At 47.1% G+C, this 71,570-nt stretch overlaps 3 protein-coding genes across 10 annotated transcripts in view; all 3 read left to right on the plus strand.

The window, feature by feature from the left end:
* LOC135826041 (uncharacterized) overlaps positions 1-2,877 on the plus strand; it is a 14,622-nt gene extending 11,745 nt beyond the window's left edge. Inside the window, exons 5-6 of the mRNA XM_065338674.1 lie at positions 275-366; positions 1,445-2,877. Coding sequence (XP_065194746.1) covers positions 275-366; positions 1,445-1,900 — 548 coding nt within the window. The 3' untranslated portion in view covers positions 1,901-2,877. The remainder of the gene's footprint in view (positions 1-274; positions 367-1,444) is intronic.
* Positions 2,878-20,040: 17,163 nt separating this feature from the next.
* LOC135826043 (uncharacterized) lies at positions 20,041-47,987 on the plus strand. Of its 5 annotated transcripts, none has more exons than XM_065338683.1 (5): positions 20,041-20,293; positions 44,155-44,346; positions 45,073-45,201; positions 46,062-46,153; positions 46,916-47,987. In XM_065338683.1, the coding sequence occupies exons 1-5, from the start codon at positions 20,221-20,223 to the stop codon at positions 47,369-47,371; spliced, it is 942 nt and encodes a 313-aa protein (XP_065194755.1). In that variant the 5' UTR covers positions 20,041-20,220; the 3' UTR covers positions 47,372-47,987. The 5 variants fall into 5 exon arrangements, with proteins under 5 accessions (XP_065194755.1, XP_065194753.1, XP_065194756.1 ...); XM_065338681.1 differs by lacking the exons at positions 44,155-44,346; positions 45,073-45,201; positions 46,062-46,153; positions 46,916-47,987 and adding exons at positions 36,509-36,700; positions 38,221-38,349; positions 39,635-39,726; positions 40,543-41,582 and having other exon boundaries at positions 20,043-20,293; XM_065338684.1 differs by lacking the exons at positions 44,155-44,346; positions 45,073-45,201; positions 46,062-46,153; positions 46,916-47,987 and adding exons at positions 20,752-20,943; positions 22,043-22,171; positions 22,994-23,085; positions 24,013-24,961 and having other exon boundaries at positions 20,056-20,293.
* Positions 47,988-51,981: 3,994 nt separating this feature from the next.
* Positions 51,982-68,009, plus strand: LOC135826042 (uncharacterized). 4 transcript variants are annotated; one of them, XM_065338676.1, is made up of 5 exons: positions 51,982-52,148; positions 52,590-52,781; positions 53,509-53,637; positions 54,496-54,587; positions 58,855-59,797. In XM_065338676.1, the coding sequence occupies exons 1-5, from the start codon at positions 52,073-52,075 to the stop codon at positions 59,311-59,313; spliced, it is 948 nt and encodes a 315-aa protein (XP_065194748.1). In that variant the 5' UTR covers positions 51,982-52,072; the 3' UTR covers positions 59,314-59,797. The 4 variants fall into 4 exon arrangements, with proteins under 4 accessions (XP_065194748.1, XP_065194749.1, XP_065194747.1 ...); XM_065338677.1 differs by lacking the exon at positions 58,855-59,797 and adding an exon at positions 67,092-67,999 and having other exon boundaries at positions 51,990-52,148; XM_065338675.1 differs by lacking the exons at positions 51,982-52,148; positions 52,590-52,781; positions 53,509-53,637; positions 54,496-54,587; positions 58,855-59,797 and adding exons at positions 62,878-63,170; positions 63,542-63,766; positions 64,471-64,599; positions 65,895-65,986; positions 67,092-68,009.
* The last annotated feature ends 3,561 nt before the right edge of the window (positions 68,010-71,570 follow it).

Consider the following 71,570-nt stretch of genomic DNA (forward strand, 5'->3'; position numbering starts at 1 on the left):
AGGGGACATTGTGCACTTAGTAGCACTATGACGAAGAGGTTGGTGCGACTCCGGTGATACTTGGGAATTGTGTGTCGTCCCCTACGAAGTACCTCGATTTTCTGCTGTAGATTTGAATTCGCGCTTGACTGACTTACGACTGCCATCCACAGCACATCAGAAGTTGAGGTTGCGCTTGTGTGTATTTTGCCCATCGAACTTTCCAATATGCAACACACGCCATACACAATTCATAACTCTGGTCGTTTGTAATCATTGTTTCTTTTCGGTGCAGCGCATCCTGCTCCGTTAGATGAGTTCAGGAATCTACAGAATGAAGTTGAAGAGCTACGAACGCAACTGGCAGACACTCGAAGCAGAACTCAGGTAAGTGAGTAGGCGATGGAGTAATGCACTCAATACTCTTGTTTACTGTCATTGCTGGCTGACCAGAGTGGGGAGCTGAGAGAGAGAGAGAGAGAGAGAGAGACAGAGAGAGACAGAGAAAGAGAGAGAGAGAGAGAGAGAGAGAGAGAGAGAGAGAGAGAGAGAGAGAGAGAGAGAGAGACAGAGACCACTTCCCTCCCGTCTGTGCACGCACGCACGCATACTGACACACACGCACACACACACACAAACAAACACACACACACACATTTGTATTTGTACTTGTACTTGTTGCTCACTGCCAAAACTGGTCACGTGGGTCTCCCCGGGAGAGGAGAGAGAGACTCAAAAGGAATCTTTGAAAGATGACTCAATTGGCCATTGAACCGCCCAACGGCCGACACCCCCTGAAATCCCCAAAACTCTGGGTGGACTTGAACATGATCCCACTTATGGGCTCACCACACCTCAGTAAGTGGGTGAGGACAAGGTGCAGAAAAAGGATTGACGGCATCAGGGTATCCGTCCTGGGATCCAACTGCAGTTACCCCTGCCCCCAGCGAAGGTAATACTTGCTACTAGTGTGGGTGGCCAAATCAGAATTGATCTGATATAAGCTTCACTAGCACACACATACACACATACACACACACACACGCACACACACACGCACACGCACACGCACACACACACACACACACACACACACACGATTCCACTATGTCAATGTGCTTAGTTATTCCGTCAGCGACCACCCGCTGTGTTCGTTGATTTCTGGCTACCGGTCACTGGTCTCCATTGCTTCCAGCACCTTTCTGCTTGGTAGAGAGGTTTCGCCCCTCTTACGAAAAAGCACGTACATTCATACAAAGGTCGCTCCGCAATACTTCTCTAGTATCATACAAATAGTTTGCTTCCTTCAATCCAGTCTTGAGTGAGTAAAGTGTCGAGTCAGGTAATTTTCATGGCAATAACAAAAGAAGAATGTTGTTCAAACGCTCGCATACACTTCAGGTGAACTTTTAAAAGCGTTAAAATAATTTTGTCTTTTCATTTTTTCGCTTTTCGCTCTTTTCAGTACCTGGGCACAGGCTGTAATCTTCGAACTCTCGGATACAAGTACCAGAGTGGTCACAATGTCAACAGTGAACTGGATGAAGGACTGATAACATCAGTGACGTTCAGAAAGAAGCATGCCAACACTGTACTCAAGTTATCATATACTGGTAATATACGGACATTGGGAGCAGCCACAGCTGCGCGGTGGTACTTGAAGGTCGATAACAGGGAGTGCGCCAGACCTACCAAGATTGATATAGCCATGTACCAGAGCAGCAACGACAACACCCATGTCCCGGCCGTATTGACTGGTATCTGTGAGTCGACGTACAGCAGTGGAGCTAACATTGCAGCTGGAGATCACACCATCACTGTACATATCGGAAGAGTTTCGGGTTATCACATTGGTAATGCCCACTCAGGATGGGCGTCTACATCTATTCTGGAAATTCAAGAAATGTGTCCTCAATACTAAGAGGGGGGGGGGGCACCGTACAAGTCATTCCATACAGGACCAGTGGATTGTGAATGTATGAAGGCACTTCCCCCCAGCTTCTCCCCAGGCACTTCTCCCCACTTCTTCCGTTGTCTGCACCTGTTCTTTTATAATTCAATAAATTCTGAGTGTAAAAAAGGTATAGTGGATACTCCAATGTATTCTCGCTTGCACCTTTTGGCACTATTGCCATCACAATCATTTAGATTTAGATTTTGCACCTCTTTCGCAACACAGTTTTTTCTTCTCAACCCCACCAATGGCTTGTTTGTTTTTTCAATTAGAAAATTGACCGTCTATGATGATTGATGACTAATCAACACAATGCTATGGGAAAAAGGTCTTGCGCAGTTATCACTGGTACACGCACGCATACATACGTAGTTATTACGTACACACATACACGCACAAATGGGTGCATAGATGTATCTTGGTTCGTGCCTGTTTCAGCGATTGGTATTATCAGTATTTTTGTATTACGTGCATCATGTCAGTTCGACATCTCCAGCATTAGCATCTTAGCACTGGTGGACGCATTATAACAGACCTGCGATTGGCAGATGACATTGATCTAGTGGCTGGCAGCGAGGAATCAGCACTGAGAAGAGTAAGCTGCTGGTAACGGGAGCAAGCAAGGGTATGTTCGCAAGCATAGCCATCGACGGGAAGCAGTTCGAACAGGTTGACGAGTTTAAATATCTGGGTAGCACGATTACTGATGATCAACGTTCAATCAAAGAAGTGAGGAGTCGGATCGGAGCAGCCTTGGCTGCTGTTGCACGACTAGTAACAATCTGGAGGGATAGAAACATCAGTATCGGCTCGAAATTACGTCTACTCAATGCTATTTTTTTATCCATATTCTTAAAATGCTTGCCAGTCTTGGACATTAACTGCTGAAATTGTGAAAAAGATCGAGGCTTTCGAAATGAGAAGCTATCGACGCCTTCTCAGGATTCCGTTCACTGATCACCGGACGAATGTGTCTGTTAGAGAAAAAATAAATAGTATTCACAAACAAGTCCCACTTATTGTTTCTGTTCGTAAAAGGAAATTGCAATGTTTTGTTCATACAATCATGTATTGTTCGTTCCGGCTGTTTGTCATTGACTGTTCTTCAGGGTTGCGTTGTTGGAAGTCGTGGCCGAGGCAGGCCCAGAATGTCATGGCTTGATAATATTATTTCATGGACTGCACTAGACGTGCAGTCCCTGCTCGCTGCTGCACGCGATCGATTTTTATGGCGCTTGCTTGTTCATACTTGCTCTGTGACGCCCCGACGGCCTTAGGGTTATGGGCTTGTGATGATGATGTTCTCCAGCAGGACAACAGTAGAGCTGAGATGTCGTTTGACCCTGGCACGACAGACAGTTAGCAGGCTAGAACCCATTTGGAAATTCAAAAATATATATACAAAACCATTACTCAATCTGCGGACAGGAACCATTATTAAGTTATGACTGCTGCTTGCAACCGCGTTTTCCGCTGCCAGTTAGGCCTCGGTCACACATGCACTTTTTTTGCCGGTTCCGCCAAAGCGTAACTTACGCTTCCGCCGTTGCGGAGGCGTAAGTTACGCTTTGGCGGAAAGTTTGGATTTCGCTACGCCAAAAAATTCGCGGATCCGCTTTGGCAGAACCTGCATGGTGGTGGCTTTGGTCCAAAGTTTGGAGTTTGGTGTGCTACTTCTGCACTGAGTTCTGGTGTTGTTTGGTTGCCGTTTGGTATACAGTTTTCATATTGTTCTTCTTTGCCAATGAACTGTACGTTCTGGAGATCTCGCAAACAATACTGCATCGTCATGAGTGGATAATTGGTGAGGGAATCCGTCTCCCAACTCATTGGCCCCGTTCGCGGACGATCTCCAACTCTCTCCTTCTCTCTCCAAGCAATACGTCCACCAGAGTGTGCAACACTAGGACTGCAACCAGGGAGTAGTAGAGTACTTTGCCACACCATCACTGCAACTGCAGGCATCCACGCAGTCGCTGGGTCGATGATGGATCATGGAGGAGGCAACGACACCCTGCTATAAAACTATTTGAATTTGATATTGATGTTAACTAAACTGGATGCAGTGAATGGGATTTCGGTCTTTGACCACTTTGTGGTGGGTCTGATCTACTCACCTCCCACCGTTTAGGAGCTGCATCTGCGCCTTGATCCAAGAGGGTGGTGGCGTTCCTGCGGATGCGGAAAACTGGGCCTTTGGCCGAGTCTCACGCGAACCGTGAAATTTAAATTTTTTAAACTAAACTAATATTCAAATACACCCGTGCTGGGCCGCAGTGAATGTGCCCCAAATCCACGAGAGTACTTGACAGAAGACATTCAGCAGCCTGGCAGCGATCCACGATAGCTCTACTTGTACAAGCGAAGGTCGTTTCAACTCGGACAAGAAGGAGGCAACCGTCGGACACCCTGCTATACAACTATTTGAATTTGATCTTGATGTAAACCAAACTAGTAATATTCAAATACACCTGTACTGGGCCGCAGTGAATGCGCCCCAAATCCACGAGTGTACTTGACAGGAGACATTCAGCAGCCTGTCAGCGATCAACGATAGCTCTACTTGTACAAGCGAAGGTCGCTTCAACTCGGACAAGAACATCTAAAATTTCATAGGACGTGCTGCATTTGCATTCCCTCCGCCAAAGCGGAGCGTTGAGGAGCACAGTAGTCTACATGTATGTGTGACCGCTGCATCGTGTGGTCCGCCAAAGGGGCTGCGGTAGTTCCGCTTTCCGCCTCCGCAAAAGCGGTGCAAGCTTTTCATGTGTGACCGCGGCCTTAGGCCGCGCGCTCACACATGCACTTTTTTTTGGCGGTTCCGCCAAAGCTTTAAAGCGTGACTTACGCTTCCGCCGTTGCCTCGGCAACGGCGGAGGCGTAAGTAACAGACTACAGTTACGCTTTGGCGGAAAGTTTGGATTTCGCTACGCCAACAAATGCGAGCGGAACCTCCGCTTTCGCGGATCCACTTTGGCGGAACCTGCGTGGCGATGGCTTTGGAGTGCTACTTCTGCACTGAGTTTGATGTTGTTTGGTTGCCGTTTGGTATTCAGTTTTCATATTGTGCTTCTTTGCAAATGAACTGTACGTTCTGGATATCTCGCAAACGATACTGCATCGTTATGAGTGGATAGTTGGTGAGGGAATCCCTCTCCCAACTCATTGGCCCCGGTCGCGGACGATCTCCAACTCTCTCCTTCTCTCTCCAAGCAATGCGTCTACGAGTATGCAGCACTAGGACTGCAGCCAGGGAGTAGTAGTAGTAGAGTACTCTGCCACACCACCACTGCAACTGCAGGCATCCACGCAGTCGCTGCGGTCGATGATGGATCATGGAGGAGGCAACGACACCCTGCTATACAACTCTTTTGAATTTGATATTGATGTAAACTAAACTAATAATAAATAACCTACGTGGAGATAATAATTTGAATATAGCTATGAATAGGATGAAGGCCGCAGACATCACGCAACTACGTTACTTGTTTGACATGTATTACTGTGTATTTTATAACAAAAATATTATTGAATACCCAGAATCGATTTTCTCGTTCCTATCATCAGTGGGAAAAAACGGAACTAAGGATACAACCAAACGACGACGACTCGTTTACGTATTTTGATTCCACGGAGCAGTGCGACCACTTCCTTCATCATCTGAATAGCTTACATCCGTCTCTAAAATACACATGCGAGCATGAGCACGACAATAAACTCTCGTTTCTTGACGTATTGGTTGAGAAATCGAATGATGATATCATTACCTCCGTATACAGAAAGCCCACGTTCACCGGGCAGTATATTGTGTATGATTCGTACTGCTCCTACCAGTACAAAGTGAATTTGGTGAGGAACCTAGTTGACAGGGCACGGCGCATTTGCTCGCCAAATAAACTCAGCGAGGAGTTACAATACTTAAAGTCTGTGTTTCTAAAGAACGGATACCCTGAAGATGTACTCAATAAACTAATGAAAACAGCAGACAAATCGAAAGAAGTGAGCGTTGGTCCTGCTCGATGCCCAATTTATCTTTGTTTGCCTTGGAAAGGAAACACATCGCTGACCATGTGCCGCGCAGTCAAGACGCTAGTAATGAAAACATACTTCGCAGCACATTTCATTCCTGTATTCACGACGATACGTGCGTTCATGGTGAGGAAGGACGTCCTACCATCCCATCTTTTGAGCCATTTGGTTTACCAATTTGAGTGCCGGAATTGTGGTAGCCGGTACGTTGGTAGGACCCTTCAACACCTGACCGCACGTATCAAACAGCATGTACCGCTGCATATTCTACCGGATGCAGCTAAATCCAAGCGGCCGAAGCGTGGCCGACCGCGCAAGAACCCACCCCCAGGGCCAGTAGTACAGACTGAGCCATCACAGAATGCGGTGCCGTGTGGGAGAGCTAGGCTGCCCAAGTCGCCAACTCCAGCAGCACCACCGTCGCCCTTGCCACCGGCTCTTCTTGTGGCGGGGGCTGGGGTGGACCCACCTACACTCGCGCTGGCATCACCAACTCTCACACGAATTGCCACGCCGCCCACATTAATCCAGAGACCTCGGAGGGCAACAGCAAACTACTCCACAGAGATCTATGCCAGAAACGGCCAAGGACCGCGCGTTGTGGACAGTACCAACAGGAGGAGGGTCGAGCAGTATCATGAGTCAGTGAGTGAAGCGGATCTGGAGGAACAACTCCGCTCACGGGACGAGCAGCTAGCAAATGGGAGACAAGTGGTCTGGAATGAAACGGAGGATGAGACGGATGATCAGAGGATGGAAGAGGAATTGGGTGACGAAACGGTTGGTGAGGAGACAGAGGACGAGGCAGATGATGGTGGTGATGATGATCGTGAGGATGATGAGCGGAACGAGGAAGAGGACGATGAGATGGACGAGGAGGAGTCGGGTGGGAAGGGGCGAGATGAGGCGGATGAATGTGTTGATCGTAAGAAGTCAGCTGTGTATCTACACTTGTTATCTCGTCCTGACTGTCTTGGTGTGTATGATGACTCTCATTTTTCTGTACTGTGTCGTGCGCGTTATGTCCAACAGTTGAAAGTCCTAGAGGCAGTTTGTATACGTATTCATAAGCCTCTTTTGTGTAAGCAAAAAGAGCACATTGTTGCACTGAAGTTGTATTCGTATGTTGACACTTCGTTCAGTGCCTTCTCGCCTTTGGTTATGTAATCTTGTTAACCTTTTTTGCGTTTCCTCTAGTGGTTTTATTGCACTTGTATCTTGATGTTATTTCTAACACCTTTCTATTTACAGTACGTAACTTCAGTTTCTTTGGTTGTATCCTTAGTTCCGTTTTTCCCACTGATGATAGGAACGAGAAAATCGATTCTGGGTTTTCAATAATATTTTTGTTATAAAATACACAGTAATACATGTCAAACAAGTAACGTAGTTGCGTGATGTCTGCGGCCTTCATCCTATTCATAGCTATATTAAACTAATAAATATTCAAAATACACCCGTCCTGGGCCGCCAGTGAATGTGCCCCAAATCCACGAGTGTACTTGACAGGAGACATTCAGCAGCCTGTCAGCGATCCACGATAGCTCTACTTTTTTATTTTTTATTTATTTTTTATTGAAAAACCACAAACCTTCAGACATGTGAATGTTCACATGATATACAGTGTACATACGTATGTATCGAGAAGGCAGCACGGAAACGGCAGTGGTGGTGAGGCCTGGGCAGCTCGTCCGACCGTGGGTCTCGGAGTCAACACTGGGCAGACGCACCGGGGGGGGGGGTAGCTTAGGAGATAAGGGATGAAGCCAGCATGATCATAGTATGTAATGCATATGCAGAAGTAATAATGATGTTAATCTTAAAAACAATAGTGCGGTGGACCTGCGCAGAGGAAAGGCATCATGGACATGATCTACGTGTATAACATAATAATAATATAATAATTAAAAGTGAGCTAGGGCACATCATACACACACATATGCGCATGTTCAAATAGGAGATCAACCTGATAGGGCGTTCACCGGCCTTGGGTAATCTTGAAATAAAGATATTAATTTTATTGAAGAGATTATTATCATACGCTCACATAAACACCACATACCAACCATGTGCACCCACCCCCACACACACACGCGCGCGCGCGCGCACACACACACACGTGCTCGCACGCACGCACACACGCACACACACATACACACACCACACACACACACACACACATACACACACCACACCACACACACACACCACACACACACACACACACACACGTACACACAGACACACACGTGCACATTCACGCAGACGCGTAATCATACATAATATTTGTGCACAGACTCACTCTCTCACAGTAACGTCCAGAAAACCACCACGCCGAGTCCCTACAGCCGGTCGGTCGCCCAGTCCCAGTGGCTCGAGCGCAGGAATCGGTGGACGCTGCACTTGAAGGACTGCAACCTCTTCTGGTCGGGCTGATCCAGGAGGTGTTGGCGAGGCAACTGGTTCCAGGTGTCCAGCACTCCTTCAGGGAACGACCGGCGGACGTTGTTGCGAGAATTGGCTGGGATATCAGACTGCAGCTGGTAGCGGTGGCCGGCCGCCACCCGCGCCTGCTGCCTGGTGTTGGCAGGATGTTGGTCGTGGTCTGGTACTGCTTGGGAGGGGGGCAGCATTCGGGTTAGCATCTGTGGGCCTGTCAGGTAGTGGATTTTGTAGAGATAGCAGAGAGCAGCCATTTTGCGCCGGAGTTCGAGGCTTGGCAGATATGCGCCTTCGCCGATCAGATGCAGGGCTCTCCGCTGTACAGCATCGAGTTGGGCCAGCACCGTCTGAGAAGCACCCATCCAGACTAGCATGCCATGCTCTAAGACTGGGCGAACAAAGCCGTTGTAGACCGTGAGACGGCAGCCAGGGTCAAGCACTGCTGAGGCCTTCTTCAGGAAGCCCAGTCGCTGTGTGGCGCGCAGGGCTGACTGTCGAATCTGCTGGCAGAATGTCAGTTGACTGTCGAAGGCTATCCCAAGTAGCTTCAGGCACTGGGTTTCAGGAACCATTTCACCTTGGAATGTGACCGGAGGGCAGTCCCAGGGCCGACGGTGGTGGCTGACGTGGAGTAGGTATGACTTGGCGGGCTCGAATGTCACTCGCCAGGTCGCACCCCAGGCAGCAAGGGCATTGACGGCGGTCTGGAGATCATCACAGTCAGCTGCGAGGTTGCCGAGATACCGGATACACTTGTAAAGCGTTGTGTCGTCTGCGTACGTGGCAAGGCTGGTCGATTGGGGAAGGTGGTCCTCAGCGTCATTAATGTAGATCAAGAAGAGAGTGGGCCCCAGGATGCTTCCTTGAGGCACACCTGCTCGGATGGCGTGTGTGGCTGATGTTTGTCCACCAACTACGGCCCGGATCTGGCGGCTCTCTAGGTAGTTTTTCAACCATGAGAGCAGGTGGCCAGTCAGCCCAAGGCATCTGGCCTTGTGAACTACACCGCGGTGCGACACTTTGTCAAATGCGCCGGCCACGTCGACAGCAAGGACTCGGGTCACACCCCCAGCATTGGACGTCCGACTCCACTCATGCTGAAGTGAGAGGAGAAGATCAGTCGTGCCCAGGCCGCGTCGGAACCCGAATTGCCGTCCGGAGAGGACCTGATTGCTTTCCAGGAAGTTAGTGATGCTGCGATTGATGATGGCCTCCATCACCTTAGAGAGTATAGAGAGGAGGGAAATCGGACGGTAGTTCTTCGGGGTAGACTTGGAGCCTTTCTTGAAAATAGGGACAACGTTCGCGATCTTCCAGGATGCAGGTTGCACCCCGTCCCGGAAGCACTGGGTGAATAGCTTTGCCAGAGGGCTGGCGAGTGACTGCGCTGACTTCCTGAGCACTTGCGCCGGAATGCCGTCAGGGCCAGTTGCTTTTGAAGCGTCCAGGTTCTTGAGAGCTCGCTGGACTGTGGCAGGGCGGAAGTGTACGGTCTTCAGCCTATTGCCTGTGCGTTGGCGAATAGGGGGCAGAGGTGTGTCTGGCAGGTCATTGGCACCAAGGCTACATTTCTCCGCGAAGTAGTGACCGAGGCAGTTTGCTTTCTCGATGTTCGTGGCATGCTCTTTGCCAGCAGGGTCGACAAGAATCGGGATGGAGCTATTTCGGGAGGTTCCGATGGACTGCTTGATGGTTGACCACCACTGTTTATCTCGAAGGCTGCCAGTCTGGAGTCGTGCACGGACTATTGCTAGATGGTGATTCTGGGCATCACGTAGGCAATCAGAAGACCGGTGGACAGCGAGAGTATAGTTAGCTTGACATTGGGGCGAGTCTGGTCGTCTCTTGAGGGACTTCCAGGCACTCTGTTTCGCCTTCACGGCCTTGCTGCAAGCTGGCGTCCACCAAGCGGGATCAGAGGGCCGAGTACAGAGAAGTTGGGATGGGATAAACTGGTTCATTCCATCTATGATGGCAGAGGTAATATTGGTGCAGCTGCTGTTTGCATCCTCAGACATGAGGGCATCCCAGTCCACACTCCTAAGGTGGTGGTTTAGTCTGTCCCAGTCAGCGCGGCCATATTGCCAGACTGTTCTGGCCGTCTTGGGCTCTCGACATAGTTCTGTCTTGAATTCTGCCAAGATGGTGGCGTGGTCAGATCTACCAATTGGGGGGCCGAGCCGGACCGTCGGGTTGCCCAGGTCACTCATGATGAGGTCGAGGAGGGCATTTCCACGAGTAGGCTCCATCACATGCTGCTGGAGGTGATGTAGTGCGCAGAGGTCCTCCAGTTTCTCCCCAGCTGGAGTTGTTCTACTGCTGCCCAGCCAGGCAGTGTTGTGCGCATTGAAATCGCCAGCGATGATGAGGTGCTGTGCATCCACCCGGGCAACGTCAATGGTCTGGTCCAAGTAATCTACCATACTGATATCGTTGCCAGGAAGAGACCCTGGGCGGTAGGCAGCACACAAGACAACTTTGCGGCCAGGTCTTATGCGGATAGAAAGCCATACAACTTCTTGGTCAAGGGTTGGAACAGCTTCCAGTTCTTGAAAAGCTAGGTGGGATTTCACCCACACAGCCACGCCTCCACCCTGTGGTGTTCGGTCTCGTCTTACTGGAGGGGAGTACCCAGGAAGAGTCACTTCGGCTTGCGTCATCTTATCCAGGGTCAGCTTGGTTTCTGTGACTACAGCAATATCTGCATCAGATGCCAGAAGGGTATGTTGAAATTCGCCAAACTTTGAACGGATACCAAAGGCATTCGTAACCAGCAATTTCAACGTCTTACTGGTCATTGCTCAGGAGAGGGTCGGCAGGTGGGAGACTATCATTGTTCTGAGGAGGAGGGTCAGACTTGGTGATGTCATCAGTTTTGGCAGGTGGGCTAGAATTGTCATGGCGTGCTCCACTGCTTTCTTTGAAACGCCATTGCCTGGCATAAAGTGGCCGGGGCCAGAAGTTTGCAGCGGTTATTGTAGAAACTGTTGCAGCGTCAACTGTCAGTCTCGCTGAGATTTTGCCCGTTGCTGATTCGTGCATACTGCAATCGTGCACATCCGCAGATGTCCCAACCGCAGCTGCTCTGTGTTGCACAAACTCCCTGAGGCGTTCCTCGGTGCATTGGTCGCCTAGGTTGCCAACGTACAGCACAGCTTTCTTCGCCCTGGGAGGCTCTGACGACACCATCTTCCAGCTGTCATCTGCGATCACCTGGAGCACGCACTGCTTCTTACTCCGCTTTGAGTTCTGGACTGGTTGGAATCTGTCTTCGTCTACACAGGTTGCATCTTGGTCGCCATCCCCTTCACACTCGTCACTGCTACGGGAGATGTTGCAGGGGACGCTGCCATCCTCTTCACACTCGTCACCGCTACGGGAAATGTTGCTGGAGACGCTACGGGACATCGTGGTGTCATGCTTTCGATTACCTGCTGTACCCGCACTACTGCCTGCTTTGGTACGCCTACGCGAAGGTTGACCCGCACCCGTACCTTGCTGTGTTTGAACTGGCCTTGGGGTAGCTTTTCGCAAGGCAATGGCGGATTCTCGGAGAGACACCTTCGTTCACATCTTTGAGCTGCCTTGACAGCTCGTCAACCCGTTTGTTTAGGCGCGTCTCCCGATCAGCCGATTCCGAGACAAGTGCGGCCAATGTTTTCAGGATTTCTACTACAGATAAGTCAATGCCCGGCAACGACGCCATCAGCCTCAGCTCTTCGTCACTCAGGGCAGTCGCGCGAGTGTTTGTTCTCGTGGTGGCCCCAGGCATGGCGGAGGTCACCAATTTCTACGAGCACTACTAGAAACACTTACTGCTACCCTACGGAAACTACCTCCAGTCCGGCCTGATGCCGGCTGGGCTCTACCAAGAAAGATTTACGGGAGCTTCAAAAAGTGCAACCTACCCCTACTGGTACTACTCACCACTTGTGCAAGCGAAGGTCGCTTCAACTCTGACAATAACATCTAAAATTTCATAGGACGTGCTACATTTGCATTCCCTCCGCCAAAGCGGAGCGTTGAGGGCCACAGTAGTCTACATGTATGTGTGACCGCTGCATCGTGTGTTCCGCCAAATCGGCTGCGATAGCTAGCTACGCTTTTCGCCTCCGCAAAAGCGGTGGAAAGGTTTCATGTGTGACCGCGGCCTTACGGCTCGGAGGCATGGGCACTAACCTGTCCCCGGGGAAAATCGCAAAAAACGCGGCAAAAATCGCGGCATAATATGGCATAATTTGCGGTGAATATGCGGTAAATATGCGGTGAATCTTATTGATATCATCTCGCGGCGGCAAGTTTGCAGTTGATATGAGGCAATTTTCAGAGAGTATGTAGTGAAATCAATCAGTTACAAGTCTCTGGTGTAAGCACTCGTCATATTTGAGTACAAAGCCGCCACGATGAGACGTTGCTGACCGAACAGTGCACTGTGTGAACGTGTAGTGCAACAAAAAGTTCAAAAAACGCGGGAAAATCGCGGAAAACGCGGTCTTTTAAAAAATCGCAAAAAACGCGGAAAAAACGCGGCCGCGGAATCGCGATTTTCCCCGGGGACAGACTAACAAAGGGATAGGAAGACAGCGTGCATGCGTTTGAAATGTGGTGTTATCGCCAGTTCGTGAGAGTGAAATGTATTGAACAGAGAACAAACATGGATATCCTGGAGGAACTGGGCATGGAGAGACCAATGTTAGCGGATAGAATCTACGGCGGGAAACGGTATGATGGACATATTATCGCGAAAGGATGTAGCCTGGAAAACGATTTAGTGGAGGGCATGGTGTCGGCAACAAGGAAGAGAGGGCGACCAGTGGTCAAATGAAGGGGACAGCGTAAAGAAGGCAAATGGAGCAGACAAGATATTACCGTACAGGTCAATCGCTGGACAGAGACAAGGGAGGAATGGCGTGACAGTGTTGCCACAGCAACCGGAAGGGGTTAATGATGATGATGACGACGACGATGATAATCATCATCGGAAAAAATAGCACCTCTGACAGAGTCCAACTAAACGTCTCAGGTTTGTTACGGTCTAATGAGGTTTGAATCAAGTTAGAATTCAGATGGTGACAAGGAACGTGCTCTTCAAACCAGTTCCCTGTTCAACTGTCCAAACTTTTCAATGTGTATATATTTTGTTGTACCTAACTATCCGCCTCTCTTAAAAGAGAGGCGGATAGTTAGGTACACTTACAAATAAAATTTTGTTATAGTTAGTAGTATGAATTACAGGACGATTGAGTCAGTACTAGTATTACAACCACAGGGTTTCAATGTGAAACCTGCATCTTTCACGTGTAATCAGTCAAATTTACATACTCAGTCTCCGTAGCCCTGATGGCTTCTGCGACATGCAGAAATGGTGTCGCCGCTTCCCCGGGAATCAGATTTTCCTATGCCACGATCCCCCCATTCCACTTTGACAAGTCTGTTGAAAGGCAAATGTCGATGTGCTTGTCTAGAGACTACAAGGTGATGATCTGCATGGACAGCCTGATCTTTGTGTACTCACCGATGTCATTCTGGAAAGTGTTTCTCTTGTCAATGCTTGTAAAGATGATAACAGTGTGGTCAGCGGTCGAAAGACAAGTACCGTTCACCAATGTCAAGATTTTAACCACCCGTTCTGTCACCAGCGTTCAACTTACAGACATTCATACAGGCCGTACAATCCCCCTAGCACGCTGCTACGAGGCATTCACTAGCAGAGTGGTGCACATGCTGCACACAGGTACAGGCTATGCTAGTGAAGTCCATACAAAAGTACGCAACACGCTCGAAAATTGATCATAAAGAGACCGTCACTTACGCGGACAGGAGTGGAGACGAAGAGAAATAGACACAGGGAGAAACTGTGAGTAACAGAGAGAGAGAAACAGGGGAAGAGCTCGTTTGTACACTGCCTTCATACCACACAACATGATAGACTAACTCGTATTGCTAACCGCGCTGTTAGTATTGTTTTTGGTTTCCCTTGGCACTATGATGTTTCAGTCTTACACACCAGATATGGCCTTGCTCCTATTGCACTGCGCTATCAGCTTAAACTGTATATTCTTGTCTTTCGGGCAATACCTGGCATGTGTAGCACTCTGCTCTCTGATTGCTTCTGCCTTCGTTTTGCCACAACACGCACAGCTGCCCGTACACGTTCCCAGTCCATAGATTCACTTGCTCTGCCTAAAGCACGCACTCGTTATGGCTTATTCGCTTTGAGCTTTCTGGCTTCTGACCGCTGGAATTCTCTTCCAGCTGACATTCGCTCTTGCTCCTCGCTTTCACTATTCCGCAAATCTATATGTGACCACATAGGGTACCCTGTAAAAAGGCCTTAGGCCTGTGGAGATTGCCCTATTCAAAATTTAAATAATAATAATAAGGGTACAAACACGCCATGAGGCCCTCCCTGCCATGCAATAACCTATAATTACAGCAAAACCTGTGACTAACGACCACCCCTTGGGGGGGGGGGGGGGCAGAGAAAGCGGTCTTTAGTGGCAGGTGGTCCTTAGCTGCTGTACCACCCCTTCTTGCTTCTCTTCAAATAAAACACCTTGAATACCGATACATTTATCAATTTCTTACGTTTACGTTTATTTGTCATATTGTTCAGCCTGCATCATGCTTACGCAGTCTTTTCCCTTTGCCCGCCTCTAAGCGGTCAACTCGTGGAACTACAACAAACAATATGTCAATTTGCTTGTATAAATCCATGGTAGGGTACAATTCCTTTTCCTCCAGAGCATCCCTTATGTGGAATGCCCTCCCTGCTCACTTGAAAGGAAGTGAGGACATTAGATCATTTTCTACAGAACTTTTGCACGCTCTAAATGACGACAAATTGACTATATCCCTATATCCCCTCCTTTTTGAAAATGTATTTCACCAATAATATAAGGCTTGGAATTTTTTAAACATGAATATCGACGGACTTGCCCCTTCTGTTCATGCATTGCCCTGCTCTAGTAATGGTTCATGAATCCGCCCAGTCCACATTCCTTCTCCGTTTCTCTCTAGTAATGGTTCATGAATCCGCCCAGTCCACATTCCTTCTCCGTTTCTCTCAGTTTTCCTTTCCTTTCAGTTGCATCTTCCTCTCTGCTCTGTTTTATTTTCTCTTTTCGTTCGTCCCTCTTGATATTTGTACTTTGTACTGTTGAGGCAACGAACTGAAATAATAAAAAAACAAACAAAACAAACAAACAAGTTAGAGGTTAGCACCGCACAACCATTATGGAATGTGAGACCGTCCGTGCCGGGCGAAGTCGTCTGTAGTACCGGGCTGGTCGCTAGTCACGGTGGTCTGTAGTACCAGGCTGGTCGCTAGTCACGGTGGTCTGTAGTACCAGGCTGGTCGCTAGTCAGTGTGGTCTGTAGTACCAGGCTGGTCGCTAGTCACGGTGGTCTGTTATACCAGGCTGGTCGCTAGTCACGGTGGTCTGTAGTACCAGGCTGGTCGCTAGTCACGGTGGTCTGTAGTACCAGGCTGGTCGCTAGTCACGGTGGTCTGTAGTACCAGGCTGGTCGCTAGTCACGGTGGTCTGTAGTACCAGGCTGGTCGCTAGTCACGGTGGTCTGTAGTACCAGGCTGGTCGCTAGTCACGGTGGTCTGTAGTACCAGGCTGGTAGCTAGTCACGGTGGTTTGTAGTACCAGGCTGGTCGCTAGTCACGGTGGTCTGTAGTACCAGGCTGGTCGCTAGTCACGGTGGTCTGTAGTACCAGGCTTGGTCGCTAGTCACGGTGGTCTGTAGTACCAGGCTGGTCGCTAGTCACGGTAGTCTGTAGTACCAGGCTGGTCGCTAGTCACGGTGGTCTGTAGTACCAGGCTGGTCGCTAGTCACGGATGTCTGTAGTACCAGGCTGGTCGCTAGTCACGGTGGTCTGTAGTACCAGGCTGGTCACTAGTCACGGTGGTCTGTAGTACCAGGCTGGTCGCTAGTCACGGTGGTTTGTAGTACCAGGCTGGTCGCTAGTCACGGTGGTCTGTAGTACCAGGCTGGTCGCTAGTCACGGTGGTCTGTAGTACCAGGCTGGTCGCTAGTCACGGTGGTCTGTAGTACCAGGCTGGTCGCTAGTCACGGTGGTCTGTAGTACCAGGCTGGTCGCTAGTCACGGTGGTCTGTAGCACCAGGCTGGTCGCTAGTCACGGTGGTCTGTAGTACCAGGCTGGTCGCTAGTCACGGTGGTCTTTGGTTACAATTTTTACTCTATGTAAATTGTAGTTAATTTGGATTTCAAGAAAAGCTCCGGTTTTCCGAGTCAGAAAGGAGACAAATAAAAACACCTTGGAGATTGCATTCAGTTGGTACCAGCTTTGTGAATTTGTCTCTTTATCCAATTGCAGTATGACGGCACTGGTTGTAACCGGAGAAACGTTGGTTACAAGTATCAAAGTTTTGTACACAGCAAATTCATTGATCAAGGCCGTATCGCAACACTGTCGTTCAGGAAGAAGCATACCAACACTATACTCAAGTTATCCTATTCTGGTAATATACGCACATGGGGAGCAAACACAGCGGCGAGGTGGTACTTCAAGATCGACAGCAGGGAGTGTGTTAGACCTACCAAGATTGATATAGCCATGTACCGGAGCAGTAACGATCACACCCACATCCCAGCCGTACTAACTGGTATCTGTGAGTCGACGTACAGCACTGGAGCTAACATTGCAGGTGGAGATCACACGATCACTGTACATGTCGGGGGGAACGTTGAGGGACATCGCACTGGTGATATCGACTCAGGATGGGCGTCTACATCTATTCTGGAAATTCAAGAAATGTGTCCACAATATTAAAAAGGGGGGTTGGGGCACCGTGCTAGTCATTTGATACAGGACCAGTGGATTGAGAGAGTATGAAGGCACTTCTCCCCAGCTACAGGAAACAGTTCATTCTGATTCGATCGAAACGATTTCTTGTGGCACTTATCAGGAAACACAAAACGAGGTAGTTATAAACTGTACGTACCATAAAATGCATGAAAATGCCACTCACTCTCAGCTTGGTTGACTAGATCTAACGTGAATGTACACTGATTCCAATACTTTCAACTAACAAACACAACAAGCAACATGTACACAACGGAACCAAGAATCATGGATATGCATAATAATGTAAAGAATACTTCACGTTATGCACACTATTTCAGTTGTCTGTACCTGTTCTTTTATAATTCAATAAATTCTGAGTGTGAAAAAGGTGTAGTGGATACTCTAATGTAATATCGCTTGCATCTTTTGGCACATTTGCCATCACATTTAAATTGAGATTTTGCACCTCTTTCGCAACACAGTTTTTTCTTCTCATCCTCACCAATCGCGATGTTTTTTTTCAAAATTGCCCGTCTATGATGATTGATGACTAACCAACACATAATGATATGACAAAAAAGGGCTTGTGCAGTTATCACTGGTACACGCGTAAACACACACGCACAAGTGGGTGCATAGATGTATCTTGGTTCGTGCCTGTTTCAGCGATTGTTATTACAGAATATTTCTATTATCAGTTTTACATCTCCAGCAGGACAACAGTAGAGCTGAGATGTCGTTTGACCTTGGCACGACAGACAGTTAGCAGGCTAGAACCCATTTGGAAATGCAAAGAAATATATCAAAAGGCAAAAGGTTACGACTGCTGCAGGCAATCGCGTTTTCCGTTGCCAGTTACGGCTCGGAGGCACGGGCACTAAAAAAGAGACAGGAAGACAGCGTGTAGGCGTTTGAAATGTTGTGATATCGCCGGTTAGTGAGAGTGAAATGTACTGAACAGATAACAAACATGGATATCCTGGAGGAATTGGGCGATGGAGAGACCAATGTTAGCGGATAGAATCTACGGCAGGAGTCTCCGGTATTATGGACATGTCGCGAAAGGATGTAGCCTGGAAAACGATCAAGTGGAGGGCATGGTGTCGGAAACAAGGAAGAGAGGGCGATCAGCTGTCAAAGGAACGGGTCAGCGTAAAGAAGGCAAATGGAGCAGACAAGATATTACCGTACAGGTGAACCGCTGGACAGAGACAAGGACGGGATGGCGTGACATTGTTGCCAAAGCAACCCGAGTGGGCTAATGATGATGATGACGATAATTATCAGTAAAAATAGCACCCCTGACAGATTCTAACTAAACGCCTCAGGTTTGTCACGGTCTACTTTCGTTTGAATCAAGTTCGAATTCTGATGGTGACAAGGAACGTGGTCTTCAAACGAGTTCCCTGTTCAACTGTCCAAACTTTTCAATGTACATAAACATATTGTTGTTAGGAGAGGCGGACAGCTAGATTAACTTAATCAGTAGCATGAATTACAGGACGATTGAGTCAGTACTAGTAGTACAACCAGAGGATTTTAATGTGGAACCTGCATCTTTCACGTGTAAAGTAAAGTTTGCACGTCCGCGTTATCACCGGCTATACAATTGCGTTGAGAAACACAACCAGCTTAGGAAGATTTTCCTTTCACGTGTAATTGGGCAAATTTACATACTCAGTCTCCGTAACCATGATGGCTTCTGCGACATGCATAAAATTAATGGTGTCGCTGATTCCCTGGGAATCGGATCTCCCTATGCCACGATCCCCCATTCCACTTTGACAAGTCTGTGTAAAGGCAAATGTCGATGTGCTTGCTCAAGAGACAACAAGGCGATGGATGATCTGCATGGACAGCCAGGTCTTTGTGTATTCACCGATGTCATTCTGGAAATTGTTTCTCTTGTCAATGCTTGTAAAGATGACAACAGTGTGGTCAGCGGTGGAAAGACAAGTACCGTTCACAGATGTCAAGATTTTAACCACCCGTTCTGTCACCAGCGTTCATCTTACAGACATTCATACAGGCCGTTCAATCCCCTAGCACCCTGCAACGAGGCATCCCTAACCGAGTGATTCACATGCTGCGTACAGGCACAGGCTATGCTAGTGAAGTCGATACAAAAGTACACAACACGCTCCAAAATTGATCATAAAATGACAATTGTTGACTTTGCTGAACCTATGGTTGCGACTTGAAGACAAATAGAGAGACGCAGAGAAACAGATAGAGAGAGAGAGCCAGGAAGAGGCCAAAAAAAAGAGGGAGAGAGAGAGAGAGAGAAACAGAGGGAGAGAAACAGAGGAAGAGTTCGCCAGACGATTGAGTCAGTTCTAGTATTACAACCCCAGGGTTTCAATGTGGAACCTGCATCTTTCACGTGTAATCCGGCAAATTTACATACTCAGTCCCCGTAGCCCTGATGGCTTCTGCGACATGCAGAAATGGTTTGGCTGTTGGCCCGGGGAACGGATCTCCCTATGCCACGATCCTCCCGTTCCACTTTGACAAGTCTGTTGAAAGGCAAATGTCGATGTGCTTGTCTAGAGACTACAAGGTGATGATCTGCATGGACAGCCTGATCTTTGTGTACTCACCGATGTCATTCTGGAAAGTGTTTCTCTTGTCAATGCTTGTAAAGATGATAACAGTGTGGTCAGCGGTCGAAAGACAAGTACCATTCACCAATGTCAAGATTTTAACCACCAGTTCTGTCACCAGCGTTCAACTTACAGACATTCATACAGGCCGTACAATCCCCCTAGCACCCTGCTACGAGGCATTCACTAGCAGAGTGGTGCACATGCTGCGTACAGGTACAGGCTATGCTAGTGAAGTCCATACAAAACTACGCAACACGCTCGAAAATTGATCATAAAGAGACCGTCACTTACGCGGACAGGAGTTGAGACGAAGAGAAATAGACACAGGGAGAAACTGTGAGTAACAGAGAGAGAAAAAGAGGAAGAGCTCGCCAACACTCCTTGCTACAGCATGGGTAAATTCGCTGCGGGATTTGCTACTATTGCTGTTATTGTTCTCTTGACCCACTGCTGTCACGTGACTGGTAAGTACCTCAAAGTAATAGTAGTTTGTTTCCGAACGGAAAGCGAGCGAAATAATCTAAGCAAGCAAGCGTTTTAATTCAATGGCGTTTAGCTCATTCTCATCTACCGGTATTATGCTTCTGTAGTAGATAATACTGTATGCCATCGTAACCCCAGCCCTCCACGAATTGTTGGCTTCCTTGCTCCCTGGTTTGATTTTGTATAATTTTTGCGGCTGTAGATCAATCTGTATCATAATGACCTTCCTTTGATATTGGTCATGGGCCATAGTGGAAAGACAGAGCAAGAATCTGCAATCCTGTAAGAAAAGAATTGGAGACTTTGGCAACATTGTAAAGTAGAATCAGTTATCGATATCCAGTCAATACATTCCCTCCACAGTTCATCGTCAACACAGTACTCTATGTCCATGCGTTGCACACGTGATCACCGTGTCACGTGTGTATTGTCTGTACAGGTACTGGTGACAGCTGTATGGTGAGGAGAATGCTGAAGGCAGGTATTGCACAGAGCAAAGCACTGCAGTACGAGCAACGTGCTCTCCTCGCTACGATGTCGGAGGATGTGATAAGTAGCACTGACGTCGGTCTTGTGAAGTTTGTCTTGCAGTCTACAAGACCTGATGGTCAGGCAATTCAGAAATGCATACGTGAGTTATGGTGTGCGACTTGGAACTCAGATAGTGAGTGTATGCGATCATGGATAAGAGGAAGAACAAGGAATGTAATTTTTTTTGAAAGGATGGGGAGAACTTCAAATTCAAAGGATCAATTGGTGAAGTGAACTGCCTGAAAAGAGAAAAAATCGCCAGACCCAGCAGGACTCGAACCCGAGACCTTGATTGTCATCAGCAATGCTCTAACCACTGAGCTATGGAAACGGGCTGAACATCAGTATGTGTGGCACGTGTTGTGAGCTGCCTTTGGAGTGAAAAACTTGTCAGCGCCTTCTAGGTTCAGCCCGGTTCCATAGCTCAGTGGTTAGAGCATTGCTCATGACAAGCAAGGTCCAGGGTTCGAGTCCTGGTGGGTCTGGCGATTTTTTCTCTTTTCAGGCAGTTCACTTCCCCTATTGATCCTTTGAACAAGGAATGTCGTGGCACTTCCTGTTGTGTGTGTGTACGTGCGTTCGCATGTGTATGCGTGTGTGTGTCCTTGTCTGTTGACTGAGTGCGTGGGTGTATTTTGTGCGCTTGTGCGTGTTTTTATGGATGTGCATTTGTTTGCATGCTTATGCTTATGGGTATATACCTGTGTCTGTGTCCGTTTTGCGCGTAATAAACCTTCTGAACCGAGACCTTCCGTGTTTGACCTTTCATTGCTTCAAACCGAAACATTTGTTCAATTATGTGAAAATAAAATAAAATCATGAATTTGCAAGTCCGTCAATTCCAATGCTCCAATTCATGTACATTTACGTTTTCTGTTTCACCTTTATAATGGGCCAGGCCCAAAACTTAATTTGGAGAACATTTCAAATAATGTATGGAGCAAAGAGACCGTGTTTCAGTATTGAAGTTGAGGATCCCTGATGTGTAAATGACTGCAATGGAGTCTCCGAGTAATTAGAATTTGAAGCACATCAACTGACCTTATGACCAGTATCACATCATGCCCCGACTTCACGGATCCATATACATGTACATGTATGTACTAGTCATTGGGTCCACGGATCCATAATTATGTCAATGACTCATGCCATGATTTTCCTGTTCTCATTTGGGCTATACACGGCCTTCTTGTTCGCAGTTCAACAATCCGATGTTTGCAAGACCTACTCCCCCTGTGTCAATGGTGGTCAGTGTCAGTTGTCGCTGTCCAATACGTCATACGTATGCAAGTGTCATCCTGACTTCGCTGGCGACTACTGTCAGACGCGTAAGTGCAAACCTTTTCATGCTATGCGTGGCTCATTCAATTTTATTAAGGGTTCACATGCCTATTCGCCATTTTCATGACAGGTGAAGAGAGCTTGCAGCACGATTAATATTAACTTAGATGCGTGGTTCGAAGTGTGGGTTTTGCACCCCGAAGGTGTTGGTTTATCTCAGTACTTGTGAAAAGTGCTTTGACTAGTATTTTATCTCTTGGCTCTGACTGTTTTGCGCTGAATTTGCCCTTATGTACTTCCCTGCATTTCGAGTATTCATTTTTTGATCATCTAGCCTTGCGGGAACGTTTCTTCTGATGAGATGGAAACGAACATGTAGTCAATGGTGTGCGTGTATGTTCAATGCGCAACTCGCCTTACTTATTGCCTACCTCAAGTATATCTCTTCATCAGGAAGATTATCGGGCTGTGCACTGTTCCTTCTGGTGGAAACCTATCTCCATTTCAGTTGTCTGACCAGTTCAGGACAACTTTAGCACTGTGTTGCGGAAAGGTGACATTTTGCACTTCATAGGACTATGACGAAGAGGTTGGTGCGACTCCGGTGATACTTGGGAATTGTGTGTCGTCCCCTACGAAGTACCTGTACCTCGCCTTTTGTCCTGTATATTTGAATTGGCACTTGACTGACTCACGACTGCCATCCAGAGCACATGAGAAGTTGAGGTTACGCTTGTGTGTATTTTTCCCGCACAAGAGGCTTAGGTACGCTGGAAGGGAGAAGTCCATCGAACCTTCCAATATGCAACACACGCCATACACAATTCATAACTCTGGTCGTTTGTAATCATTGTTTCTTTTCGGTGCAGCGCATCCTGCTCCGTTAGATGAGTTCAGAAGTCTACAGAATGAAGTTAAAGAGCTACGACAACAACTGGCAGACACTCAAAGCAGAACTCAGGTAAGTGAGTAGGTGATGGAGTAATGCATGCAACACTCTTGTGTACTGTCATTGCCGGCTGACCAGAGTGAGAAGCTGAGAAAGAGAGAGAGATAAAGAGAGAGATAGAGATAGAGAGAGAGAGAGAGATAGAGAGAGTGAGAGAGAGAGAGAGAGAGGGGCAGAGAGAGGGACAGAGAGAAAGAAAGAGAGAGAGAGAAAGAGATAGAGAGAAAGAAAGTGAGGGAGAGAAAGAGAGAGCAACAGAAACTGAAGAGAGAGAATGATAGAGACAGAGAGCGGCAGAGACTGAAGGGAGAGAATGATAGAGACAGAGAGAGACGTACACAGAGAAACAGAGTGAGAGTGATAGATAGAGAGACTAAACGAGAGAGAAAGAGAGAAAGAGAGAGGTTGACGTGGAAGTTGGGGTGAATGGTAAAATGCTAACCATGTCGACTAACGCTGTCAAACGTATGACCTTTATAGGTTAGTGCATTGCAGGGAGGGTCTTATGGCTTGTTTGTGCCCTTCAGGTTAGCCTTCGGGCCTATGGACCTTAGGCTAATCTCAAGGGTACAAACACGCCATGAGGCCCTCCCTGCCATGCACTAACCTTCAATTACAGCAAAGCCTGTGACTAACGACCACCCCTTGGGGGCCAGAGAAAGCGGTCTTTAGTGGCAGGTGGTCCTTAGTTAGAGGTTTGCACCGCACAACCATTATGGAATGTGCGACCGTCCGTGCCTGGCGAAGTCGTCTGTAGTACCAGGCTGGTTGCTAGTCACGGTGGTCTTTAGTTACAATTTTTACTCTATGTAAATTGTAGTTAATTTGGTATTCAGGAAAAGCTCCGGTTTTCCGAGTCAGAAAGGAGACAAAAAACACCTTGGAGATGGCATTCAGTTGGCACCAGCTTTGTGAATTTGTCTCTTTGTCCAATTGCAGTATGACGGCACTGGTTGTAACCGGAGAAGCGTTGGTTACAAGTATCAAAGTCTTGTACGCCGCAACGGAATTAATAAAGGCCGTATCGCAACACTGTCGTTCAGGAAGAAGCAGACCAACACTGTACTCAAGTTATCATATACTGGTAATATACGCACAGTGGGAGCAGGCACAGCTGCGAGGTGGTACTTGAAGATCGATAACAGGGAGTGTGTTAGACCCACCAAGATTGATATAGCCATGTACCAGAGCAGTGGCGACAACACCCACATCCCAGCCGTACTAACTGGTATCTGTGAGTCGACGTACAGCAGTGGAGCTAACATTGCAGCTGGAAATCACACAATCACTGTACATGTCGGGAAGACATCGACTCATGACATTGGAAATGCCGACTCAGGATGGTCTTCTTCGTCTATTCTGGAAATTCAAGAAATGTGTCCTCAATATTAAGACAATGATACCGTTTCTAGTCATTAAAACGAGGTGGTTAAAACTGTTTATACCATAAAATGCATGATAATGCCGCTCACTTTAAGCTTGGTTGACTAGATCTAACGTGAATGTACACTGATTCCAACACTTTCAACTAACAAACACAACAGCAACATGTACACAACTGAACCAAAAATCATGGATATGCATAATAATGTAAAGAAGACCTCACGTTATGCACACTATTCCCGTTGTCTGCACCTGTTCTTTTATAATTCAATAAATTATGAATGTGAAAAAGGTCTAGTGGATACCCTCATGTAATCTTGCTTGCATCTGTTGGCACTATTGCCATCACATTATAATTTAGATGTTGCACAAGTTTCGCAACACAGCTTTTTTCTTCTCGTCCTCACCAATTCGGATGTTTTTTTTCAATCCGCGATATTCATGTTAAAACAAAATGGCGTCACGATTTATTGAAAGTGGTATAGTTGGTGGTACGAGTGTTCAAAACCATTTGAACTTCATACTGTTCGTCTTCTTTTTGACATGTTCTCTTTCCATCGTCCTTAGCTTTTGTTTGTTGAGAACTGTTTTGGCTTTCTCCTATACCTCTGGGGGATGCCAAGTGATGGTTTTGAGAGGGTGGTAATGGCTGTGAGCGAGAGTTTGCCGATCGGCGTCGTCCTCGGTATAGCGATGAAAATACTAGTTACTGCGCACCTGGCAGATATCACAACACGTCGGAGCGTCCAGGAGCAAAGGAATCTTGGGTTTTCACTGGAATCCAGTTCCTCCAGCATCGTGTAGCCCACCGTCGGTGAATGGCGGTCCAGAAAGGTCGAACCTGGTCTTCTGCAGCATCTCGCAGTCCTGCGAGGCACACTGAATACGCCTGTCATGTATTCTACAAATAAAAATCACGAAGTAGTGGACTTTACAGTGATGAGTCTATCCTGTATGCTGCAAAAGACGCAGGAAATGTGACTGGTGTCTGTACACTCAATGACTGGACGCCAGCACCCCAGTCTTCTCCTGCAGGATCTGTTTGACATTGACATTATGCAGTAGGTCGGCATTGACCTGGTTTGGCAGCTATCGTAATAGTATCTGCCTGGTTGGATGTAGCAGGTTGGTGTTTGCTCGTCGTCCAGTTCGGAATTTTCTTGTAACTCACGGTGGAGTACGCGCAGGGTTTGTGATCATCCCTGTTCACTTCAATATTATCAAACACAACGTTCTCTTTGTCACTCATCTTATCCTGAGTACTGAATTTGCTGACAATATTGCACCACACTTGTCACAACCTACCGCCACTGCTGGCGGTGGCGACGGGTTCGTCAATGGCGGTGACCAGGCTGACTGACTAGCTTCGAGACAGCGGCCTCGTTGTCAACCTCGCGGCAGCCTAAAGGTTGATTTTATCGATCCAGCCTCAGCGCCATGTTGACGATGCCCTAGTGACTGTGTGTCATGGATTGCCTTGCCATCAGCGGTCATTGCCGTCCACCTTGGTGCAGCCCTCAACAACTGGCTCAGCCCATGGGAGTCTCAAGTGGACAAAGTTGTTGCCAAAGTAGCTCAGAAGATTGGTGCATCGTGGTGTAGGTGAGCACATAACTAGGACTTCCCAGCGCCTATTTGTCCAGGCTGCGATACTATGTGACATGCTGTACTGCACATTCTTTTCAGCACTGCAAGTCGGCAGCTGGACTGACTGCAGGGGCCGCGCACATGCAGGCCGCCTGTTGCCAGTGCAGCATTCTGGAACGTTCCTTCCTTCTGAGATCCGTGGAATAATAACTTTCTTTGCTTCAAAGCAAGTTGCTTACCTTTCTGTTGTGCTCCCAGTGTCCTTACAACAATAACCTACAGCAATGTTTTATTTTCCTTTCCATTCCCCAACCAATGAATACTACGATGTCGATTCTATTTCTGAATACTTTAGTGTGTGCCCGCGCACACACGTGTGTGTGTGTGTGTGTATACCTCACTCGCCACTCGAAGTTCTGTTCCCCATCACTGGAACACTGCCTGTTCTTTCAGGACCTGCCATCATCTGCGGATGGGCATTCAATGATTGTATTGTGTGTGTGTTTCATTCAGAATCAGATCCGCTATCGTTGCTATAAGAGAAAATCTGTGGGTTCACATCCAGTGCATTTGTAGATTTGCGTGATTTTCTCGCCACGGGCGCATACATGGGACATTGTGTGTGTGTGTGTGTGTGTGTGTGTGTGTGTGTGTGCGTCTGTGTGTATGGGGATATTGTCTGTATCGGCTTTTGGTACTAATGTTCAGGTCTGTGCTTGCATGTGTGAACATGAAATTGTTCGGTTCTGTGCATGCTATTGCTATGTTGTATATTATTGTATGTATGTGTGCATTTCCACGAACAGTGTAGATGAGCGTGGAGAGTGCATTCATCCCTCATCAACCACTTCCCCTTGGGCTTACGAGAGTTTTTTCTGCGTATCTCTCATTTTTGTTTGTTTCTCTCTGATACTGTATTGATGCCGGTACCTGTAACTCGATGTGTTCCTCTATCTGCAGTCGCCTTTAACCTTCGGTCAAGTTAACGTTTATTGTGCTCTATTTATCGTGCGAATCAAAATAAACAATAATAACACAAGTCATGCTAGAGTGACGACATGTGCGTGTAGTAGGGTTGATGCGATGGGACGTTATAATTAGGTGGAACAGAACACACATTGGGCAGATTGATTGGGCATCATTGATTGTGCTCAGTCTAAACAGTGAACATAATAATTATCTCCAGTGACAGACTGTAGCGGCTAGCCTCCAATAGGTAGCTGGCACTAGTCGCTACTGCTTGTTTGACAGGAGCCGCCAGAACCCCTGTTGTGTCATGCTATAGATGCACATGCCCTATTCTGGGGCATACTGAGGTACTTTGATTTTGTTGACTGCATGTAGACAGCATCCAATAGTAGTACTCGTAGACCTTGGCTCTTTGTAGGTCAACCACCATCGCATGGATCGATCAGTGACTATGCACTTGGAGGTTGGAATAGCCCGCGCTGAACAGATCTTGCCATGGCCCAGGGAGTGAACTCGCTTACTCGACTATCCCGGTTTTAGTTAACCAGCATGAGTGGTGCAATTTGTCCATACCATGTTGCGAGCTCACAGTTGTTTGGGCAGGTTTTGAGCTGCACCACGAAACAAAGCGAAATAACGGCGTGACTGTAGAGCAAGGAAGCGGCGAGACGGCACTTCCAGGACGAGACAAGCAGTAGAGATGTGTTCACAGCACGAGCAACCTCTCAAACCCTGCCGGTACTCCACAGTTACAAGAAAATGTCGGACTGGACGACGCGCCAATGCAAACCTGCTACATCCACCCAGGCAGATAGCTGCCAAACCAGGCCAATGTCGACCCACTGCATACCGGTATGTCAATGTCAAACAGATCCTGCAGGAGAAGACTGGGATGATATTGGCGTCCAGTGTACGGACACCAGTCACATTTCCTGCGTCTTTTGCAGCATACAGGATAGACTCATCACTGTAAAGTCCACTACTTCGTGATTTTTATTTGTAGAATACATGACAGGCGTATTCAGTGTGCCTCGCAGGACTGCGAGATGCTGCAGAAGACCAGGTTCGACCTTTCTGGACCGCCATTCACCGACGGTGGGCTACACGATGCTGGAGGAACTGGATTCCAGTGAAAACCCAAGATTCCTTTGCTCCTGGACGCTCCGACGTGTTGTGATATCTGCCAGGTGCGCAGTAACTAGTATTTTCATCGCTATACCGAGGACGACGCCGATCGGCAAACTCTCGCTCACAGCCATTACCACCCTCTCAAAACCATCACTTGGCATCCCCCAGAGGTATAGGAGAAAGCCAAAACAGTTCTCAACAAACAAAAGCTAAGGACGATGGAAAGAGAGCATGTCAAAAAGAAGACGAACAGTATGAAGTTCAAATGGTTTTGAACACTCGTACCACCAACTATACCACTTTCAATAAATCATGACGCCATTTTGTTTTAACACGCATACGGTCCATTGGAAAATTGCCCGTCTATGATGACTGATGACTAACCAACACAATGATATGACAAAAGGTCTTGTGCAGTTATCACTGGTACACGCGTAAACACACACACGCACAAGTGGGTGCAAAGATGTATCTTGGTTCGTGCCTGTTTCAGCGATTGTTATCACAGAATTTTCTATTATCAGTTCTACATCTCCAGCAGGACAAAATCGGTTGTGGCGACAAACGCGATTAGGCCGGCTGCAGGGACGCTGTAATGTCGCACTCGCCCAGCACCATTCAAACAATTCCCTTTGGCAGTTCACGGCACGAACTTCAACAAGCCCCGTGAATGCGTACTAGGGGAAGGCTAGACAGCATGAATCTAGACATCAATAGGCATCGTACGAAAGGCCAGTCAATAGGGCTTGAAAGTGATGACGTCAAAAACGGCCTGGGAGTAGTAAATTGACATCAGATTTCTATTTTGGATCCACTAAGGTGTGACTTTGCTATTGCCTCAGTATGTGGGTGCATAGCAACCCACTCATGTCGTATGCAGGTGCAACTTTTACTTCGCCACCAGTTGTCTCCCCGCCCCCACTAGCCAAATCAGTCAGTTTCACTGGCAACATCACCTTGCTGTGAGTGAGACCGCTTGAAATGTGCTTGGATCCATACAAAAACTGGATCCAGGTGGATCCAGTTTTCGAATTTTTCAAATTGTTGCTATGCCATTGCTATGGAGTGACGTAGCACTTTCAAGCCCTATAGCACTAAAGAGCGAAAGCCTTTGTCACGGTTCGGTTTCACTCGCGTACCGGGCCCGAGCTGCCAGCGCAAACAAATGCCGGGCGCGAGCTGGCAGCACAAACAAACACCGTACTCACACGAGACCGTTGGGCCAACGGATGGCCACAGCCATCAAAAAACAGGAACAAACCCACCCACGGCTCTTTCTCTTGCTAGCTGTGCTGCTGTGTGCATCCAACTGTTTTGCAATTTCTTTCTTCCTTGTTGCAATTACCCGGCGAGATTTGAAATTTCTAAAGTTCCGCAGTCGTAGGAGATCCTGAGCCGTCACCATGAGCTCCGTGCCATCACTTTCCGATCTCCGCCAACTCAAAGTCGACGGAGTTGAAACTCGACTGCGAGAACTGGGGCTTTCTTGCTCAGGCAATTTTAGAGCCCAGGTGAGCCGTCTGCATGAGCATTTGTCGGCCCAGGCAAGAACCAAAGCTAATTCTACGAGCCAGGTCGCAAAAAAGACCACGCGTCGGCGGGCTAGTCCTGCGTCAGTCCCGGCCACTCAAAGCCCCGCGGCCGCGACCCAGCCTGACTCGTCGCCCGCGTTCACGTCGCAGCAATCTGCCGAGATCTCTCGGGTCGTGCAAGATGCAGTGGCGTCCTGCATGACGTCACTGACAACATCGATGGGTCTACCGGTGGTACCTCCACATGCACAGCCAACTGTAGCAGCAGCAACAGCAGGACAGCAGGCTGGACCAGTCTCTGGTGATGTGGTGGTGCCTGACTCTGAGCCTGAATATGTCCAGCCTTCACTGGCTTCAGCACTAAGACCAGACCAGGAGAGTCTCTTCCTGGACGGCGATTTGCTCGCCCCAGAGCGTCCACCATCCATCCCATTGCCTGCCCTCAGCGATCATCTCACGGACAAGATTATCAAACGTGAGTCCGTTGATTTTGGTAGGGTACTGGGAGAGCTGGCTTTTGATACGAGCATGGGTCCGGACAGTGGGTTCACCCTGCAGGGGACGGGGGACCACATCACCCTTGTGCCATCTGCCATGTCGTCGTCATCCCGTCTAAAGAAAGTTGTAGACTTGACATCGTGGTCGGAGGCGTTCTCAGCCTTCGCCCAAGTAGCCCTCCACCACGACCCCGGCAGAGGTCCGGAATTATTCAAGTATCAAAGCACAATCGTGAAAGCGGCCGCACGCTATACATTCGGTGCGTGGTCTGGCTTCGACATGTCGTTCCGTGCAAGAGCTGCACGCAGCAAATCTAGCCTTGCCACGTCAGATCCGGAACTCTGGTCGGAGTGGTTTACAAACTCCATCCTGCCTCCCTGCCGTCACTGCAACCGGCAAGGTCATTTAGCAGTTCGCTGCCCCCGCGCCCGTAGCCTAGCTTCACTGTCTGACGGGCCAGCAGCCAAACGCCCCTTTCCGGCACAGCGGTCAGGGGCTACCGCTCAGCCAAACGCCCCAGCTGTCTGCCGCGACTACAACCAAGGCCGCTGCCAACGCGCAGCCTGTCGCTACGGCCACCAGTGCAGCACATGCTTTGGCAGCCACCCCGCCAAGTCATGCCCAGGAAAGCCAGCCGCCGCCAGCCGCGACCAATAGCTCGCAGTTGCCCAGCTTGGAGACTCGGTCACTCCAGTCACTCACTGGTAACTCTACACTCACCCAGGCCAATAGCACTCACACACTCTGCCCAGCTGCTCACATCTCTCCTACACGCACCCTCGCTCACGAGCCAATCCATTTGCACACGCCTGTAACCCCCATTAACGTTTCTTACCTGCATGACGCTTTGTGTAAGCATCCTGATCCGGCTTTTGCCTCATTCGTAATACATTCTTTGTCTTATGGGTTCGATGTTGGGTTTGCGGGTCCCCGTACCTCCCGAGTCTCTCGTAATCTCAAATCAGCGATTGAGCACCCTGACATTGTCGATGCTGCTATCGGTCGTGAAATTGCCGCAGGTCGCATGGCCGGTCCCTACCAAGAGCCCCCCTTCCCACTTACACAGGTCTCCGGTTTGGGTGTGGTTCCCAAGAAGTCACGGTCGGTGCAAAAATGGCGCTTGATTATGCATCTGTCAGCACCACAGGGCCACTCAGTGAACGATGGTATCCCTGTCGACAAATTCTCTGTACAGTACTGTTCGGTCGACGACGGCGTAAATCTCGCACGGTCCCTAGGCCGCGGCTGCCATCTGTGGAAGGTCGACCTCCAAGACGCATTTCGCATTTGTCCAGTACGGAAAGAGGACTGGGAACTATTATGCCTGTTCTGGCGCGGGCAATATTACGTAGACAAATGCCTACCCTTCGGCCTTCGCTCATCACCATCGCTGTTTAACAAAGTCGCAGATGCCCTCCAGTGGGTCATGTCGCACAACTTCGACGTAGCCCCAGTCATCCACTACTTAGACGACTACCTTGGTGGAGCGACGGACCCTATCGGCGCCCAGCACCAGCTTGACCGTGCCCTGGTAGCCTGCCACGACTTAGGCTTCCCGGTCAATCCAAAAAAGGTGGAAGGCCCTAATACAACCCTGACATTCCTCGGTGTCATGCTGGACACAGAGCGCTTCGAAATCCGCCTCACATCCGACAAGTTAGAAGACCTTCTCATTGCCCTCAAGGCTTGGCAACATACCCGCCCTACCGCCCGCAAGTCTGAATTGTTGTCCCTGATAGGCCACCTCAGCTTTGCCTGCAAGGCGGTCCCTGCGGGCCGCATGTCTCTGCGCCGCCTCATTGATCTCAGCACGACGGTCCCGAATCCAAATGATTACATCAGAATCACAGAAGACGCCAAAGCAGACATCCAGTGGTGGCTTGACTTCCTCCCTGCCTGGAATGGCGTCGCCTTCTTCCTAGAACCCACGTGGTCAGCCGCCGCCGATATGGACCTCTACACAGACGCATCTAGAGCCATCGGCTATGGTGCTTTCTTCGCCGGCCGGTGGCTCCAACACCGGTGGCAGAGGCACCAATCCCAGAGATCCATCGCGTGGATGGAGCTCTTTGCCATCGTGGCCGCAGCATCCACATGGGCACCGCAGCTGCATCTGAAGCGCATCCGCTTCCACTGCGACAACCGTAGCGTATGCGACATCTGGCTCCGCTCACGCACAAAGTGCCCCGACTTAATGGCGCTTGTACGCACTTTGTTTGCCATTGCTGCCCGACACAACTTTCACGTCATAGTCTCCCACATCCCCGGCACTGACAATGCGATTGCTGACTCTCTGTCTCGGTTTCAGATGGCCCGATTTCGCCGACTGGCACCCACAGCAGACGACACGCCATCTCCGGTGCCCGAGAGCACCTACTCCCTCTGATGTTGGAGGGTCAGGCCTACCAGTGGCTAGGCCTGTCAGCATCCACACGTGCCACATACGCGACAGCCTGGAAACGACTGCACCAATTCTGCCAACTAGTCGGCACCAAGGTGATTACAGACACCATCATGCTGGAGTTTGTAGCCTACCTGGCGCGTCAACATGCCGCGTCAACCGTCCGCTTGTATGTGTCGGCGATCCGGGCAATTGCCAAAGAAAACGGCAAAGATCTCTCGTCGCGAAGAGTGGACCTCGCAGTTCAAGGAGTGGCACGTGCACAGGCCAACCGAACTAAAAACGCCAGCAAGCCAATCCTCCTGCCCCACATGGCAGCTATGCGCATTGCCCTGATACGGTCTAACCTCAACGCGACCGACCGAGCAATGGTATGGGCAGCTATTTGCCTGGGCTTCTTTGCGTGTCTCCGGGCAAGTGAATACACTTCCACAACCGCCACAACCATGTCAGATGGTGGCCTCCGAACAGAAGACCTCTCCATCACGCCGCAGGCCATACAGGTCACAATCAAGAAGTCCAAGACCGACCAACTCGGCAAGGGTCACTCCGTCCGGCTCACAACCACCAACTCAACGGTTTGCCCGGTCAGAGCCATGCATACCTATCTCTCCAGACGCCCCAACCTGCCCAATAGACCACTGTTTGTTGACAGCTGTGGCAAGTTCCTAACTGCACAAAGACTCACACGTCTAATCCGTCAGCTCCTGAGCAGCGCAGGGTACCCACCTATCCAGTATTCACTGCACGGCCTCAGAGCCGGAGCCGCAACCACAGGAGCTATGAGCGGCTTCACCGAATCTGAGATCATGAAACTCGGCAGATGGCGAAGTGCCTGCTACAAGAACTATGTTCGCTGTGGAAAGTAACTGTTCACTGTCCGCAGGCGCGCAAGCGCGCACAGCCACACCCACATACACGCACCCGCAGACACATACACACACACGCACACACCCCCACGCATGCACACACACACGCATGCACGCGTACACGCACCCGCAGTCTGACACCGCACAAGCATGCATGCAGGTACACGCGCTGCGCACACGCTGGTACGCCCATTCGCGGACGTATGCACTCACGTTCTAGCACTGACTGTGCACGCACGCCCCTGATACTTATGATAAGTTATCTGCACCACTCAGTTGCTGTGCTATAGCTCCCACCTATGGCATCATGCCACCCATTGCTTTTGCCGACTACATGCGATTCAAACCCTTATCGGTGTCACTAAGGGAAACAAACATACGAATGGCACGCATTTGAACTACGTACATGTAGCTGAAGCGCTTGAATACCACACTAAGGTCATTCGGCTGACCAACGCAGAATTTGGGGGCATTCGGCGGCTTGGTCTGATTCCTAGCTTGTTGGTAACCGGCTTGAGGTTTCCAAGGTTGCTATGACAACGTGCAGTCATGCGCAGGGCCACCCAACATGCATTGGGGGGGGGGGGCAGGAAATACAGAAACGCGTTGCTAGGCAACAGCAAAAGCGCTCAGCGAGTATCACGCTACTCATGCAGCACGCACGTTGGCTTAGGGTATCACGCTACCCTCGCGCTGCGGGGTACCACATTGCCCCTCGCTGGAATCAGACCCGCGCCCCGGATACCTTGCGCTGGCCTCCTGACGGCCAAACTCAACCAACTTGTGCGCTGTGACTGGGGTTGTGCATGCATTAGCAACATAATGTGGCCCAGGTCGGCAGACTTTCAATTAGCCAAGCGAGCTACTCAGGCCAGGGTGCATGATCACTATTCGCAGCACTTATCGTCCATGCAGCAGTCGGGTTAACAGTAGAGCTGAGATGTCGTTCGACCCTGGCACGACAGACAGTTAGCAGGCTAGAACCCATTCGGAAATGCAAACAAATATATCAAAAGGCATAAGGTTACGACTGCTGCAGGCAACCGCGTTTTCCGTTGCCAGTTACGGCTCGGAGACATGGGCACTAAAAAAGAGAGAGGAAGACAGCGTGTAGGCGTTTGAAATGTTGTGATATCGCCGGTTAGTGAGAATGAAATGTACTGAACAGATAACAAATATGGATATCCTGGAGGAATTGGGCGATGGAGAGACCAATGTTAGCGGATAGAATCTACGGCAGGAGTCTCCGTTATTATGGACATGTCGCGAAAGGATGTAGCCTGGAAAACGATTAAGTGGAGGGCTTGGTGTCGGCAACAAGGAAGAGAGGGCGATCAGCTGTCAAATGAACGGGTCAGCGGAAAGAATGCAAATAGAGCAGACAAGATATTACCGTGGAGGTGAACCGCTGGACAGAGACAAGGACGGGATGGCGTGACATTGTTGCCAAAGCAACCCGAGTGGGTTAATGATGATGATGACGATAATTATCAGCAAAAGTAGAACCCCTGACAGATTCTAACTAAACGTCTCGGGTTTGTTACGGTCTAGTTTCGTTTGAATCAAGTTCGAATTCTGATGGTGACAAGGAACGTGCTCTTCTAACGAGTTCCCTGTTTAACTGTCCAGACTTTTTAATGTGCATATTTTTTTTGTTTAAGACAGGCGGATAGTTCGATAAACTTACAATTAAATTTTTGTTGCAGTTAGTAGCATGAATTACAGGACGATTGAGTCAGTACTAGTATTAGAACCCGAGGATTTCAATGTGGAACCTGCATCTTTCACGTGTAATCAGTCAAATTTTCATACTCAGTCTCCGTAGCCATGATGGCTTCTGCGACATGCAGATATGGTGTCGCTGATTCCCCGGGAATCGGATCTTCCTATGCCACGATCCCCCATTCCACTTTGACAAGTCTGTTGAAAGGCACATATGGATGTGCCTGTCCAAGAGACAACAAGGTGGTGATCTGCATGGACAGTCTGATCTTTGTGTACTCACCGATGTCATTCTGGAAAGTGTTTCTCTTGTCAATGCTTGTAAAGATGATAACAGTGTGGTCAGCGGTAGAAAGACAAGTACCGTTCACCAATGTCAAGATTTTAACCACTGGCTCTGTCACCAGCGTTCATCTTACAGACATTCATACAGGCCGTACAATCCCCCTAGCACTCTGCTACGAGGCATTCACTAGCACAGTGATTCACATGCTGCGTACAGGTACAGGCTATGCTAGTAAAGTCCATACAAAACTACGCAACACGCTCTAAAATTGATCATAAAGAGACAGTCACTGACTTTGCTGAACATAAGGTGGACGACTGAAAGACAAATAGAGAGACGCAGAGAGACAGAGAGAGGGAGAAAGAGAAAAGACAGAGAGGAAGAGGGAGAAACAGAGGAAGAGTTCGCCAACACTCCTTGCTACACCATGGCTAAATTCCCTGTGGGATTTGCTACTATTGCTGCTGTTGTTCTCTTGAACCATTGCTGTCACGTGACTGGTAAGTACTTCAAAATAATAATAGTTTGTTTCCGAACGGAAAGCGAGAGAAATAATCTGCACAAGCATGCGTTTTTATGCAATGGCGTTTACCTCATTCTCATGCATATATGGTGCGTCCATGGAGCTATGAAGCCCAGACTTCTGGTCGTCCGAGCTTATTGTGCCCCACCACCACACTCCATTATTCACCGCAGTGTCTGGAGATATGTGGATTTTGTAGAGAGAGAAAATGCTGTGGTAGGTCACACTGCATGCCATCGTTACCCCAGGCCTCCACGATTTGTTAGCTTTCTTACTTGCTGGCTAGATTTTGTAAGATTTGTGTGGTTGCAGACTTATTCGAATCATAATTACTGAGTACCCTCCTTATCGGGCATTGGCCATAGTGGAAATACGAGGAAGAATCTGCAATCCTGTAAGAATTGGAGACATTGGCAACATTGTAAAGTAGAATCAGTTATTGATATCCATTCCCAGCACAGTTCAGCGTTAATACAGTGCTCTATTTCCATGCGTTGCACACGTGATCACCGTGTCACGTGTGCACTGTCTGTACAGGTACTGGTGATAGCTGTATGGTGAGGAGAATGCTGAAGGCAGGTATTGCACAGAGCAAAGCACTGCAGTACGAGCAACGTGCTCTTCTGGTTACGATGTCGGAGAATATGATAAGTAGCACTGACGTCGGTGTTCTGAAGTTTGTCTTGCAGTCTACAAGAGCTGATGCTCAAGCAATTCAGAAATGTAAACGTGAGTTATGGTGTGCGACATTGAGCTCGGATAGTGAGTCAATGAAATCATGGATAAAAGGAAGAACAAGGAATGTCGTGGCACTCTCTGTTGTGTGTGTACGTGCGTTCGCATGTGTATGCGTGTGCGTGTGTGTCCTTGTCTGTTGACTGAGTGCGTGTGTGTATTTTTGTGTGCTTGTGCGTGTTTTTATGGATGTGCATTTGTAAGGGCCGTTTCACACGAGGTACAAAATCGCGTACATGTCACGTTTCCGGTTATGTTCCCTAGGAGATTGAGCACTTTTGGCGCGAAATGTGAAACGCATCGTGTACGTTTTCAGCAAGACCAGGAGGGGTGTAGAAAGCAGGTTATACCCAGCGTTCTACTGACAAACTTCGTTTTCCTTGCATTGTGATCTGTCGTAGTGTTTGCTTTTTTTGCTTCTGTTTGCTTCATTGCTGGTTGCTGGTTGTTCCTTCCGTTTCGTGCAATGCCTCGCCAAATATTCTCTGATGACCTGGAGGCTAGACTTATTGAGTTGTGGGCCGACTATCAAAAGTCAAAAAGTGGCCAGATGGTGAAGTGTATTGTGAGGGAAAGGGAGATCGCCGAGAAACTCAATGCTGCGTTCCGCTCAGGATGGTTGAATCCAGAGAAAAACTTGAAATTACACTTTGAACAAGCGAGGGCAATGCAGTCCTTCTACGCCTCGCCATCCTTTGCAACCTCTCTCGTCCGTTCATCTTTCTCTCCTTGTGGCGATCAAAGAAAACGAGAATCAGGGAGAGAACATCTCCTTGCAAACTAATAATAATTATCATTATTTTGTGTTCAAAACTCCCGCGTTCGCGTGCGGATTCCGTATTTTACGACTTCTGTGCGAGGCAGGTCAAAGCTGCCATGGCAACTGCTGCTTGAAAAGCATGTTGCGACACTCGTGTGAAATCACGCGCTGTGTACTGTGCCTAGAACGCCCATTCGTGAAAAGCCATGTATACCTCGTGTGAAACGGTCCTTAGCACGCTTATGCGTATGGTTATGTACCTGTGTCTGTTTCCGTTTGCGGGTAATATTCTCATAGTTGCTTGGGAACCGAGGCTTTCCGCATTAGACCTTTCATTGCTTCAAACCGAAACATTTCTTCAATTGTGTGAAAATTAAATAAAATCATAAATTTGCAAGTCCCTCAATTCCAATGCTCCAATTCATTTACATTTACGTTTTCTGTTTCACCTTGATACTAGGCCAGGCCCGAAAATTAATTTGGAGAACATTTCAAATAATGTATGGAGCAAAGAGCCCGTGTTTCAGTATTGAAGTTGAGGATCCCTGGTATGCAAATGTCTGCAATGGAGTCTGCGAGTACTTAGAAAAGCAAATCAACTGTCCTCAAGACCAATATCACATGAACGACTCCACGGATCAAAATGTACTAGTCATTGACTCCACGGATCCATAATTCTGTACTTGTCAATGACTCATGCCATGATTGTCCTCTTCTGATTTGGGCTATAATTATATGGCCTTCTTGTTCCCAGTTCAACAATCCGATGTTTGCAAGACCTACTCGCCCTGTGTCAATGGTGGTCAGTGTCAGTTGTCGCTGTCCAATACGTCATACGTATGCAAGCGTCATCCTGACTTCACTGGCGACTACTGTCAGACGCGTAAGTGCAAATTACTCTTTCATGCTATGCGTGGCTCATTCAAATTTATTCGTTGTTCAAATGCCTATTCGCCTTTCTCATGACAGGTGAAGATAGCTTATAACACGATTAATAATAACTTAGATCCGTGGTTCGAAATGTGGGTTTCTCCCCCCAAGGTGTTGGCATATCTCAATGCTTGTGAAAAGTGCTTTGACTAGTGTAAAACCGGAAAGTTTCACGATCAAAATGTTTAGCGTTTTTGTAGTTTTTGGCATGATAACGTGCAGAAAGTTTAACGATGGCTCTCTGGTCACCCATCTGTATGCGCATCTTCACACAGACATCTCGCGATAACGTTTCTGCAAAGAACGAAGAAAACTTGTCGTTAAAACTTTCCGGTTTTACAGTAGTTTTGTATCTCTTAACTCTCACCGTTTCGCACTAAATTTGCACTTCTGTACTTCACTGTATTGCGAGTATTTATTTTTTGATCATCTAGCTTTGCGGGACGATTCTGTATATCATCAGCACAGCTATTAACTGGCATTGTGGATAGCGCCTACCCAGTCCAATGTACCTTTTTCTTTCAACATGATTTGTAGTTTTGTGTTCTCTTTAAAAAGAAAGGGAAAAAGATGGCAATGTGCAAGTTAAAGGATACCAAAACCTTAGCCAACGGTGTGCGTGTGTCTTCAATGCGCAACTCGCCTTGCCTATTGTTGTTGTTGTTGAATTTTATTTAAAGTCGCGAAACAAACAGGCGATGACGCCTCCTTATATACAATCATGTGAGCGACATGACAAATTTACTACTTGAGTAATAATCGTAATGGGAAGGGGAGGAGAAAAATACTGCCTATCTCAAGTATAATCTCTTCACCAGAGAGATTATGGGGCTGAGCGGAAACCTACCTCCACTTCAGTTGTCTGACCAGTACAGGACAACTTTAGCACTGTGTCGCTCCAGATAGCTGGAACCTATTTTGCGGAGAGGGGACATTATGCATTTAATAGCACTATGACGAAGAGGTTGGTGCGACTCCGCTGATACTTGGGAATTGTGTGTCGTCCCCTACGAAGTACCTCGCTTTTTGTCCTGCAGATTTGAATTGGCACTTGACTGACTCACGACTGCCATCCAGAACACATGAGAAGTTGAGGTTACGCTTGTGTGTATTTTGCCCGCACAAGAGGCATAGGTACGCTGAAAGGGAGAAGTCCATCGAACCTTCCAATATACTACACACGCCATACACAATTCCTAACTCTGGTCGTTTGTAATCATTGTTTCTTTTCGGTGCAGCGCATCCTGCTCCGTTAGATGAGTTCAGGAGTCTACAGAATGAAGTTAAAGAGCTACGAAAGCAACTGGCAGACACTCAAAGCAGAACTCAGGTAATTGAGTAGGTGATGGAGTAATGCATTCAACACTCTTGTGTACTGTCATTGCTGGCTGACCAGAGTGGAGAGCTGAGAGAGAGAGAGAGAGAGAGAGAGAGAGAGAGAGAGAGAGAGAGAGAGAGAGAGAGAGAGAGAGAGAGGGAGAGAGAGACTTAGGGAGAGAAAGAGAGCAGCACAGACGGAAGGGAGAGAATGATAGAGACAGAGAGAGACATACACAGAGAGTAAGAGTGATGGATAGAGAGACGAAACGAGAGAGAGAAAGAGAGAGGCCGACGGGCGAAGTTGGGGTCAACGGTTAAATGCTAACCATGTCGACTAACGCTGTCAAACGTATGACCTAGATAGGTTAGTGCATGACAGGGAGGGCCTTATGGCTTGTTTGTACCCTTCAGGTTAGCCTTCGGGCTTATGGCCCTTAGGCTAACCTGTCGGACACTAACATGCCATGAGGCCCTCCCTGCCATGCACTAACCTATAATTACAAAAAAACCTTCGACTAACGACCATCCCTTGGGGGCCAGAGAAAGCGGTCTTTAGTGGCAGGTGGTCCTTAGTTAGAGGTTTGCACCACACAACCATTATAGGAATGTGAGACCGTCCGTGCCTGGCGAAGTCGTCTGTAGTACCAGGCTGGTCGCTAGTCACGGTGGTCTTTGGTTACAATTTTTGCTATATGTAAATTGTAGTTAATTTGGTATTCAGGAAAAGCTCCGTTTTTCGACTCAGAAAGGAGACAAATAAAAACACCTTGGAGATGGCATTCAGTTGACACCAACTTTGTGAATTTGTCTCTTTGTCCAATTGCAGTATGACGTCACTGGTTGTAACCGGAGAAGCGTTGGTTACAAGTACCAAAGTCTTGTACGCGGCAACGAAATTAATGAAGGCCGTATCGCAACACTGTCGTTCAGAAAGAAGCATAACAACACTGCACTCAAGTTATCCTATTCTGGTACTATAAGCACATGGGGAGCAGGTACAGCTGCACGGTGGTACTTCAAGATCGACAACAGGGAGTGCGTTAGACCCACCAAGATTGATATAGCCATGTACCAGAGCAGTGCCGACGTCACCCACATCCCAGCCGTACTAACTGGTATCTGTGAGTCGACGCACAGCACTGGAGCTAACATTGCAGCTGGAGATCACACCATCACTGTACATGTCGGGGGGAACGTTGAGGGGTATGGCATTGGTAATCCCACCTCAGGATGGGCGTCTACATCTATTCTGGAAATTCAAGAAATGTGTCCTCAATATTAAAAAGGGGGTTGGGGCACCGTGCTAGTGCTTCCATACAGGACCTGTGGATTGAGAGAGTATGAAGGCACTTCTCCCCAGCTACAGGAACAGGTCATTCTGATTCGATCGAAACGATTTCTTGTGGCACTCATTAGGAAACACAAAAATGAGGTAGTTATAATCTGTACATACCATAAAATGCATGAAAATGCCGCTCACTCTCAGCTTTGTTGACTAGATTTAATGTGAATGTACACTGATTCCAATACTTTCAACTAACAAACACAACAATCAAGATGTACACAACTGAACCAAAAATCATGGATATTCATAATAATTATTATTTAAAATAATAATTGTAAAGAATACTTCACGTTATGCACACTATTTCAGTTGACTGTACCTGTTCTTTTAGAATTCAATAAATTCTGAGTGTGAAAAAGGTGTAGTGGATGCTCTACTGTAATCTCGCTTGCATTTTTTGGCACTATTGCCATCACATTTAGATTTAGATTTTGCACCTCTTCCGCAACACAGTGTTTTCTTCTCATCCTCACCAATCGCAGTATTTTTTTCAATTAGAAAATTGACCGTCTATGACGATTGATGACTAACCAACACAATGCTATGACAAAAAATGTGTTGCGCAGTTTATTGCTTGTACACGCACGCACGCCTGCACACACCACATACACACACACACGCACAAGAGGGTGCATAGATGTATCTTGGTTCGGGCCTGTTTTAGCGATTGGTATTATCTAGTATTATCAGTTCGACATCTCCAGCAGGACAACAACCGAGCTGAGATGTCGTTCGACCCTGGCACGACAGACTGTTAGCAGGCTAGAACACATTTGGAAATGCAAAAATATATCGAAAGGCATTTTAAAGTTACGACTGCTGCAGACAACCGCGTTTTCCGCTGCCAGTTATGGCTCGAAGGCATTGGCACTAACAAAGGGAGAGAAAGACAGCTTGCATGCGTTTGAAATGTGGTGTTATCGCCGGTTGGTGAGAGTGAACAGACAACAAACATGGATATCTTGGAGGAATTGGGCATGGAGAGACCAGTGTCAGCGTATAGAATCTACGGCAGGAAACTCCGGTATTACGGACATATCGCGAAAAGATGTAGCCTGGAAAATGATCTAGTGGTTAGCATGGTGTTAACAACAAGAAAGACCAACGAACAAATGAACGGGACAGCGTAAAGAAGGCAAATAGAGCAGGCAAGATATTACCGTACAGGTGAGGGGAACCGCTGGACAGAGACAAGGACGGAATGGCGCGACATTGTTGCCACAGCTACCCGAGTGGGTTAATGATGATGATGACGATGATTATCAGTAAATAGCACCCCTGACAGAGTCCAACTAAACGTCTCAGGTTTGTTATAGTCTAATTTGGTTTGAAACAAGTTAGAATTCTGATGGTGACAAGGAACGTGCTCTTCAAACGAGTTCCCTGTTCAACTGTCTAAACTTTTCAATGTGCATTTATTCGTTAAGAGAGGCGGAAAGTTAGGTACACTTACAAGTTACAATTAATTTATTTGTAGTTAGTAGCATGAATTTCAGGACGATTGAGTCAGTACTAGTATTAGAACCCCCAGGGTAAAAAAAAGGGACCTGCATCGTTCACGTGTATTTGGCCAAATTTACATACTCAGTCTCCGTAGCCCTAATGGCTTCTGCGACGTGCAGAAATGGTGTAGCCGCTTCCCCGGGAATCAGATCTTCCTATGCCACGATTCCCCATTCCACTTTGACAAGTCTGTTGAAAGGCCAATGTCGATGTGCCTGTTGAAGAGATGTCTAGGTGATGATCTGCATCGACAGCTTGATCTTTGTGTACTCACCGATGTCATTCTGGAAAGTGTTTCTCTTGTCAATGCTTGTAAAGATGATAACAGTGTGGTCAGCGGTCGAAAGACAAGTACCATTCACCGATGTCAAGATTTTAACCACCGGTTCTGTCACCAGCGTTCATCTTACAGACATTCATACAGGCCGTACAATCCCCCTAGCACCCTGCTACGAGGCATTCACTAGCACAGTGATTCACATGCTGCGTACAGGTACAGGCTATGCTAGTGAAGTCGATACAAAAGTACGCAACACGCTCCAAAATTGATCATAAAGAGACCGTCACTTACGCGGACAGGAGTTGAGACGAAGGGAAATAGACACAGGGAGAAACTGTGAGTAACAGAGAGAGAAACAGAGGAAGAGTTCGCCTACACTCCTTGCTACACCATGGTTAAATTCACTGTGGGATTTGCTACTATTGCTGCTGTTGTTCTCTTGACCCACTGCTGTCACGTGACCGGTAAGTACTCCAAAGTAATAGTAGTTCATTTCCGAACAGAACGCGAGCGGAGTAATCTGAACAAGCATGCGGTTTAATTAAAATGGTATTTAACTCATTCTCATGCATATGCTGTAGTAGGTCATACTCTATGCCATCGTTACCCCAGCACTCCACGATTTTTAAGCTTTCTTACTTGCTGGTTAGATTTTGTAAGATTTGGATGGTTCCAGTCATGGGCCATAGTGGAAATAAAGAGGAAGAATCTGCAATCCTGTAAGAATCGCTGACATAGGCAACATTGTAAACTAGAATCAGTTATCGATATCCAGTCAATACTTTCCCGACGCAGTTTTGGGCCAATACAGTACTCTATTTCCATGCGTTGCACACGTGATCACCGTGTCACGTGTGCACTGTCTGTACGGCGACATCACTCTATCGCCGAATCGCGTTATTGAGAGCGGAAAGGAGGAAGGAGCAGTACTCCCACGTAATATCTTACATCAGATGCCGTCTCTCATTTGCCCTGTTGCGATCATGCATCATGTGTTTGCGGGGTTCACGGGGTCTTTTCCGTGAGCGATCAGTTCGGCATCCGGAGTCTGCTGAGCTGGTTGTTGCTGAGGCCCAGGTTGCTCGCATGTGAGAATCTATAAATCGCAGCAGATTATTTTTATTATAAATACTGGACATGGATATTGAATTAAACTGTACTCAGTGACTTTTTACATTTTACAGGCTACGTTTCATTATTATTAGTATTGTAAAGCTTTCCTTTTGATCTTGTCTCTTATTGTTGTGACCTTTCCACAATAATTGTGTTGCATTGTCAAAAAAACAAAACAAAAAAAACTGTCTGTGCAGGTACTGGTGATAGCTGTATGGTGAGGAGAATGCTGAAGGCTGGTATTGCACAGAGCAAAGCACTGCAGTACGAGCAACGCGCTCTCCTCGCTACGATGTCGGAGGATGTGATAAGTAGCGCTGACGTCGGTCTTCTGAAGTTTGTCTTGCAGTCTACAAGAGCTGATGCTCAAGCAATTCAGAAATGTATACGTGAGTTATGGTTTGCGACTTGGAAATCGGGTAGTGAGTCAATGAAATCATGGATAAGGGGAAGAACAAGGAATGTCGCGGCACTCTCTGTTGTGTGTGTACGGGAGTTTGCATGTGTATGCGTGTGTGTGTCCTTGTCTGTTGACTGAGTGGGTGTGTGTATTTTTGTGTGCTTGTGCGTGTTTTTATGGATGTGCATTTGTTAGCACGCGTATGCTTATGGTCATATACCTGTGTCTGTGTTCGTTTCCGGGTAATATTCTCATAGTTGCTTGGGAATCGAGGCCTTCCGCATCAGACTTTTCATTGCTTCAAGCCAAAACATTAATTTTGTTCAATTGTGTGAAAATAAAATAAAATCATAAATTTGCAAGTCCGTCAATTCCAATGCTCCAATTTATGTACATTTACGTTTTCTGTTTCACCTTTATAATGGGCCAGGCCCGAAACTTAATTTTGAGAACATTTCAAATAATGTATGGAGCAAAGAGACCGTGTTTCAGTATTGAAGTTGAGGATCCCTGATATGCAAATGTCTGCAATGGAGTCTGCGAGTACTTAGAAAAGCACATCAACTGTCCTCATGACCAGTGTCACATGAACCACTCCACGGATCAAAATGTACTAGTCATTGACTTCACGGATCCATAATTATGTACTTGTCAATGACTCATGCCATGATTTTCCTGTTCCAATACGGGCTATATACGGCCTTCTTGTTCACAGTTCAACAGTCTGACGTTTGCAAGACCTACTCGCCCTGTCTCAATGGTGGTCAGTGTCAGTTGTCACTGTCCAATACGTCATACGTATGCAAGTGTCATCCTGACTTCACTGGGGATTACTGTCAGACGCGTAAGTGCAAACGTTTTCATGCTATGCGGAGCTCATTCAGTTTTATTCGTGTGGCAAATGCCTATTCGCCTTTTTCATGACAGGTGAAGAGAGCTTGTGACACGATTAATACTAACTTAGATGCGTAGTTCGAAGTGTGGGTTTTTTACCCCGAAGGTGTTGGTTTATCTCAGTACTTGTGAAACGTGCTTTGACTAGTATTTTACCTCTTAGCTCTCATCGTTTCGCACTGAATTTGCACTTCTGTACTTCGCGGCATTTCGAGTATTTATTTTTTGATCATCTAGCCTTGCGGGAACAACCCTTCTGATGAGATGGAACGAACATGTTGAAGGATACGGAACCTTAGTCAATGGTGTGCGTGTGTGTTCAATGCGCAACTCGCCTTACTTGTTGCCTACCTCAAGTCGATCTCTTCATCAGGGAGATTATCGGACGGTGCACCGTTCCTTCTGGTGGAAATCTACCTTCATTTCAGTTGTCTGACCAGTTCAGGACAACTTTAGCGCTGTGTCCCTCCAGATAGCTGGATCCTATTTTGCGAAAAGGGGACATTATGCACTTAATCGCACTATGACGAAGAGGTTGGTGCGACTCCGGTGATACACTTGGGAATTACGTGTCGTCCCCTACAAAGTATCTCGCTTTTTGTCCTGTATATTTGAATTGGCACTTGACTGACTCACCACTGCCATCCAGAGCACATGAGAAGTTGAGGTTACGCTTGTGGGTATTTTGCCCGTACAAGAGGCTAAGGTACGCTGAAAGGGATAAGTCCATCGAACCTTCCAATATGCAACACACGCCATACACAATTCCTAACTCTGGTCGTTTGTAATCATTGTTTCTTTTCGGTGCAGCGCATCCTGCTCCGTTAGATGAGTTCAGAAGTCTACAGAATGAAGTTAAAGAGCTACGAAAGCAACTGGCAGACACTCAAAGCAGAACTCAGGTAAGTCAGTAGGTGATGGAGTAATGCATTCAACACTCGTGTGTACTGTCATTGCTGGCTGACCAGAGTGGGGACCCGAGAGAGAGAGAGAGAGAGGGAGACTGAGGGAGAGAAAGAGAGCAGCAGAGACTGAAGGAAGAGAATGCTAGAGACAGAGAGAGACGTACACAGAGACTCAGAGTGAGAGTGATACATAGAGAGACAAAACGAACGAGAGAGAGAAAGAGAGAGGCCCACGGGCGAAGTTGGGGTGAACGGTAAAATGCTAACCATGTCGACTAACGCTGTCAAACGTATGACTTTCATAGGTAAGTGCATAACAGGGAGGGCCTTATGGCTTGTTTGTACCTTTCAGGTTAGCCTCTGGTCCTAAGGCTAACCTGTCGGACAATAACACGCCATGAGGCCCTCCCTGCCATGCACTGACCAATAATAACAGCAAAACCTGTGACTAACGACCACCCCTTGGGGGCCAGAGAAAGTGGTCTTTAGTGGCAGGTGGTCCTTAGTTAGAGGTTTGCACCGCACAACCAATATGGAATGTGAGACCGTCCGTGCCTGGCGAAGTCTTCTGTAGTTCCAGGCTGGTCGCTAGTCACGGTGGTCTTTGGTTACAATTTTTACTCTTTGTAAATTGTAGTTAATTTGGCATTCAAGACAAGCTCCGGTTTTGCGACTCAGAAAGGAGACAAATAAAAACACCTTGGAGATTGCATTCAGTTGGTACCAGCTTTGTGAATTTGTCTCTTTGTCCAATTGCAGTATGACGGTACTGGTTGTAACCGGAGAAGTGTTGGTTACAAGTATCAAAGTTTTGTACACCGCAACGGAATTAATGAAGGCCGTATCGCAACACTGTCGTTCAGAAAGAAGCATACCAACACTGTACTCAAGTTATCCTATTCTGGTAATATACGCACATATGGAGGAAACACAGCTGCGAGGTGGTACTTCAAGATCGACAACAGGGAGTGTGTTAGACCTACCAAGATTGATATAGCCATGTACCAGAGCAGTAACGACCACACCCACATCCCAGCCGTACTGACTGGTATCTGTGAGTCGACGTACAGCACTGGAGCTAACATTGCAGCTGGAGATCACACGATCACTGTACATGTCGGGGGGAACGTTGAGGGACTTGGCATTGGTGATCCCGACTCAGGATGGGGGTCTACATCTATTCTGGAAATTCAAGAAATGTGTCCTCAATATTAAAAAGGGGGGTTGGGGCACCGTGCTAGTCATTCCATACAGGACCAGTGGATTGGGAGAGTATGAATGCACTTCTCTCCCGCTACAGGAAACAGTTCATTCTGATTCGATCGAAACGATTTCTTGTTGCACTTTTTAGGAAGCACAAAAATGAGGTAGTTATAACTGTACATACCATCAAATACATGAAAATGCCACTCACTCTCAGCTTTGTTAACTAGATCTAACGTGAATGTACACTGATTCCAATACTTTCAACTAACAAACACAACAAGCAACCTGTACGGAACTGAACCAAGAATCATGGATATGCATAATAATGTAAAGAAGACCTCACGTTATGCACACTATTTCCGTTGTCTGTACCTGTTCTTTTATAATTCTATAAATTCTGAGTGTGAAAAACGGTGTAGGGGATACTCTACTGTAATCTCGCTTGCATCTTTTGGCACTATTGCCATCACATTTAGATTTAGATTTTGCACCTCTTTCGCAACACAGTGTTTTTTCTCATCCTCACCAATTGCGATGTTTTTGGCAATTAGAAAATTTACCGTCTATGATGATTGATGACTAACCAACACAATGCTATGACAAAAAAGGTCTTGTGCAGTTATCACTGGTACACGCGTACACACACACACGCACAAGTGGGTGCATAGATGTATCTTGGTTCGTGCCTGTTGCAGCGATTGTTATTACAGAATTTTTCTATTATCAGTTCGATATCTCCAGCAGGACAACAGTAGAGCTGAGATGTCGTTTGACCCTGGCACGACAGACAGTTAGCAGGCTATAACCCATTTGGAAATGCAAAAATATATATCGAAAGACATGAAGTCACGGCTGCTGCACGCAACCGCGTTTTCCGCTGCCAGTTACGGCTCGGAGGCATGGGTACTAAGAAAGGGAGAGGAAGACAGCGTGCATGCGTTTGAAATGTGGGGTTATCGCCTGTTAGTGAGAATGAAATGTACTGAACAGATAACAAACATGGATATCCTGGAGGAATTGGGCGATGGAGAGACCAATGTTAGCGGATAGAATCTACGGCAGGAGTCTCTGGTATTATGGACATATCGCGAAAGGATTTAGCCTGGAAAACGATCTAGTGGAGGGCATGGTGTCGGCAACAAGAAAGAGAGGGCGATCACCTGTCAAATGAACGGGACAGCGTAAAGAAGGCAAACGGAGTAGACAAGATATTACCATACAGGTCAACCGCTTGACAGAGACAAGGACGGAATGGCGTGACATTGTTGCCACAGCAACCCGAGTGGGTTAAGGACGATGATGATGACGACGACGATGATGATGATTATCAGTAAAAATAGCACCCCTGACAGATTCCAACTGAACGTCTCAGGTTTGTCACGGTCTACTTTCGTTTGAATCAAGTTCGAATTCTGATGATGACAAGGAACGTGCTCTTAAAACGAGTTTTTTTTTTTTTTTACTAAGGCCACAGCTTCCAATCATGACATGCAAGCAGCGGTGCAGAATCGCAGGCATGAATCGTGGACGTAGTGACGGGGTCTGATGTGCCCCACCGACGTAGGGTCTCGGCTTCATTGCACAGCAAACGCGTCGAAAGAAAACGGGGGGGGGGGGGCTAATAATTATCGGGAGATGGGGGGGGGGAGAAGAAGAGAAGAAGGAGAGAGATCGAGAGAGAAAGAGAGAGAGAGAGAGTGTGTGTGAGAGTGAGAGAGAGAGAGAGAGAGAGAGAGAGAGAGAGAGAGAGAGAGAGAGAGAGAGAGAGAGCGCTGGGAGATAGAAGAGCACAGTGCTCTTGGTGATGGGGACTGGGAAGGATAGCAGGTTCTGGGACATGTGCATCAGAATCAGAATATTGGTGATGATGGCAGCAAGGTTATAAGGTAAGCAGCTGAACACTAATAAGAACAGGGAAAGCGTTGGCGAGCAGATTCAAAGTGCATCAGTAGCAGAGAGCCAGTCCTGAGCAAGAAGGTGACGGTACACCTTTTTTTTGAAGCTTTGCATGTGGGGCTGGGCGGGTGGGTGGTGGAACAGGTCTGGTGGCAGGGCATTCCACGTTGCAACGGTGCAAGCAGGGAATCCTTGGGGGCAGCTATTCCGGGTGTTGGCAGGCAGGCCAGTTGTCATCTGGTATGGATGGGAACCCTGCAGCTGGAGAGACTGACGGGTAGGTCTTGTCTCGGGGGCACGGTGAGTGGCTGGTTTGGGCAGCATCTGCTTCAGAGGGCTGGATGCATCTAGATAGCAGAGCTTGTAGGTATAGGCAAGTGCAGCTACCAGGCGACGGAGTGCCAGGCTAGGGAGCCAAGTACCTGCTCCGATGATGTGGAGGGCCCTTCGCTGGATCTGGTCCAGCTTCTTAAGATGGGACGAGGGTGAGCCCATCCACACTAAGGGGCAATACTCGAGTGTGGGTCGCACAAAGCCGTTTTAGACGCGTTGGCGGCTCTCGGCGTCCAGGATGGGAGACGCTCGCTTCAGGAAGCCAATCCGCTGGTTAGCACGGGAAGCTAGGGAGCGGAGGTGGAAGGAGTAGCTCAGGGTGTCGTCAAAGGTGACTCCCAGGAGTTTCAGCCGACTCTCTTCACTGACCGGTGTGCAGTCAAATGTTGCTCGAGGGAGCTCCCAGGGCTGGCGATGGTGGCGTATAGACATAGCCTGCGTCTTGGAGGGCTCAAATTTGATCCTCCACTTATGTCCCCGACGGGAAAATGCATCAATGCCCTGCTGGAGGAGCTGGGAGCCACAATCAATGTCAGCTCTTGATGTGTGGAAGAGAGTGGTGTCGTCAGCGTAGGCTGCTAGCTCCATACCTGGTGGGAGGTGGTCCTCGCCATCATTGGTGTAGAGGATGAACAGGGTGGGACCAAGGATACTGCCCTGGGGCACGCCAGCTTTGGTCGGGTACGGACTGGAAAGTTCACCTCCAACTGCAACCCTCAAGTAACGATCAGTCAGGTAATCCCTCAGCCAAGCGAGAAGTGGACCAGTTACACCATAGCATTGTGCCTTGTGCAAAACGCCTACATGAGAGACGCGGTCGAATGCGCCAGCCACATCCACTGCAATGACTCTAACCACACCACCTCTGGCTGCAACGCGACTCCATTGGTAGTTGAGTAGCGTGAGTATGTCCTGGGTGCCGAATTGGCTGCGGAAGCCATACTGACTTTTCGATAAGATGTTGTGTGGCTCCAGGAACTGTCGGATTGAGTGGTTGATAATGGCCTCCATGACTTTCGACAGAATAGAGAGGAGGGAGATCGGGCGGTAGTTCCTAACATCAGACTTGGATTTTTTCTTGTGCACCGGCACAACCATTGCCGTCTTCCACATTGTAGGTTGCCGACCTTGGTGGAAGGCCTGCGGAAAGAGCCGCGACACTGGTACAGCCAGCTCGTTGCTGCATTGCCGGAGTACACGCCCGGGGATGCCGTCTGGACCCGTGGCTTTGGCGGGGTGGAGTTGCCTCAGCTTCCGCTCAACGGTGCTTGGCCGAAAGTGGACATTGCGGAGTTGGGCTTGAGATCGGGGCGGACTGGAGGGAGGCTGTTGGCTTGCAAGTCGTTGTCACCAAGACTGCACTTTGCGGCGAAGTACTGCTCGAATGCTTCGGCCTTTTCGCTGCACGTGGTGTGCTCAGTTCCGTTCGACGCACGCAGAACAGGTATGTCTGCAGAGCGGTGTCCTTGCCCACCTGCTCGCTTGACGGTTGTCCACCATTGTCGGCTGGAAAGGGCACCTTCTCTTATCTTTCGGCGGTAACTGACAGTGTGCGCTTGCTTGGCTCTGTGCAGACAGTTTGTTGCTTCACCTGTTGCCATAGAGTAGGCCAGCCGCAGGTGTGCATTGTGCGGCGAAGATCGGTGACGTCGCCAGGCACGTTGCTTCCTGTCAACAGCTTCCTGGCACTCTGGTTACCTGTCCAAACTTTTCAATGTGCATTTATTTTGTTAAGAGAGGCAGATAGTTGGGTATACTTACAAGTTACAATTAATTTTTTAAAGTTAGTAGCATGAATTTCAGGACGATTGAGTCAGTACTAGTATTAGAACCCCCAGGTTAAAAAAAGGAACCTGCATCGTTCACGTGTAATTTGTCAAATTTACATACTCAGTCTCCTTAGTCCTGATGGCTTCTGTGACGTGCAGAAATGGTGTCGCCGCTTCCCCGAGAATCAGATCTTCCTATGCCACGATCCCCCCATTCCACTTTGACAAGTCTGTTGAAAGGCAAATGTCGATGTGCCTGTCCAAGAGACAACAAGGTGGTGATCTGAATGGACAGCCAGGTCTTTGTGTACTCACCGATGCCATTCTGGAAATTGTTTCTCTTGTCAATGTTTGTAAAGATGATAACAGTGTGGTCAGCGGTCGAAAGACAAGTACCGTTCACTGATGTCAAGATTTTAACCACCCGTTCTGTCACCAGCGTTCATCTCACAGACATTCATACAGGCCGTACAATCCCCCTAGCACTCTGCTACGAGGCATTCACTAGCACAGTGATTCACATGCTGCGTACACGTACAGGCTATGCTAGTGAAGTCGATACAAAACTACGCAACACGCTCGAAAATTGATCATAAAGAGACCGTCACTTACGCGGACAGGAGTTGAGACGAAGAGAAATAGACACGGGGAGAAACTGTGAGTAACAGAGAGAGAAACAGAGGAAGAGTTCGCCAACGCTCCTTCCTCCACCATGGCTAAATTCGCTGTGGGATTTGCTACTATTGCTGTTGTTGTTGTTCTCTTGACCCACTGCTGTCACGTGACTGGTAAGTACCTCAAAGTAATAGTAGTTTGTTTCCGAACGGAAAACGAGCGGAATATTCTGAACAAGCATTCGTTTGAATTCAATGACGTTTAACTTATTCTCATGCATATGCTTTGGTACGTCATACTGTATGCAATCGTTACCCCAGCCCTCCACGAATTGTTGGATTCCTTACTTGCTGGTTTGATTTTGAAAGATTTGAGTGGTTGCAGACTTATTTTGAATCATAATTACTGTCCTTATCGGTCATGGACCAGAGTGGAAATAAAGAGGAAGAATTTGCAATCCTGTAAGAATCGGTGACATTGGCAACATTGTCAAGTGAAATCAGTTATCGATATCCAGTCAATACTTTCCCTCCACACTTCAGCGTTCATACAGTACTCTATGTCCATGCCGCTGCACACGTGATCACCTTGTCACGTGCATACTGTCTGTACAGGTACTGGTGATAGCTGTATGGTGAGGAGAATGCTGAAGGCTGGTGTTGCACAGAGCAAAGCACTGCAGTACGAGCAACGTGCTCTCTTGGTTACGATGTCGGAGGATGTGATAAGTAGCGCTGACGTCGGTCTTCTGAAGTTTGCCTTGCAGTCTACAAGAGCTGATGCTCAGGCAATTCAGAAATGTATACGTGAGTTATGGTGTGTGACGTTGAACTCGGATAGTGAGTTAATGCGATCATGGATAAGAGGAAGAACAAGGAATGTCGAGGCACTCTCTGTTGTCTGTGTACGTGCGTGTGCATGTGTATGCGTGTGCGTGTCCTTGTCTGTTGACTGAGTGCGTTTGTGTATTTTGTGCGCTTGTGCGAGTTTTTATGGATGTGCATTTGTTTGCATGCTTATGCTTATGGGTATATACCTGTGTCGGTGTCCGTTTGCGGGTAATATTCTCATTGTTGCTTCTGAAGCGAGACCTTCCGTGTTTGACCTTTCATTGCTTCAAACCGAAACATTTGTTCAATTATGTGAAAAAATCCTAAATTTCCAAGTCCATCAATTCCAATGCTCCAATTCATTTACATGTACGTTTTCTGCTTTTAAAATTAACCTTGATAATTGGCCTGACCTGAAAAATAATTTGGAGAACATTTCAAATAATGTATGGAGTAAAGAGACCGTGTTTCAGTATTGAAGTTGAGGATCCCTGATGTGCAAATGACTGCAATGGAGTCTTCTAGTAATTAGAAAAGCACAAAGCACATCAACTGTCTTCATGACCAGTATCACATGAACGACTCCACGAATCAAAATGCACTAGTCATTGACTGCACGGATCCATAATTATATACTTGTCAATGACTCATGTCATGATTTTTCTGTTCCGATTCGGGCTATATACGGCCTTTTTGTTCACAGTTCAACAGTCTGAAGTTTGCAAGACCTCCTCTCCCTGTCTCAATGGTGGTCAGTGTCAGTTGGCGCTGTCCAATACGTCATACGTATGCAAGTGTCATCCTGACTTCACTGGCGACTACTGTCAGACGCGTAAGTGCAAACCGTTTCATGCTATGCGTGGCTCATTGAGTTTTATTCGTGGTTCAAATGCCTATTCGCCTTTTTCATGACAGGTGAAGAGAGCTTGTGACACGATTAATACTAACTTAGATGCGTAGTTCGAAGTGTGGGTTTTGCACCCCGAGGGTGTTGGTTTATCTCAGTACTTGTGAAACGTGCTTTGACTAGTATTTTATCTCTTAGCTCTCAACGTTTCCCACTAAATTTGCACTTCTGTACTTCGCTGCATTTCGAGTATTTATTTTTTGATCATTTAGCTTTGCGGAAACATTCCTTCTGATGAGATGGAAATGAACATGTTGAAGGATACGGAACCTTATTCAATGGTGTGCGTGTGTGTTCAATGCGCAACTCGCCTTACATATTGCTTACCTCAAGTAGATCTTTTCATCAGGGAGATTATCGGGTTATGCACCGTTCCTTCTAGTGGAGACCTTCCTCCATTTCAGTTGTCTGGCCGGTCAGGACAACTTTAGCACTGTGTCGCTCCAGATAGCTGGATCCTTTTTTGCGGAAAGGAGACATTATGCACTTAATAGCACTATGACGAAGAGGTTGGTGCGACTCCGGTGATACTTGGGAATTGTGTGTCGTCCCCTAGGAAGTACCTCGCTTTTTGTCCTGTAGATTTGCATTCGCACTTGACTGACTCACGACTGCCATCCAGAGCACATGAGAAGTTGAGGTTACGCTTGTGTGTATTTTGCCCGTACAAGAGGCTTGGGTACGCTGAAAGGGAGAAGTCCATCGAACCTTACAATATGCAACACACGCCATACACAATTCATAACTCTGGTCGTTTGTAATCATTGTTTCTTTTCGGTGCAGCGCATCCTGCTCCGTTAGATGAGTTCAGGAGTCTACAGAATGAAGTTAAGGAGCTACGAACGCAACTGGCAGACACTCAAAGCAGAACTCAGGTAAGTGAGTAGGTGATGGAGTAATGCATTCATTACTCTTGTTTACTGTCATTGCTGGCTGACCAGAGTGGGGAGCTGAGAGAGAGAGAGCGAGAGAGAGAGAGAGACAGAGATCATTTCCCTCCCGTCTGTGCACGCACGCACGCATACTCACACTCACACACACACACACGCACACACAATTCCACTATGCCGATGTGCTTAGTTATTCCGTCAGGGACCACCCGCTGTCTTCATTGATTTCTGGCCGCTGGTCTCTGATCTCCATTGCTTCCAGCACCTTTTTGCTTGGTAGAGAGGTTTTGCCCCTATTATGTCTCACTTGCTCCTAAGTGCCCCGTTAATTTTATTTTAATAGCTTGCTGAATGTTTTGGAAGCTGTATACATCCACACAAAGAAACCCAACCTTTGCAAGCAGAAACAAATCAAATTCACACTAAGGCTGTTAGGTAGGTCGTCAAAACCTCGTTAGTTACATGTATGTCCAGTGGTTGTCTCTTGTGTTCGCACTACATGTAACGCTTATTGAGTTTTCTCGCATTTGCACCTTTGTGTCATTATTGCAATTTTCGCAGTTTACTTTAGCTATCTTCTTTCTTTTTTTGCGCTGTTTTACCACCTTCTTACGTTATTTAATCCACTGTTCCTGTTCCTTTTCCCTTGCCTGTATTTCACCTGACGAGAAGGCTTGAAAGTATACTTGTGAAGACAAACACTTTCAAGATGTTTGTAATGAGCCTGAAGTGTGTCCTTTTTATGAGTATTAATAGCTTCAGCTGCTTTTTCCCCGCCTCCACTGTTTCGGCTTCCATCGTTATGCGCCTCCCCGCCATCTTATGCTAGCATTTGCACCATGATCAGGCGTAATGGTTTGTGGCTATCTCGGCTCGTAAAAATAAAATTGAACAACAACCAAAAGACAAACTTCGCACTACCTTTCACACCCGGAAGTCGTAAAGCCCAGGCTGATTGCAGACTGGCTGTGAACCACCCTCATGCAATGTGTTGTGCTCTATTATACACCATCGAGTGACTTGATTTACTCTTTGCTTGGTGTGCTAGTCCTAGTTTTCGAATCTGGAAGCGCTTGTTGCTTTATCTCACCATTTCCAATCTCCTGATAGATGAACTCTACAGTGCAGGCTATTGCGGAGATGTTAATTTTTCTATTTTCTGGCGGACGTGGTTTTTATGCGTCATTTTAATGACACAGGCCAAATCATTTTGTCTGCGAGTGTCCGTCCATGAACAGTGTAGTTAGTGCACGCTCGTTTGATCCTGATCCTCGAAATCATTATATCGTTTGGTCTGCATCAGATCACTCAATTCTTTTCAATCAAGAACGCGTTCACGCTAGCTTCCTCCGAGCGAACATAATTCAAAACAAAAACTTCATAAGAACATTCGCAGAACGCTTAGCAAGAAAGAGCACGAACATTTATTTATTTATTCAACATCTCCTGGCCCGTCCGAAGACTGCCAATAAACATGAGAGGTCAGGTGATAGCCAACCACGGCAAGCTAAAAGGGAGAAAAAGAAAGATGCTGTCAGAGAGGGAAAGGAGATAGGGAGAGAAAAAGAAAGGGAGGCACATTAGTAATACATGGGATCACTTCGGATGAGACAGTGTGGAAAGCTGGACTTTGAATTTCCTGATATCCTGGCATGTCTTAATGCTAGTAGGCAGGTTAGACCAAAGGGAGTATGCTGAGAAGAAAGGGGATTTCAAAAACAGAGAGGAACTAGCTCGGGGCAGTGATAAGGCATTGCGTGTTGGTCTAGTGGTAACAAACCAGTTGTACTTGGCAATATGTTTCGGGACTTGGGCTAGGAAGATTTTTTGCACAAGGATACAAAGATGCTGCTGATGTCGGGCAAGAAGAGGGTGCGTGGAAGCAAGTTTATAAAGACAAAGGGAGGAAAATGTTTGGTCTTTTCGAAACAGAATTTTCAGAAGCAAGCGTTGATGTACTTCCAGTCTGTGGAGTAAAGTCTGAGACAACCCGCACCAAGCTATATCGCAATAGTCAAATATAGGCAAAATGTACGACTTAAAGAACAATTTTCTGCAGTTATCATTCAAGTGTTGGCAGTGGGGTTGTAGCATACCTAAGGACGCACTCGCACGCTTGCACACAGACTGGACTTGTGGAGACCAGGAGAGTTGGCGGTCGAGAATAACGCCCAGGTGCTTGTGCTCGTTAACAACTTTAATAGGTGTACTATTTAGACCAGGAAAATACAGAAGCTGAGTGGGGGGCGAGGGAGAGAAGAACATGGCCTCGGTTTTGGCGAGGTTAGGCTTCAGTTTCCAGGTTTCCATCCATGTTACTGTAGCGTTGACCCCGGACTGCATGGAGGCCGTGAGGTTGTCTGCCGAGCTGTCGGAGCACATCAGAGCAGTGTCGTCAGCAAAAAGACTTACATTTGGTACAAGGGCTGGCAAGTCATTAACGTACAGTAGAAATAGGAGCGGCCCAAGTATGGACCCCTGGGGTACCCCAGACACGACTAGTAATGGGTCTGATAGGGAGGTAGATACTCTGACAGTCTGGTGGCGGCAGGAAAGATAGGATGAGAGCCATTGCAGGGCTGGACCATGTACCAAGAAGACGGACTCTAGCTTTGCAAGCAGACCACGATGCCAGACGGTGTCGAAAGCTTTCGCTAGGTCAAAGAACACGATGCCAACATGCCGCCTGAGGTTCCGCTGGGTGTAGATGTCTTGTACTAGACGCGTTAGTTGGAAAGTTGTGGAGTCTCCACGGCAGAAACCGGATTGAGATGGTGAAAGCGCTGGGGTGACGTGGCAGTACAGAGACTCAAAGAAAATACGTTCACAGACCTTTGACACAGCGGGAAGGAGAGAGATTGGTCTGTAGTTGCCAGCCTGAGAGCGTTGGCCTTTCTTATAGATCGGGACGATAACAGCAGATTTCCAGACGGACGGAAATACTCCTGTACGATATGACATGTTAAAGAGCAGGCACAAGGGATAGGACAGAGATGGCGCAAGCCATTTGAGAACCTCATTGGGTATGCCATCTTCGCCAGGGGACTTACAATTCTTCAGGAGTTTGAGGTGCTTACAGACGGTAGCAGTCGTGGTAACGACGCGTGTGAGTGGTGCGCTAAGTTCAGGGGCTGGGGACAGCGATGGAATGTCCCAATTCGGATCCTCCGGAATGCCGGATGAAACAAACTGCTTGTTCAGTGTGTCTGCAATCGCCTTCACATCGTGCTGGCGGTTGCCATTGGAGTCCGTCAGGTACTGGATTGGCGCGCGGGAGGTCCCGCGGCACTGGTTGCGAATGAATTGGTGGAGTGATGGGCGATCGGGGGAGGAGAGTGTTGCAGAAAGAGAGTTTAGAAAGGAGCGGTGTGAGGTACGAGAAAGGTGCTTGACGAAGTTGCGTTGAACTCGGTAAGCCTCCCGGTTAACCGGCGTTGGGAATTTCTTGTAGATGCTGAAAAGATCACGCTTGCGCTTCACTTCAGATACGAGGAACAGTGTCACCCATGGGGGACTAGATGTCGAGGATGTTGGGTTGGAATGTTTCCGGTTGTTGTAGCCGATAGCAAAGTTAGAGAGGTGCTGTTGGAACCCTCGTTCAAGGACGGCTGCAAAGTGATCTACCGCGGCGTCAACAGTTGGAGAGCCTTCTGGTTGCAGAAACGACCAGTCGTGGCAGGAGAAATCAGCGTTCATAGAGTCCCAGCACTGAGAGGGAACTCGACGGAAGCGATATGGGAACGGTTTGCGAGAAGGAAGTGGCAGGTCTGGGTCCGAGGGCAATGAGACGGCGAACTGGCATGAAACCATGAGATGGTCCGAGGAGCCAAGAGCGCAAGCTGTGTGAACGTCCGTCGCCAGCAGGGGTTGGTTTGTGAAGACAAGGTCTAGACATGACTGTGTTCCGGAAGATGTTGTGTGCGTTGGACTCTGCACCAGCTGATCCAAACCGAAGCAGGTAAGGGTGCGAAAAAGTGCCGCCCCAGCAGGACACGTTAAATCCGATGGGCACCACCGTTTGTGCTTACTGTTGCATTCATACAAAGGTCGCTCCGCAATACTTCTCTAGTATCATACAAATAGTTTGCTTCCTTTAATCCAGTCTTGAGTCAGTAAAGTGTCGAGTCAGGTAATTTTTATGTCAATAACTAAATACGAATGTTGTTCAAACGCTCGCATACACTTCAGGTGAACTTCTGAAAGCGTTAAAATAATTTTGTCTTTTCATTTTTTCGCTTTTTGTTCTTTTCAGTATCTGGGCGCAGGCTGTAATCTTCGAACTCTCGGATACAAGTACCAGAGTCGTCACCGTGTCAACAGTGAACTGGATGAAGGCCGTATCGCAACGCTGTCGTTCAGGAAGAAGTATACCAACACTGTACTCAAGCTGTCCTATTCTGGTACTATACGCACAGTCGGAGCAGGTACAGCTGCACGTTGGTACTTCAAGATCGACAACAGGGAGTGTGTTAGACCAACGAAGATCGGCATAGCAATGTACCAGAGCAGTGGCGACAACACGCACGTCCCAGCCGTACTAACTGGCATTTGTGAGTCAACGTACAGTAGTACTGGAGCTAACATTGCAGCTGGAGATCACATGATCACTGTACATATCGGGAGCGTTCAGGGACATGGCATTGGTAATCCCGCCTCAGGATGGGCGTCTACATCTGTTCTGGAAATTCAAGAAATGTGTCCACAGTACTAAGACGGTGATACTGAAATAGTCATTCCATACAGGACCAGTGGATTGCGAAGGTATGAAGGCACTTCTCGCCAGGTACAAGAAACAGGGTATTCTGATTCGATCCAAATGATTTCTTGTGGCGCTCATCAGGACTCATAAAAATTAGGTAGTCATAAACTGTACGTACCATAACGCAGTTCTACTTGTCAGTAGTCCAGAGCAAGCTCGAGTACGCCGGCACTGCTTACGTCCACTGCCTCGCTGACAAAGTGAGAGATCAGCTGCTACGCACAAGTATGAGAGCACTTAGATGCATATTTGAGCATTACACATTCACGCGGACATCATACTTGCTTGAGCGATACCACATAATTAGCTTAGACAAAAGATATCATACTAAGTCCATATTCTTCGTGTTCCGTTGCATCCACAATATCTGCAGTTCACTCCTCTCTGACATGTTCTCCCTTCGCCGTGACTGCGCTCACACAGATAGAGTAACCCGCGGCCGAGTCAATTATTTCCTTTCCTTACCCATTGTGCAAGCTCAAGCTGGATACCGATCTATTTCATTCCTTGGTGCTGACCGCTTTAATGCGCTTCCCGAATCCCTTCTCACAAATCATATCTCCAATTCATTTCGCCAGGAGCTTAACAATTTCATTAATCTTGGGCACCCTGTAAGAAGACCTTTGGGTCTGTTGGGAATGCTCAAGTAAAATAATAAAATACAATACAAATACAAAAAAACCATAAAATGCATGAAAATGCAGCTCACTCTAAGGTTTGTTGACTAGATCTAACGTGAATGTACACTGATTCCAATACTTTCAACTAACAAACACAACAATCAAGATGTACATAACTGAAACAAGAATCATGGTAATGCATAATAATACTTCAGTAATTATTATGTAATAATGTAAAGAATACTTCACGTTATGCACACTATTATCGTTGTCTGCAACTGTTCTTTTAGAATTCAATAAATTCTGAATGTGAAAAGGTATTGTGGATACCCTAATGTAATCTCGCTTGCACCTTTTGGCACTATTGTCATCACATTAAGATTTAAATTTTGCCCCTCTTTCGCAACCCAGTGTTTTCTTTTGATCCTCACCAATCGCAGAATTTTTTCAATTAGCAAATTGTCCGTTTATAATGATTGATTACTACGAACACAATGCTATGACAAAAAATGTGTTGCCCAGTTTATCACTTGTAAACGCACGCACACGCACACACACATACACACACACGCACAAGAGGGTGCATAAATGTATCTTGCTTCGTGCCTGTTTTAGCTATTGGTATTATCAGTATTTTAAGAACTCAGATGGTGAGCCAAGGAAAACATATTTTGTAACAAGGAAATTGTGCGCACAAGTTATGCGATGGAGTCCACCAACTAAACTAGATTTTGAACAGTCAGACGTGCACAATCTCGCACAAAACTGACAAGAAGTACTGAGACATTCCACTGCATGAAAGACAGCTTGAGCACTGCTACTTAGTGCTAACCAACCGTGCAGTGGAATGTCTCAGTACTCCTTGTCAGTTTTGTGCGAGATTGTGCACGTCTGACTGTTCAAAATCTAGTTTAGCTGATGGACTCGATCGCACAACTTGTGCCCACAATTTCTATGTTACAAAATATTATCAGTATTATTGGTATTATTAGCTCTACATTTCCAGCAGGACAACAGTAAAGCTGAGATGTCGTTTGACCCTGGCACGACAGACAGTTAGCAGGCTAGAACCCATTTGGAAATGCGAAAATATATATCGAAAGGCATTAAAAGGTACGACTGCTGCAGGCAACCGCGTTTTCCATTGCCAGTTACGGCTCGGAGGCACGGGCATTAACAAAGCGACAGGAAGACAGCGTGTAGGCGTTTGAAATGTGGTGTTATCGCCGGTTAGTGAGAGTGAAATGGATTAAAAAGAAAACCAACATGGATATCCCGGAGGAATTGGGCGATGGAGAGACCAGTGTTAGCGGATAGAATCTACGGCAGGAGTCTCCGGTATTATGGACATATCGCGAAGAGATGTAGCCTGGAAAACGATCAAGTGGAGGGCATGGTGTCGGCAACAAGGAAGAGAGGGCGACCAGCTGTCAAATTAACGGGTCAGCGTAAAGAAGACAAATGGAGCAGACAAGACATTACCGTACAGGTCAACAGCTGGACAGAGACCAGGACGGAATGGCGTGACATTAGAGAGGTTCTGCTACACGGAACTACGTACCAAATTCCGTGTCAACTGCAGTGAAGTTTGACACGGACTTTTCCTACGTTGCACCGGTTCTGCTGCACGTAGCATGCTCGAAGTATACACGAACACCCCGCAACATGTACTCTGTACGCTCACTTTTCACACGGAGTCCAGATTGTGTGAAGCGAGCTTCACACGGAAAACGGTATGAAAAATCCGTATCAAACTAAATCCCGTACCGCGGCGAAGTAACGTTAGTTTCCATACGTACTTTGGCACGTTATACCGTGTGGCAGAACCTCACTATTGTTGCGAAAGCAACCCGAGTAGGTTAATGATGATGATGATGAATATCAGTAAAAATAGCACCCCTGACAGAGTCGAACTAAACGTCTCAGGTTCGTTACGGTCCAATTTGGTTTGAATAAAGTTCGAATTCTGATGGTGACGTGCTCTTCAAACCAGTTCCCTGTTCAACTGTCCAAACTTTTCAATGTGCATATTTTTGTTAAGAGAGGCGGATAGTTCGGTACACTTACAAGTTACAATTAAATTTTTGTTGTAGTTAGTAGCATGAATTTCAGGACGATTGAGTCAGTACTGTAGTATCCCTGCCTGGCTAATACGGAAGTAATACGGAACTTTACCTGATGTATATTTAGTGTATCTACGTATGTAAACGTACGGCATCTGTTGCATAAAAGCTGCTGCGCATTTCTGTTTTATATGAGATTTTATGGCAACGACAAAGCTAACTCGAAGAAGAAGTAGTCAATCTCTAGGTGTGCACCGGGGAGAAAGTTATTTATTTGCCGCTTCTTCTTTTACTAATAATTATATCGCAGATGTGTACCTGAGAGAAGAAGAATAAAACTAACTCTTGTTGATTGCACCGCGCCTACCACTCGGCTACCTGTTACAGTACAAATATTATAACCCAGGGGTTAAAAAAAAAGGAACCTGCATCGTTCACGTGTAATTGGTCAAATTTACATTCTCAGTCTCCGTAGCCCTGATGGCTTCTGCGACGTGCAGAAATGGTGTCGCCGCTTCCCCGGGGATCAGATCTTCCTATGCCACGATCCCCCCATTCCACTTGGACAAGTCTGTTGAAAGGCAAATGTCGACGTGACTGTCCAAGAGACGACAAGGTGGTGATCTGAATGGACAGCCAGGTCTTTGTGTACTCACCGATGTCATTCTGGAAATTGTTTCTCTTGTCAATGCTTGTAAAGATGACAACAGTGTGGTCAGCGGTGGAAAGACAAGTACCGTTAACGGATGTCAATATTTTAACCACCCGTTTTGTCACCAGCGTTCATCTTACAGACATTCATACAGGCCGTACAATCCCCCTAGCACTCTGCTACGAGGCATTCACTAGCAGAGTGATTCACATGCTGTGTACAGGTACAGGCTATGCTAGTGAAGTCCATACAAAACTACACAACACGCTCGAAAATTGATCATAAAGAGACCGTCACTTACGCGGACAGGAGTTGAGACGAAGAGAAATAAACACAGGGAGAAACTGTGAGTAACAGAGAGAGAAACAGAGGAAGAGTTCGCCTACACTCCTTGCTACAGCATGGCTAAATTCGCTGCGGGATTTGCTATTATTGCTGCTGTTCTTCTCTTGACCCACTGCTATCACGTGACTGGTAAGTACTCCAAAGTATTAGTAGTTTGTTTCCGAACGGAAAGCGAGCGAAATGATCTGAGCAGGCATGCGTTTTAATTCAATGGCGTTTAGCTTATTCTCATGCATATGCTGTAGGAGGTCCCACTGTATGCCATCCTAACCCCAGTCCCGAGCCCTCCACGAATTGTTGGCTTCCTTGCTTGCTGGTTTGATTTTGTATGATTTTTGTGGTTGTAGATCAATCTGTATCATAATCACCTTCCTTTGATATTGGTCATGGGTCATAGTGGAAAGACAGAGAAAGAACCTTCCATTTCAGTGTCAAAACAGTACTTTATGTCCATGCGTTGCACACGTGATCACCGTGTCACGTGTGTCCTATCTGTACAGGCACTGGTGATAGCTGTATGATGAGGAGAATGCTGAAGGCTGGTATTGCACAGAACAAAGCACTGCAGTACGAGCAACGCGCTCTCCTCGCTACGATGTCGGAGGATGTGATAAGTAGCACTGACGTCGGTGTTCTGAAGTTCGTCTTGCAGTCTACAAGAGCTGATGCTCAGGCAATTCAGAAATGTATACGTGAGTTATGGTGTGCGACATTGAACTCGGATAGTGAGTTCATGGAATCATGGATAAGAGGAAGAACAAGGAATATCGTGGCACTCTCTGTTGTGTGTGTACGTGCGTGTGCGTGTGTATGCGTGTGTGTGTCCTTGTCTGTTGACTGAGTGCGTGTGTGTGTTTGTGTGTGCTTGTGCGTGTATTTATGGATGTGCATTTGTTAGCACGCTTATGTTATGGTCATATACCTGTGTCTGTTTCCGCTTGCGGGTAATATTCTCATAGTTGCTTGGGATTCGAGGCCTTCCGCATTAGACCTCTCATTGCTTCAAACCGAAACATTTCTTCAATAATTGTGTGAAAATTATATAAAATCATAAATTTGCAAGTCCCTCAATTCCAATGCTCCAATTCATGTACATGTACGTTTTCTCTTTCGCCTTGATAATGGGCCAGGCCCGAAAATTAATTTTGAGAACATTTCAAATAATGTATGGAGCAAAAAGACCGTGTTTCAGTATAGAAGTTGAGGATCCCTGATATGCAAATGACTGCAATGGAGTCTACGAGTACTTAGAAAAGCACATCAACTGTCCTCGTGACGAATATCACATCCCGACTTCACGGACCCATATACAGGAATGTACTAGTTAATGGGTCCAATTATCCATAATTGTTATGTACTTGTCAGTGACTCATGCCATGATTTTCCTGTTCTAATTTGGGCTATAATTATATGGCCTTCTTGTTCGCAGTTCAACAGTCTGAAGTTTGCAAGACCTACTCACCCTGTCTCAATGGTGGTCAGTGTCAGTTGTCGCTGTCCAATACGTCATACGAATGCAAGTGTCATCCTGACTTCACTGGGGACTACTGCCAGACACGTAAGTGCAAACCTTTTCATGCTATGCGTGGCTCATTCAGTTTTATTCGTGGTTCAAATGCCTATTCGCCTTTCTCATGACAGGTGAAGATAGCTTGTAACACGATTAATATTAACTTAGATCGGTGGTTCGAAGTGTGGGTTCTCCCCCCCCCCGAAAGTGTTGGTTTATCTCAGTGCTTGTGAAAAGTGCTTTGACTACTGTAAAACGGGAAAGTTTCACGATCAAAATGTTTAACGTTTTTGTAGTTTTGGCATGATAACGTGCAGAAAGTTGAACGATGGCTCCCTGGTCACCCATCTGTATGCACATCTTCACACAGACATGTCGCGATAACGTTTCTGCAAATAACGAATCAAATTTTCGTTAAAACTTTCCGGTTTTACAGTAGTTTTGTATCTCTTAACTCTCACCGTTTTGCACTAAATTTGCACTTCTGTACTTCACTGTATTGCGAGTGTTTATTTTTTGATCATTTCGCTTTGCGGGACGATCCTGTATATCATCAGCACAGCTATTACCTGGCATTGTGGATAGCGCCTACCCAGTCCAATGTACTTTTATCTTTCAACATGATTTGTAGGTTTGTGTTCTCTTTAAAAAAAAAAAAAAAGATGGCAATGTGCAAGTTAAAGGATGCCAAAACCTTAGCCAACGGTGTGCATGTGTCTTCAATGCGCAACTCGCCTTGCCTATTGTAGTTGTTGTTGTTGTTGAATTTTATTTAAAGTCGCGAAACAAACAGGCGATGACGCCTCCTTATATACAATCATGTGAGCGACATGACAAATTTTCTACTTGAGTAATAATGGTAATGGGAAGGGGAGGAGAAAAATACTGCCTATCTCAAGTATAATCTCTTCACCAGAGAGATTATGGGGCTGAGCACTGTTCCTTCTGGTGGAAACCTACCTCCATTTAAGTTGTCTGACAAGTTTAGGACAACTTTAGCACTGTGTCGCTCTATATAGCTGGATCCTATTTTCGGAAAGGGGACATTATGCACTCCAAATCACTATGATAAAGAGGTTGCTGCGACTCCAGTGATACTTGTAAATTGTGTGTAGTCCCCTACGAAGTACCTTTTTCTGTATATTTGAATTAGCACTTGACTGACTGACGACTGCCATCCAGAGCACATGAGAAGTTGAGGTTACGCTTGTGTGTATTTTGCCCGCACAAGAGGCATGGGTACGCTGAAAGGGAGAAGTCCATCGAACCTTCCAATATGCAACACACGCCATACACAATTCATAACTTTGGTCGTTTGCATTTATTGTTTCTTTTCGGTGCAGCGCATCCTGCTCCGTTAGATGAGTTCAGGAGTCTACAGAATGAAGTTAAAGAGCTACGAAAACAACTGGCAGACACTCAAAGCAGAACTCAGGTAAGTGAGTAGGCGATGGAGTAATGCATTCAACTCTCTTGTTTACTGTCATTGCTGGCTGACCAGAGTGGGGACCCGAGAGAGAGAGAGAGAGAGAGAGAGAGAGAGAGAGAGAGACTGAGGGAGAGAAAGAGAGCAGCAGAGACCGAAGGGAGAGGATGATGGAGACAGATAGAGGCATACACAGAGACTCGGAGTGAGAGTGATAGGTAGAGAGACAAAACGAGAGAGAGAAAGGGAGAGGCCAACGGCGAAGTTGGGGTGAACGGTAAAATGCTAACCATGTCGACTAACGCTGTCAAACGTATGACTTTCATAGGTTAGTGCATAACAGGGAGGGTCTTATGGCTTGTTTGTACCTTTCAGGTTAGTCTTCGGGCCTATGGCCCTTACAGTCCATTCATCGGAAACTGGCCCGCTGGCTTTTGAAAGTCGGATTTTGGGCAGAATTAAGGACCAAAAACCCACTTTAAATCTCAAAAATCTGGGTTTGGGATCTGCTTCTCCATACATTTTGCCATGGCATATCTGTCCTAATTTTGTAAAACCTGGCTGAAGTTCTTTTTCCCTGTTCTTGGACTTTTCTGGCCTGAAATGTGGCAAGGAGTAATTGCACGGATAACACAATGCAGGATGTACTGTTGTTTTCACGATATCTACAACTATGTGAGAGAGACACCAAAAAGTTAGGGTGGCAGTTTCCAATGAATGGACTGTAGGCTAACCCGAAGGGTACAAACACGCCATGAGGCCCTCCCTGCCATGCACTAACCTTTAATTTCAGCAAAACCTGTGACTAACGACCACTCCTTGGGGGCCAGAGAAAGCGGTCTTTAGTGGCAGGTGGTCCTTAGTTAGAGGTTTGCACCGCACAATCATTATGGAATGTGAGACCGTCCATGCCTGGCGAAGTTGTCTGTAGTACCAGGCTGGGCGCTAGTCACGCTGGTCTTTGGTTACAATTTTTACTCTAGGTAATTGTAGTTAATTTGGCATTCAAGACAAGCTCCGGTTTTCCGACTCAGAAAGGAGACAAATAAAACACCTTGGAGATGGCATTCAGTTGGTACCAGCTTTGTGAATTTGTCTCTTTGTCCAATTGCAGTATGACGGCACTGGTTGTAACCGGAGAAGCGTTGGGTACAAGTATCAAAGTTTTGTACGCCGCAACAACATTGATGAAGGCCGTATCGCAACACTGTCGTTCAGGAAGAAGCATACCAACACTGTACTCAAGTTATCCTATTCTGGTAATATACGCACACGTGGAGCAAGCACAGCTGCGAGGTGGTACTTGAAGATCGACAACAGGGAGTGTGTTAGACCTACCAAGATTGATATAGCCATGTTCCAGAGCAGTGGCGACAACAACCACATCCCAGCCGTACTAACTGGTATCTGTGAGTCTACGTACAGCAGTGGAGCTAACATTGCAGCTGGAGATCACAATATCACTGTACATGTCGGAAGAGCTCCGGGCTATGCCGCCAGCGATTCCCGCTCAGGATGGAAGTCAATATCTATTCTGGAAGTTCAAGAAATGTGTCCACAGTATTAAGATATTGATACCCGGTCAATTCCGGATCCCTCTTGTGTCCCACCTGAAATTCCCTGACTAACGTTGCTCAATGATCAAAATATTATTATGCAATCTTTCCTCTGCTGTCTTAAACCCTACTCTATTTTTCTTTTTCTTTTACAAGTAATATTTTCCTTTTTCCATATAATGTGTGCCTGTGGTCGATCTCATGCAACAAGGAAACACTGCCTTTTAATTCTTCGACATTAAAATGAACCACTCCAATACCGTATGAATCATTCCATACATGAGCAGTTCCTGTGGATTGTGAATGTTTGAAGGCACTGACTCATCCGCAGCTACAAGGGAAACTGTTGGTTCTGATTCGATCCAAACGATTTCTTTTGGCACTCAACAAGAATCACCACTATAGGCTATGGACTAGGCTTTCACTGTAGGTTCCGAAAATGTTTAATAATACTGGTCACTCTATGCTCTAGCATTGCTGACACAAATATAACAAGATGGACGATTAAGATTGGAGCTATGAGTAATATTACGCATGGGTTTTTATTAGTATTATTATTTAGGAATGGATTTGGTTCCACACTGGAGCTCGCCCTATTCCGCCGATTTGACTTGAATGACTCACGATTGCCATCCAGAGCCCACGAGAAGTCCATCGAACCTTCGGCTCGGCAAACCTGCAAGAAAGCACCACTCACTGCTCAACACACAGTGTTTCGGGGCATTCACCCCTCATCAGTTGAGCTTGAGTAGGCTGAGGAAGATTGTGCCTGAAGAGCACCACTTATATAGTGCTCTCCAGGCACAAACATCACCAGGGATACAAACTTACAGAGACGCTCCGTTTCCAGCGCGACAAACACCTTGTGAACACCAGATAGCAGCGCGAGTCAGTGTTCGTGTGCTCTGGATGGCAGTCCTGAGTCAGTCAAGTGTCAAGTCAAGTCGGCGGAATAGAGCAAGCTCCAGTGTGGGAGCAAACCCATTCCTAAAAATTCATCGCCGAAGTCGCGGAAGTCAACCACTATTTCGTACTGTTGTGCCCAGCGCGGGCTTCCGACTAGCTGGTTTGGAGGTGACAGCGTTGTGCATGATTGAGGGTCCTCGACGTCTATTCTCACCGTCCAGGAGCGACATTGACTCACGCTGCTATCTGGTGTTCACGAGGTGTTTGTCTCGCTGGAAACGGAGCGTCTCTGTAAGTTTGTATCCCTGGTGATGTTTGTGGCTGGAGAGCACTATATAAGTGGTGCTCTTCAGGCACAATCTTCCTCAGCCTACTCAAGCTCAATTGATGAGGGGTGAATTCCCCGAAATACTGTGTGTTGAGCAGGGAGTGGTGCTTTCTTGCAGGTTTGCCGAGTCGAAGGTTCGATGGACTTCTCGTGTGGTCTGGATGGCAGTCGTGAGTCAGTCAAGTGTCAAGTCAAGTCGGCGGAATAGCGCGAGCTCCAGTGTGGGAGCAAACCCATCCCTAAAAAAATCATCTCCGAAGTCGCAACCACTATTTCGTATTATTATTTACATATTTATTTGACATCGGGAGCTCAACATTGCGGCAAAAGTAAAGAGGCTGATGGGGCTTATTTATTATTATTTACATGTATTTATTTGACATCGGGAGCTCAACATTGCGGCAAAAGTAAAGAGGCTGATGGGGCAAAGCATAAAAATTATAAATGTTTAGAAAAGGGGGGGGGGGATGAGTGGTGAACAGAAAGAGAAAATGGGCTCGGATGGAGAGCCAAGGATAAATTTAAAGAAAAAAGACCAAGGAACTACAAATTTTACTATAATGTCCACTAACACCATCAGTTACTAACACAATCAGCTCATGCGATAACATTGCACGACACTGACCGACGGTACTGCCTACGGTAATGACGTGAGCTGATTGTTTAGTAACTGGGGGTGTTAGTGGACATTATAGCGTAATACTAGTAATAGGTTTTTCATTTGACCAGACGAGACCACACGACGCTTGCAGACGACCGCACGAACAGTTCACCAGCCACACTCCACGAAAGCAAGTAGTAAGAATTCTTTGTTGCCATCTTCCATAGGTACGTCAAATAGTAGTGATAGGTTTTTCATTTGACCCGACGAGACCACACGACGCTTGCAGACCACAGCACGAATAGTTCACCAGCCACACTCCACTAGAGCAAGTAGAATAACTCCTGAGAAGTCTTGTTTCGTTCCGTAAAGATAACGGGGAACTCATCAAGATCTAGATGGATACGTCGCCTCAGCAGCCCACAGTTCTATGTCACACCCAGCAGCCTTCCTTTCACCTACTGTTGCCTGAATTTCAATCATCGAGGTTCCTGAAGTATTTGTCTTGTGCAGTAAGCAATCTTCAGATCTGACGTTGGATGTCCGTGATGATTTGTTGGCTTTCACTTGTCGTCTACTTTTCACCTATCTTTGTCACCACCTCAGTACTCTTTGTGACGTGTAAACTAGCGCAACCCATTCCTGTGTACCTCTCCTTCGCATTGTGATTGATTTAGCACTTGTGATAGTTTTGTCTGGTAGGGTTCACAACACCTCCACTCTGCACTACATGTATTCCTTTTTGTGTTGATTTGTCACATATTATGTGAGTTAGTTGAGTGTTAACGCCTTGCGCCGGTATCTTCTCTATAAAATAGTATTATTCAGCTTTATCTCTTCATTCAACAACTGCTTCTCCTCTGGTGAGTTTCCCGTCATCTTTATGGAACGAAACAAGACTTGTCAGCAGTAATACTACTTGCTTTCGTGGAGTGTGGCTGGTGAACTGTTCGTGCTGTGGTCTGCAAGCGTCGTGTGGTCTCGTCGGGTCAAATGAAAAACCTATTACTAAATCAAGTAGTGCCACTCCTGACAAGTATTGTTTTGTTCCATAAAGATGCCGGGAACTCATCTGAGGAGAAGCACTATTCGTGCTGTCGTCTGCAAGCGTCGTGTGTAGTGGTCTCGTCTGGTCAAATGAAAAACCTATTAGTACTACTTGAAGGACTTATTGAAGATGGCGCCAACGAATTATGACTTGTCCTGGACCAGAAACCTGCCATTGATCAGAAGAAGGATGTGACCTGCTGATCGGAATATAGCGTTAATAATAATAATCTTTATTACGGTATTATTGTTAGACGCCAACCCGGCAGTGAAGATCTGGACGGATTCTTTGCTTCAGCAGCCCACAGTTCTCGACTATGTCACACCCCAGCAGCCTTCCTTTCACAAACTGTAGGCTGAATTTTCAATTTGTTCGTGAAGTATTTGTCTTGTGCAGTTAGCGATCTTCAGATGTGACGTTAGACGTCCGTGATGATTTGCTGGCTTTCACTTTGCGTCTACTTTTCACCTCTCTTTGTCACCACCCCAGTACTCTTTGTGTCTTGTGAACTAGCGCAACCTATTCGTGTGTATCTCTCCTTCTCATTATGATTGACTAGCGCTTGCTCCATTATTCAGCTTATCCCTTTCATTCAACAACTGTTTCTTCTCTGATGAGTTCCTGGCATCTTTATGGAACGTAAGGGAACTTCATTAAACTTTAAACGGACAAACTATTGTCTCTAATGATTGAGGAGGGAGGCAGGCCCAGTGGGTGGGTCTAGGACCATGATTGAGAATCGAAAGGTACCAGGTTCAAGTCCTGGTTGGAAGCGGAAGGATTTTTTCCAGCCGTGCTGCGGCCCACAGTGAATTGGAACTCGTGGCCTGGTACGAGGAAAACATGGATGTGGCAAATGAGATTTCTGCCTTTGTCCTCTGGTTGATGGATATGATCTATCCTCCCCCACCGCTTAGGAGCCGCATCTGACAACTGATCATGGGGTTATGGCGTCCCACGGAAGCGAAAAGGTGGTTCCTGACCTCCTCGGCCCGGTACGCGAACCGTCCAGTTATTGTTGATGAGCAGATAACATATTGCTTGCGCAGCAAACACTGGTACACATACACACACAGGCGCACGCACAACACAGATACACATACGCGCACACATACACACAGGCGCACGCTCACACTGACACACCCCACGCACAC

This window comes from Sycon ciliatum, chromosome 10 (assembly GCF_964019385.1).
Source record: "Sycon ciliatum chromosome 10, ocSycCili1.1, whole genome shotgun sequence".
In the NCBI taxonomy this organism is placed as follows: Eukaryota; Metazoa; Porifera; class Calcarea; order Leucosolenida; family Sycettidae; genus Sycon; species Sycon ciliatum.

Bases quoted from the DNA above. Each gene is read 5' to 3' on its own strand.
- LOC135826043 (XM_065338683.1), top strand. From the start codon at position 20,221: ATGGGTAAATTCGCTGCGGGATTTGCTACTATTGCTGTTATTGTTCTC. The intron at 20,294-44,154 runs GTAAGTACCTCA...CTGTCTGTGCAG, and splicing joins CCACTGCTGTCACGTGACTG to GTACTGGTGATAGCTGTATG. The intron at 46,154-46,915 runs GTAAGTCAGTAG...GTCCAATTGCAG, and splicing joins ACACTCAAAGCAGAACTCAG to TATGACGGTACTGGTTGTAA.
- LOC135826042 (XM_065338675.1), top strand. From the start codon at position 63,098: ATGGCTAAATTCGCTGCGGGATTTGCTATTATTGCTGCTGTTCTTCTC. The intron at 63,171-63,541 runs GTAAGTACTCCA...CTATCTGTACAG, and splicing joins CCACTGCTATCACGTGACTG to GCACTGGTGATAGCTGTATG. The intron at 64,600-65,894 runs GTAAGTGCAAAC...TTTTCGGTGCAG, and splicing joins TGGGGACTACTGCCAGACAC to CGCATCCTGCTCCGTTAGAT.